This window comes from Crocuta crocuta, unplaced genomic scaffold, assembly GCF_008692635.1.
Source record: "Crocuta crocuta isolate KB4526 unplaced genomic scaffold, BGI_CrCroc_1.0 scaffold709, whole genome shotgun sequence".
NCBI lineage: Eukaryota > Metazoa > Chordata > Mammalia > Carnivora > Hyaenidae > Crocuta > Crocuta crocuta.
The window spans coordinates 1,662,128-1,734,216 of record NW_027530619.1 but is presented as its reverse complement, the minus strand read 5'-3'; the positions used below and the strand labels follow the sequence as shown (position 1 = coordinate 1,734,216).

Below are 72,089 nucleotides of genomic sequence, written 5' to 3'. Positions count from 1 at the left end.
TGTGAACTAGTTTAAGTGATTTGTATTAGAGAAGATATTAAATAACCAAGACAGCAGCAATGATTCCATTTTCATCATTTCCCTGTTAAGTATTTTCCCTTTCCCTGTATCAACTTTTCAAAACCATTCGGGAGGATTACCTCCACCCCCTGTTCAGCCTTTTAAATCCACCTGCAGAATGAAGTTTTGAACAATTTTTGACGGTTCTCTCTTTTGAAGTTTTACCTTTTCAAGAATGTTTGATGGACTCCATTGCATTTATGTCAGGAAGCTTGTGGACAGAGAAAAATAGAAACCACTGATGGAACTGCTGACCTAAGTGAAACATTGGCACACATATTGGGTTTTCTATCTCAGTCTATTTTGGGTATGCTTTACTGAGGCTTTTACTTTGTGTTTGTTTATTTGCTATCCTCTCCTCGACTCACTTTGAGCTATTTTTCTCCCAGATGATAGGAAGTATTTTGGAGCTAAGCAGATACTTCGGTAAAAGCTGAAATGGTTTCTGTATTTGGTGTTCTTCTCTAAGCTGTCCCTAATAACTCACATTGCAAAATTCCTCCATTTGGTGACTCTTCAGACTCCAGAGTTAGTCAAGTGTCACACTAGAGCTTCTGTTAAAACAAATGTTCTGTTATGTTCCCAGTTCCCCTTTGAACCACAGCTATTTGGTAAAAGGACTTCGTAATAAGAGAAATGCACAAAATCAGAACCCAGGAGTGGGCTGCTTCTTTTTGATTTCTAAGGATGCCTTTTCTACAATGAAGATGTGACCTACCCAATTCTGCAGCCTCTACTGGAGTAGCGGTGTGTCATTGCTACAATGGATATTTCTTTAAGAAAGAAAGAAAAAGAAAGAATTCAAATAAATATAGTGACTAGACCATTAGGAAATTGTTTTCACCTTGCCTTTAAAGCTACCCTAGAGTGACATTAACATGGATGTTCTGAGAAGGAAAATAAAACTCATAGTATATGATTCAATGAAGTTTTGATTAAAATTGTACCTTCTCTGAAACATCAAAACATTTCCTGTTTTAAATGCTTGATATGCTGGTGACAGAAGCTAATATAATTAAAAACTGAATTGCCAAGCATGTAAATGTGGATATTTAGGAGCCTGGGAATATTCAAGGTTTTAAAGCGTGTCTTACCCTTTATATGTTTTATAAAATACGTAATAAGTATTGTTCACAATTTACTACAAAAAAACCAAAACACTTGGACTAATCAATTTTAAAAATGGTTGAATCTAATACAAGTTTAGTCATGTTTTCTTATATAACCTTATAAAATGTTTCATGTTTATAAACCTAAGTTTATCTTTCTATAACCTAAGATGTATTTTAAATTATCTGCCAACTATAAACTCTTGTTTTAAAGCCAAAATTAAAATGACTTCATGTCAATGCACTTTGAAATGAGCTGTCTTATCTTCAGGACACATAAAAGTTCATATAAACTATGATATTGGAGGGGCGCCTGGGTGGCTTAGTCGGTTAAGCGTCCGACTTTCCGACTTTCGCTTAGGTCATGATCTCACGGTTTGTGGGTTCGAGCCCCGCGTCGGGCTCTGTGCTGACTGCCAGCTCAGAGCCTGGAGCCTGTTTCCCAATCTGTGTCTCCCTCTCTCTCTGACCCTCCCCTGCTCACGCTGTCTCTCTCTCCTAGAAATAAATAAAACATTTAAAAAAAAAAAAAAAACTATGATATTGGAGTTCTTCTTTTTCCCTGACTTACTTCTTTACTTCCTTCTTTCTTTATTTCTTTCATGGGCTTCTTTGTTCATAAGATGGTATTGTAGCATAAAGCTACATATAATAAACTGGCCTATTATATTTGAAAATAAAATTTGGCGTTTATGTGATATGGAAGTTGAAGGATGTAACTTTTCCTGATAATGCCATTGATAAGCAAGTTCTTATAATTGGTAACAACATTCAGATCTTGTTTAGAGCATGAAGTCTTAAAGTTACCTAACGACCTTCAGATTTAACTTTAAAAACTTTTCTTAATATACAAAGAAAATTATTTGCCAATTTGGATTAAACACAATGAGAACATTTGGCACTGAAGTAAAATTTTGAATTCTGCCTAGTCATTAATGTATTGATGGGATTGATTCCCAAAATTAAAGCCAATCTACAAAAAGAAATGCTGTCTAATGTAATACCGTAACCAAATGTGCTGTAAAGGAAACTTTAATTCACTCTCTGAGTAGAATCATTTGAAAACCTATAATGAAAGCCCACATTTGCTGTTGTGGTAACCAAAAATTATTTTCCAGAATTCTCTTTTTTGATTATCAGCTTCTGTGTTTTCATATTATAATGTTAACACTAACCCAGGCAGGTATTTTTCATTTGTTTTCATTTATATTGATTTTTGTTGTTGTTGTGCTTGACTAAAGAAAGTATAAAATGTTTACATAAATTTACCATAATGCCTGAAAAAATGTTATTTGTTCAAGTATAAGCAATATATATTAATATGCAACTTTAATTCTATAAATTCAGATTTTATTTTACTTTTAAAGGGTTTTTAATGTTTACTTATTTTTGAGAGGGAGAGACAGAGAGAGAGGGAGACCCATAATCTGAAGCAGGCTCCGGGCTCTGAGCTGTCAGCACAGAGCCCTACAAGGGGCTTGAACTCAAGAACTGTGAGATGATGACCTGAGCCCAAGTTGGACACTTAGCCAAGTGAGCCATTTAGGCACCCCCAGATTTTAAAATCTAACTTTCAACTAACTTACTTTCCTTCATGTTCCAGCTCTCTTCTTTTGGGCATGGAAACAGGAAATAACCATTTAATCTCCTAATTATTAGTGATACAAACTTTTGGTAGAATGTAGCCATTGATATCATAGATTTTTATCTACTGCCTCTTGAAATTCCAATAATGTAAGAGAAAGAGAAAAAGGGAGGGGGATTGGGTAGGAGTATGAAATTTACAAAGTCAAAGACACAGGAGAAAGAAGAACATAAAATGCTAGAAGCTGGTGATAAATGCACAAGTAGTAACTGATTTATGAGACAGGAAAAAGTTGAGACTTAAGCTTGTGCATTAGACTTCAGGCCTAGTTTTGGAGATACTAAACCCAGCTAATGTGAGTAATGCGTGCTGAAAACAGGGAGATGAGTGGAAACTTGCACATAGAAAGTTGAGAGGGCTAGCAAGTGTGTGCTCAACTCCCTGTAGGATGTTTAGATACCCCTACCCTTATCCACAGAAAGGACAACAAAAAATTTCTCTCTAAGAAATTAATTAGGAATAATGAATTATAAATATTTTTAGTTAAGGGCCCAGCCAGATCAATCTATAGAAATATTCTAGTACATAACCCTGCCTAGACTCACAGAGATTCTGGTGGGCTCTTTATTTTTGACCACTGACAACTGAAGAAATTTTCTTATATGAAAGATTAATTAATACAATGAGGAAACACTGTGGAAACAGACAATTCATGGAATAGAAAATTTTTTTTTATTTTGAATATTTATTTATTATTTTTGAAAGACAGAGAGAGACAGAGTGCAAGTGGGGGAGAGGCAGAGAGAGAGGGAGACACAGTATCCAGAGCAGGCTACAGTCTCTGAGCTGTTAGCACAGAGCCCAACATAGGGTTTGAACCCACGAACCACGAGATCATGACCTGAACGTCAAAGTGGACACTTCACCAGCTGAGTCAACCAGGCACCCTGGAGTAGAAAAGATCTTTAAAAACAAAACAAAACAAAACAAAAAACCTCAACAACTACTGTATACTTGGTATCCTCAGAAAACAACAACAACAACAAAAGTACAGTGATAGTCTATGTATCCTGAAGCCTATGTAAAGTAAAATATTGAGAACACTTAAAAACATCATTGAAAATAAATATGATAGCAGTAATCAAAACAATAAGATAAATATTAGGACATAAAGTTGAGAAAATAATCCACATTAGGAAAAAAATATATCATTGAAAATAAGAGAGAAGAGATAGAATTATAGAACAGAGCCAGTATTACACCATGTGGTTAATAAAAGTTCCAAAAACAAGGAGCAGAGGAAATAAGGAGTATGTTTTCAAGGGATTATATTTTACTTACCAGAATCAAGACATCTGTTTCTAGATTGAACTTGTCCTCCACTAAGGTGCAAACAATAGATAAATGAAGAAAAACTCACACTGATACCAAACATTAGAACATTAGGATTAAAGTCCTAAATCATACAAATTTTAGAAGAAAATCCTTGCATGATCCAAATAATAAGGGAGAAAAAAGACATTTTACTTTACCTAATACTATAAGTTAGAAAATAGTAATCTTTCTTCAAAAATTTGATGTCTTATTCCCAGTTTTATAATTCTATACAGACGGAGACTATCAACCAATTTAATCATTCATTTATTCAATTATCCAAATATTTTTGAGAATATATCATGCTTCAGGCATGGTTCTAAGTAATAAGGAGAAAATATATTACAAAATAGAAACAATCCTACTTTAATGTAGTTTATATTTAATAGTGGAGACAAGATAAATAAGTAAAAATGGAGAATTTGAAAACTTGATGAGTACTGATGACAACAAATAAAGTAGATCAAATAAAATAAATTAATTCAGTTAGCCCTACTTTTCTGAACAATAATAGAGGATCTTTAATGATAATTGTGAGATAAAAGATGCATCAAATTTAAACTTTTAAATACATAAGTATTCACATTTCTGGAGGAAGCATTAGAAGGGTAGAAACATATAAATTCCAAAGAAATTAAAGAAAAAATAGAAAGATTAAAAATTTTGAATATGTCTAACAGATGACAGGAAAAATTAAACAAACAAAGTCAAAACAGTTTTGACACCAAAACTGAGGTGAGAAGTGGCCTACAGCCTCCCAACTAAAGCCTGTGATTCACTGAACAAAATATGCAGGGATTTTTTGTTTTAGTTGTATTGCAACTGACATATAACATTGTGTACATTACATATGTACATGTGTATTAATTTGAAATGTTTATATATTGTTTAGGATTGTCATTCTAGCAATAATTAGCATCTCTGTCATGTTATATAATTATACTTTTAGTGGCAGGAGTAATTAAATTTTAGTGTCTTAGCAAGTTTGATGATTATAATACAGTATTGTCTGAATTCACTATACTGTATATTAGCTCTTTAGAACTTGTTTACTACTGTTATAAGTTTGTACCCTAGATATCTGTCCTATTCCCATCTCCCTTATACCCTGGTAACACTTACATGTGGAATCTTAAGAAAGCTATGACTTTAAAGGTAGAGAAACAAGGATTTTGCCAAGCATTTTCTAAGTCTTAAAGAAATGACAACAGAAACTTGCTATTAGTATATTTGAGATTGTTCTTTTCAGTTCTATATGTTCTCAGACATTAATATAAAGTGATCTTTTGTCCTGTTCCAACATAATCACTGAATAACTTTATATCATGTTGGTTTCTCTGAAATTTAATGTTCAGGAGAACATTGTAGATTCTGTGTTAGAGTAAGGTCAATTCTGTCTTGAAAACAGCCAGATGCTTTTATTTTCCCCTCAGTTGCTGCCTTTTTTAGTTATAATTTTAAGACTAAAATCAGCTCCTTTGGGGAATTGTTTTTGGGTCTTCTATAATAAGAGAAGCATAAATATCTGGACAAATAGAAAACACAAAGTAAAATCATAAACTTGTAAATCAATATGAATGTAATAAATTTTTAGGATGAAAGATGAGCATGCCAGCTGAATTCAAAACCAAAAAACATATGATGTCTATAGCAGAGGTACTTTAATTGTAAGGACACAAAACCTTAAACGGTAAACAAACAAACAAATAAATAAATAAAATATATATACATGCCAAAATAATACTTATAAAACCAAAGTTCATATAAGTCATTTGATAATAAATAAAATATGCTCTAATATAAATAACATTACTAGAGAGAGAGAGTCACTATTTTCCTGTTATATTTGATGATGATATATTTCTATATCATCAATTGAAGATGTAGAAATAACAATCTGATAGATTTTAATAGAATAGCTTCAAAATAGATAAAATACAAAGCACAAAAACAGATATCTTAAATATAATTCCAACCAATCTTCATAGTCATCTCCATCTGAAAACAGCACAGTTTGTTGATATTATTCTTAACATATGGATGAATTAACGAATTATAACTAAAAGCAGGTTTCTGGAAATATCAAAACCTCAAATAAGAGAAGTTAGTAATGGGAGCCAAAATCTTTGTTGAAACTCTGGCTTATAGTAATTCAAAATGGTTATTATAAGTTTGCTTAGCCAGAAGTTCTAGAGGAGAGGGTTAAAAACTAAAACAGTGTTGCATGTTGATGTGTTGATTTCTTTTGGTTACTCACACAAAAGAAATGAACCCAGGGCAGAATTGGCCAGTTTTCCATTACAAATGGAACGAAAATGATTTTTTGTAACACTATGTACTGAAAATATAATTTTTCCTAGAATAAATGATTTAGAAGTTGATTTAAATGATTTAGAAAAGGCAACATTGAAAAAAATCTTGTGTGTTCTATCTACTCTTTGAACTATGTGATGTGAGAGAAATAAAAGATCAGACATCAAACTAATTCAACTTGTGAACTCCTAAAGAAAGTACAACTTCAGGGCGAGAAACACAAAGCCTAACTCTCTTGAATGATCCCTAAATCTATTTAAGCTTGAAAATCTTTTCAACTGATACTAATTTCTATAAGAAATTGGAATAATTTCTGGGGCATCAGTGTGGCTCAGTTGGTTAAGTGTCGTACTTTGGCTCAGGTCATGATCTCACGGATCATAGGTTCAAACCCTGCATCAGCATACAGCTCAGAGCCTGAAATCTGCTTCAAATTCTGTGTCTCCCTTTCTCTCTGCCCCTCCCCTGCTCATGCTCTGTCTCTCTCTGTCTCTCAAAAAAAAAAAAAAAGTTAAAAATAAAAAAAATTGGGATGATTCCAAATTTTGAGATTTTTGACCAACAAATATAAGATAAATTTATGTCAGACTTAACTATTTTTTATTTAATATTTTTACCTTTGGTCTGCAATACAGTTTTCATTGTGTACATTCATTTTCTCTCCATGAAATGTCTTAATATACAGTGTGAGTATGTGAATAGCATTTTTAAAAAATCAGTACTTCTCATGATATTACTTTATTTCATTGCAGAATTTTGATAGACCCTATTGGACAATTTGACTGCAAAGTATTTTAGAAATATTCAATCGTGGGGCACTTGGGTGGCTCAGTGAGTTAAGCATCTGACTTCGGCTCAGGTCATGATCTCACGGTCCATGAGTTCAAGCCCCACATCAGGCTCTGTGCTCTCAGTTGAGAGCCTGGAACTTGCTTCAGATTCGGTGTGTGTCTCTCTCTGCCCCTCCTCCACTCACACTCTGTCTCTCTCTGTCTCTCAAAAAAATGAATAAAAGTAAAACAAGTGTTTTAAAGAAATATTCAATCTTGAGTAATGTGTGCTTTTGGAGTATACCTAATTAATTGAGTTACTATTCTGACCCATTACACAGATTTCTGGCTCTAAATTCTATACTACCTGCCATAAGTTTCGTGTTTCTTCCATGTTTGTTACTCCATCTCTCTCTCTCTCTCCCTCTCTTTTTAACTATTATAAAGTAGGTTAATTACCATGTCAGGAGAGGGGATGACAGCAATTGGTGCACATTTCTAAAATGAGCTAACTTAGGAACATAACCACACATGGGAAATTCAGTCCCTCCCTTTGTCCCTCAGACAAAATCAACAGAAAACACAGAAGTGGTTCTTATTTGGTTTGGGGCTTTTTGTCTGTTTTTGTTTTTGTTTTGGTGCAGATTCTGCATTTCTTTGGCTGGGGGTATCCTGTGTAGAGTTTGGTATAATTGGCTTTACCAGTCATAAAAATGATCTTTTGGTGTCTTATCTGACAAGTATGAGATTTCCTTTTTCAAGTTATTCATCACTTGAATAGGGAAAAGGAGAGCTATATACAGGGCTCCCAAAAAGAAAAAAAATAAATAAATAAACACCTAATGTGAGCTTTAGATATTTCATATAAATTCTATAGCCTGAGATAAAATCTTTAGGCTGATGATTCTGGTTTATATTTCTCTTGCCATTATCTCTATTCTGAACCTGAATTTCTATAAGTACATTTTCTATACCATTGTCTCTTTTTTTTTTAATTTTTTTTTTATTTATTTCTAGGAGAGAGAGAGAGAGAGACAGCATGAACAGGGGAGGGTCAGAGAGAGAGGGAGACACAGACTCTGAAACAGGCTCCAGGCTCTGAGCTGGCAGTCAGCACAGAGCCCGACGCAGGGCTCGAACCCACGAACCGTGAGATCATGACCTAAGTGAAAGTCGGATGCTTACCCGACTAAGCCACCCAGGCGCCCCTATACCATTGTCTCTTAAACAGATCAATCTTAATCATTTAAAATTAATTTCATCCTTTAATTTTTATCCTACTATATTTCATATTTCTGTTGATAATCTTTAAAGCATCTAATCCAGGGACACCTGGGTGGCTCTGTTGGGTTAGGGTCCAACTTCCGCTCAGGTCATGATCTCACAATTTGTAAGTTTGAGCCACACAGTGGGCTAGCTGCTGTCAGCCTGTCAGTGCATAACCTGCTTCGGAACTTCTGTCCTTTTCGCTCTGCGTGTCCTCCACATTCACTTTCTCAAAAATAAATAAACATTTAAAAAGAAAAAAAGAATAAAACATCTAATCCAGGGGTTATACATGACATTAAGATCTAATGGCACTAAGGGTATTATAAGTATAGTATGCCATTGAGGAGCCTGGGTGGCTCAGTCAGTTAGTTGCCCAACTCTTGATTTCAGTTCAGGTCATGATCTCAGGGTTCGTGAGTTTGAGTCCCATGTCTGGCTCTGTGCTGATAACACCGAGACTACTTGGGGTTCTCTCTCTCCCTCTCTCTCTCTCTGCCCCTCCCCCACAGTTCTCTTTCTCCCTCTCTTTCTCTATCTCTCTCAAAATAAAGACATAAACTTAAAAAAATAAGTATAGTCTGTCATAAACCTAGGAACTTGTAGAATTTCAAAGGCATGCAAATTCACAAGTTATGTGGGAGAGGCTAACATAGTATAATTCAACAGTTAATTAAGATGAAGGGATTTTCTTATCAATAAATAGCTTCCTCAATCTTTCCCAATAGGAATGATGACAAAGGCATAGAGGATATTATTATTGGAATTGAAATATACTCAGGTATCCCATTTTAGGAAACTGATGCTATTGGTAAGAAATGAAATTAAAGGAAGAAATTAAGGAGCAAGTAAATGTTGAAGATGAGGTAAAGAATATAGGCATTTTATATAGGTGAACAAAAGAGTAAGCCAAACATATACTCTCCATAGCATAAAAAGTTCTAGTTTTAGTACACATACATCCTTCCAACTTCTCTAATCCATGGTATGATTGGCATGACCATGACCTATCATGTGAATGATTAAAATGTATTCAATTGAATTTAAAAAAGCATAATATTCAAAGCTTTAACTGATACTAAAATGAATTAGAGTGGAATTTGCCTTTCTATAATATACCAACAATTGACTTACTTCCTCAAAAGACTAAGACCTCCATCAAATATCCAATATAAAATGTTGAGTTTCTATAGGCAGAGAATCACAGTAGAAGATTCTCTAATTTGTCTGAGCACCTTTCTCAGGATAGTAAACTAGATCATATTCACCTTCATTTACTCTTATTTCCCCTTCCTCAGCGTATGTTTTTAATTTTCTAGAAGTACTTTATTCTCTTGAAGTGACTCTTTCATTCTAGATATGATAATACACTCAAGTGTTACACGTCAGTTAGCATTGTTAGAACTTGATGGAGTCTAAACAAGTTAATACTTTTCATTAGTTTCCAAGGGGTCATTTAACTCTCAAGTATCCTCTGACTTCCCCAAAGGCACAGTGAATTGATTATAGTGTCTTCTACCTCTGAAAATGTATTATCCTTAAAGGAATACAGTAGTCCTACTTTATTAGAGGTTTTCCATTCTGTAGTTTTGTTACCGACAGTCAGGTCAACTGTAACCTAAATTTTTTTTTAAATAGTTTTATTTATTTCTAGGAGAGAGAGAGAGAGAGCGCGTGAGCAGGGGAGCGTCAGAGAGAGAGGGAGTCACAGACTGAAACAGGCTCCAGGCTCTGAGCTGGCAGTCAGGACAGAGCCCGACGTGGGGCTCGAACCCACGAACCGCGAGATCATGACCTAAGCGAAAGTCGGACGCTTAACCGACTAAGCCACCCAGGCGCCCCCTCGGTCAACTGTAATCTAGAAGCAGATAATTTTCCTCTGACAAATCATCAGGTCAATAATAGTCTAACACTATGTTACAGAGCCTATGTCATTCACTTCTTCGTCTCATCGTGTTAGAATTTTGTCATATCATATCATCACAAGAAGTTTGAGTAAAGCATACTAAGATACTTTGAGAGACAGAACGACCACATTCATGTAACTTTTATTACAGTATATTGTTATAATTGTAATATTTTATTTTAGTTATTATTGTTAATCTTACTGAGCTTAATTTATAAATTATAATTTATCATAGGTACAGATGCAGAGAAAAAAGAATAGTATTTACAGAGCTTGGTACTATCTGAAGTTTCAGACATCCAACCTTTTCCCTGTGGATAAGCAGGGGCCAAAGCACTCTCTCATTGCTGAAAAGCTATAATACATAACCAGTGAGAAGACAAACTTTGGACCCAGAATGCCTGGGTTCAAATCTGACTCTTAAAATAACTTAAATATGTGTGCCTGCAGAACACTTAAAACTCTTCTTTTATTTAAATGGGGAGAATTTCCAGCATTTATTTCATAGAGTTATTGAATATGGAAAAAGTTATATATGTCTGGCAATGCTAAGAACTATGTCTTTATTTTTATTCTAAAATACTACATTATTATCAAATCTTCATTTTTTAAAAGAATAATTTGTAGGAGTATTTTTTTTGCAAAGTATATATTTTGTACTAACCAATCATTTGAGTTTTCTAAATAATTATGGCAAAAATACACATTTCTCAGGAAACTTGTGCTGACAGTCTACTTTTAATATATTCTAGGCTGTTTCAATTTTAAAAATGTCACCTTCCTTATTGTATCTGTATCTCTATGTTCTCAATGATACTACTACCAGATCAGGACTGTCTCTGCAGTTAGTCACATCATTTCTGGAACCCTTCAAAACATCCAAAAGTAAAAGGCTATTTTTCTTTAGGAAAAGGGCAGGAAGGAAAAGAAGTGATCAGCAGATTCAAAGCACCTTAGTGAAACAATATTAATTTCATATAAGAGCTCATGGGAAATTTGTTAGTGAGCATTATACATTGATATTGAAGTTTTGATTATTAATGCCTTTAAAGCTATTAAAAATATAATGTGCTAATAATATTGAATAGAATCCCTTCTTAGCCCACTGATTACACAATGGGATTGCTCAGGTTTGCTCCTGGTTTTATCATTTGAACATTGAATTAGCTCGTGAATAATATATAAAGGAAAAGAAAGACCCAAATTCCATCCCACTGCCATCTGGCTTGAAAGGATAAATGTCATATGCAATTGGCATACTCCTGCCTAAGATAAATCTCTAACCTTTTTTCGTAAATTCTAAACCATGTTGTCTTCACAAGCACAGAGGGGAGAATGATCTTCAAATTTATTTTTAGACCAGAGAATGCCAGACTAGATAAATCACCATGTTATTCCAAATGACATAGTCTATATTCCCAAGTAACAAGGCACTAGGTGAAGTTCTCATGTTCTCACTAAGGAAAATGAGAAATAGCTAAATATACAGCTTAAAGTGTTCATTATTCTGGAAAGATGAATCAAAATATTAATGGGAAACAATTCACATAAAGATTATTTTTATGATTATTTTACATTCTTATAGCTGTATTTTATTCATAATATCTTTTGAAATATTTTATATTGCAATTCAACATATGATAATCAATTAATTATGTAGCTATGTTTTTAAGAATTTCGATCCACTGTGCTGTGATTCTATGATACTATAACTTTGAGCATATAAATATATTGAGAATTTCATATAACTAAACATTTACTTTTAATTTTTCTGTATTTTTTATTGCCATATATAATAGTATCACTGTACTTTTATCAACATATTTTGCAGAAAAGATTGCGCAACTTTTATAAAAAATATAACTAGTCATTTTTTTAAAAGCTATTTTATGGATTCAAAAAGCATAACACACTGAGAGTAAAATAACTATAACAGTAAATGAGTTCATTTACAAATAAATACAGAGAAAGAGAATCACATAGAACACAGACTTATAAAGGCATCTTATCATCCAGAGATATAGAGTGTTTAAATATGATACATAATTCTATGTATATTAATGTGCAAAAATTACTATAATTATATAAAATTTACAAAAATTACAGCATACTGTATTTTTTCCTATTGAACAGTACATCTTGGATTTTTTTCTTTTTTTTAATTTTAATGTTTATTTATTTTTGAGAGAGAGAGACAGAGAGCAAGCAGGGAGAGGGGCAGAGGGAGAAGGAGACAGAGAATCCAAGCAGGCCCTAGGCTCTGAGGTGTCAGCCCAGAGCCCAACGTGGGGCTCGAAATCACAAACCGACTGAATGGAAGTCAGACGCCTAATTGACAAGCCATCCAGGTGTCCCTCTTGGAATTTGTTTTCTTATTAATATCTATAGAACTGTGTCAATATTTTTACTAGTCCTATACAATTCTATTATATCATTGCACCATAATTTATTCAGTAGGTGAGTACATATAATCAACATTATTATCCTGACATATAAATGGAAAGATGGCCAAAGGATAGTAAAAGTTAGTACCAAGTAACAGCACATACTGACGGCAAGTATGTTGGGTTATTGTTCAATCTGTAGTGTGCGTTGCCACAAAGAAGCCAAAAGGGGGGAAGTAAAGCCATTATTTTGTTGTCTATTCATTGACTAAAATACAGTTGTCAGATATAAAGATTTCCACAATAGGCACTTTGGGTTCAGATAGTTTAAACTCTATATTGTCAATAAAACAAAAGTACTTTTTTTTTGACAAGTGAAAAAATAGGAGAAGAAATGATGAATAAAGGAGTAAGAAAGAAGATAAATAGCTTTGCTTACTTTAAGGATTGAACGTTAGAAGTCTTAAGGACACAAAACATATCACATAGATATTTTTGATAGTGTTCTCAGAATCTTCTACCATACTTTTTCCTCTATGTTGTCCCCAAATGGCCATGATTTCTTTCTAATTCAGTCTATTGTCAGCATCTCCATCATTTTGGTTCTTCCATTTTTCCTTTGATTCTGCAAAGAACATTGAATGTCCCTTTTAGACCATCAGTAATATTTCAGACTGTTCAGTAATTTCCCAATGATTTTTCTTATTTATATGAAAAGGTAGGAAATGGTAACATCAAATAAAGAGTTGTAGTTTCTTGCTAAATTCTTCATTGGAAATGTAGAGTTACATCTTTCAATTGCACATTTAATCAATAGTTATACTGGCTTGGTGGATAGAGTATTGAAATTTTGAGTGGATTTATATATGAAAATTTCTATCCATTCATTCTTTAATGGAAAGCATCCAGCTTGCTCAAAGGTTATGTCTCTAGCCACCACAAAGCTGCTGCCTAATCTGCCTTCTTCAAAATAGCTGATGGAAAAAATAGATGAGCATCTGACCTAAGCTAGGCCAATAAAATTCTGCTTTCAGTAATATGGAAATTGGGTGATGAACAGTAGTTAGTGCCTATATGTGATTGCAATTTTATTGGATTTTAGCAAATTGACCCCTCTCTACATTGTTATGTACATTTTGGGGGGCATAGTGCATGCCAAAATACATGTAAAAGCACATCACAAGTTAAATAATATTTCTTTTGGTTGGTATAACTACTGAGACCATCTAATAAATTTGAGTCATGAGTTTTGCCATACTTACTAGCATAGGTGAAAATTTCAAATCGAATTGAGACAACAATTAAATTTGGCATAGTAAAAACCTAGCAAAAACATAGAAGAAAGTAGAGTGTAGGAAATGTTGTAGTTAAGAGATCAGTATCTGTGTATGACCTTTTATAATGCACAAATTTGCTGTGTGTGATATTTGCAGGTCATTTGATTTACTTAAAGTTTATTGTTTTTCCTCTGTAAAAATTAGATAACAATAGAATAGACCTATTAACACAGGGTCTAAGTTTAAATAAAATTATGGGAAGCCTGGGTGGTTCAGTCGGTTAATCATCCAACTCCTGATTTCAGCTCAGGTCATGATCCCACAATTCGTGAGTTCAAGCCCTGCATTAGGCTCCACACTAAATGTGTGGAACCTGCTTGGGATTCTCTTTCTCTCTCCTTCCTTTATTCATGCTCTCTCTCTCTCTCTCTCTCAAGATAAATAAATAAAACTTTTAAAAAGTAAATAAGATTATATGTCAAAATCATGTAGCTAGGTTCCTGACAACATTCACCAGAAGATTAAGAGAGAATATCAACATAGATCAGATTGTTTCTTTTTGCCAGTTCAACAGCCCCATAATTTTTTACTGAGCAAACTATAAATCAAAGCCAGACATGGAGGTAACAGGATTTCATAAACGAATAGATCATACTGTTGACCCCAAATTAGTTCAGTTGGTTTGAATGACAAATAATGGACAAATAACAAAAATACTATACAATATGGTTAAGTTATGACATGGTGTCTTTCAATGCAGCTTTCTCCATTTGGAACATGCCGTTTCATTTTCCAACATCACTTCTGTCTTCCCCAGTTTGAATATAACTCTTATATTCCACTGTTAGATGTATATTCAAGCTCTTATCATATTGAATTTTTTTCCCTCTGTCACTAATCACTATTTATTGGGTCTGGAATTATCTACTTTTTCCTTTCAGTCTCCAATGCTTCACAAAACAAGCTCTGAATAATGAGCAATATATAGTTATTCATATATAATAATAATGAATATAGAGAATTTTTTATTAATATTGATTAGCATGAAATCAAACTCTTCCTCTTAGAAGAACAAGAAATAGTTTACACAATTATCAGTAAACTAATCAGATAAAATTAGAAGAAATAAACTTAAAAATGTCAAAGCCACAATATATTAAAAAATAAAAAGGTTTAGTTCATATACTTTATGCTAATAAATTCCTAGTTATTATTTATATTATGAAATATAGTATGGTACCTTTCTATATTACTATAAAAAAATTGAATTAGAGCATTCTCTGGTTAAAATGACTCCACCAAAATTTATTTTGCCTTCTTAAGGAACTTTCTTTTAAATATTCTCTATGGTAATTTTATTGGCTACAGAATCCATTTCCTATGCTAGGTTTGTACACCTCATCAGAGAAATGGATCCAGGATATTTTTCTGTATTTTATCTGTGAAAATCAGTGACCTTTCTCCAGCAGCTTTAGCTCTGTTCTGCAGAGCTAAAAGAAACCAAAATCTTCCTTCCAACTTTGGAACTCAAATTAGCAAGCATTTGGGCTCCCAAGATATGCCAAACATTGTTCTATGACCTGAGATTATCAAGATAAAATACTGCAATCTCTGCAGGGAAATTAAAAATCTAATGTCTATTCTCCCAAAAGGAAACTCCATAGACAAACAAAAAATTATCTTAAAAAAATCTCACACTATAAAAGAATATGTGTATATGCAACACTTCTGTTCTCCCAGCCATCACTTTGCTCCTATAATTAAAAGAACATCATGTCCCTACATAGATCATGTCCACTTAGATCCTCTTCCAAAAAAAAGTATGTACAAACATCAAATTATAAACTTTGTTTAACATTAAATATTAATGTTCATTGGAAACATTATTAATCTAATTGTTATATAAGATGATTTAGTTCTAATTCCTCTCTAAGAAATCTTATTTGGTCCATAATGTCCCTGATGTGTTTTATTGTTCTCATAAAAGCATAAAACCAAATAATTTTACTCATCAATATTTCTTTGAAGAAAAAGCCTAACTTGGAACACTACAGACACATCTTTTCAATGCAATGCAAACATTCAAGATCATAAACTATTTCATAAAGAATTATTAGTTTATGTATAAATTATAAATTGATGAAAAGACTGGGAACAAAGTCCACAAGTAGACAGACATTTGATGCAGAGATAACGCTAATCACTGGTGGGTATGTGGCAGGGAGAAGGGCTCGTGGGACGTATAAGGCTTGTAGACCTGCCTATAGCACTGTTGATGATCAGTGGCCATGTTTTTACATTCATGTGAAACCAGTTGTGGACAATAAAATGTAAAGTTAAATGACATTGGTCACAATATACCCCGTTTATACTCTTTCACCTTCTCTTGAGTCTTTGGGGCCCACATGTAAAAGACGCTGATACCACAAATTAGAAAGAGTCTAGATTCCTGAATTACTTCTTGGAGTAGAGTTATGGTTTCCCAACATCTGAAATGAACTTTGTATAAGTGAGAAATAACGTTTATTGTATTTAGCTACTGAGATTTGGGGCTCATTTATTACAAACCCTGCATTAATTGTCCTAAATAATATAAGGGTCAAGGAGAAGATCTGATTTGAATTAATTGGTAGATAGGACTGGAATTAATCAGAACTACTCTGCTATCCTATTTGTTCCCTTATACTTTTACACTGCTTCCACATTTTACCCTCTTTTAAAACTGGTACTCAGGAGAGCTTTGTAGGACTAAAAAAACAGATGGATGTAAGAGTGTAAGAAAAGAAAAAACAAAAAGAAGCTTTCCCTGCTTTTCACCTCTCTTCGTGTTTCCAACATTTAGTGTGGGAGGTAGGAGAAACAGGGCATGTGATTTTGATGAAAAATAGCAGGGAAATGAGTTTTACCTTTATTTTTTTTCTCACCCTATATTTGGCTCCACAATTGCCAACCAGAATTGAAATTGCAATTGTGAGTGGGTTTAGAGAAGAGTCAAGCAGGATAAGGGTGTTCCTTTGCTATCACTCTAAGTGAGTGAGGAAGCACAAATACATAGTGTTGGTATCTTAAGTAAAGATGCATCTACTAATTAAGCCATTCTCATAGGTATTGCTAATGGTGACTGCTTATCAGAACACTGATTAAGTCTTTTAAATTTTCTCAAAATGATTCAAATCCTTTATGTTTAACAACATGCTAAATGTACATATGTACATACTACAAGAGGCCTGAAAGAATCAAAACAAGATTGCATGACATATAACTATTATTGATATGTGCAGATGCTCTTTCTATTTTATATATCTGCCTTCTTTAGCACTGTAACCTCCATCTCTTTTCTTCAGGGCAACCATTCTATTCTCCCTACTGTCTTCTTTTTCATTTCATGAGTTTCTTTGAGGATTTCATGACTTTCTTTTGAGTGGCATAATGGATTTATTCTGACTCAAAAAAAGCCTAATTAAAATGATCTTGGAGTATTAACTTATAATAGGCTTAAATTGGTATATATGTTATCTCAAATATAAGTCCTCAAGCAATGCTCAAGCTAGGAAACTTTCGAATACGGGTTCAAAAATATTACCAAGTTAAGATCAGGTAGTATGTCTCAACATTTGGAAACACACACACACACACATACACACACACACACATACACACAATGCATGTATTTATGAATTTGTTAGCTCAGGCTGCCATAATAAAGTACCACAGACTTGCATGATGCACACAAAGAAAATTATTTTCTTGCAGTCCTGGAGGCTGGAAAATTTAAAAACAAAATCTGGCAGTGTTTGGTTTCTGATGATAGCTCTTTTTCTGGCTTGTATAGATGGCTGCCTTCTCACTGTGTCCTGTTGAGAGAGAGAGAGAGATTATTTTCTCTTCTTCTCATGAGAGCACCCATCCTATCAAATTGGAATCAACCCTTAGGGACTCCATTTAACCTTAATTACCTCCTAAAAGCCCTGTCTTCAAATAAAATCACATTTTGTGGTAGAATTTCAACATATGAATTTGGGAGAGGGCACAATTCAGTCCTTGGCAATGTATATCTTATACACACATAGAATGCACAATTAGTCATATATCTATCTGAGGGGAAAAGATTATAGGCATAGGAATTGTTAGGGCAAAGTTTCTAAGGAAATAGTATTTAAAATAGTAAGAAGACAGTATTGCTACAACAGAAATTTAGAGTGAGAACAGTGGAAATGAGGTCAGAAGCCAGATTGCACAAAATTGCATAGGCGTTTAGCTGTAAACTCTTTGGCTTAAACTCTAAATGAAAATGAGAATCATTGGAGCATTTGAATAGAAGAGTGTTGTAATCTGGTTTAAGTTTTAAAATAATTAATATTATTGCAGCATTGAGAATTGAAGACAGAGAATAGCAAAATTGGAACCAGAGAGCAGGTAGGTGGCTATAAGAGTAATACAGGTGAGAAGCAAGTGTATTTCTGATGAGGCTGGGTGCACTGGGGGTGGTAGGAAGTATCAGGATTCTGGATATATTTTGAAGGCAACGTTCAAAAGGATTTATGGATGGCTTATATGCAGGTGATTGAGCACAAACGTACCTAGTTGATTTGACTTAATATTATTATCACTATCTTCTGCTGGAAAAAACAATGGGACTTTTAGCAGGTCACACACCTAGTTATAAAACCAATATTCTGGAAAATAAAAATGTTCCAATGAACGTAGGCTGTGGGTAGATTCAACATTGAATAACCCAGCATATTTAGTGTGCTACCTTTTCTAGAGAAAAGGTAACTTTCGAGAACATGAAATGACTATCAAGTAGGTAATTTGTCTATTTGGCGCTATTTATCTTAAGGTGTGATAACAAAGTAAGGTTTTGAACTACGTCAAGCTATTTATAGATAACCTTATTATATATTCCATTGGCCTAAAGTGCCTTCAAAAGATACCTATCGAGGCCCACGGGTTATGTGGGCTCAAGAGTCCCTCTGAAGGCATACCTGGAGAATCTCAATCCTGGATAGTCTCACTTTTGGCCACATTCCAGCTTGAGGATGGCACTACAGCAGCTGCAAGAGTCTCTACTGATTAGAATCTTTTAGTTTCTTTCTTATTTTTAATTTTTTTAATGTTTATTTATTTTTGAGAGAGAGAGAGAACATGAGCAGGGGAGGGGCAGAGAGACAGAGACACAGAATCCAAAGCAGGCTCCAGGCCCTGAGCTGTCAGCACAGAGCCCAGAGTAGGGCTCAAACTCAGGGCTTATGACCTGAACCCAAGTCAGACGCTTAACCTACTGAGACACACAGGTGTCCTTCTACTGATTAGAATCTTTTTTTTTTTAATATTTATTTATCTCTGAGAGAGAGAGACTGAGTGCAGGAGGAGGAGGTGCAGAGAGAGAGAGAGAGAGAGAGAGAGAGAGGGAGACAGAAGCAGGCTAGAGCCTGCTAGAGCACAGAGACTGATGCTGGGCTCAAACTCATGAACTGTGGAAACATGACCTTAGCTGAAGTCAGACATTTAACAAACTGAGCCACTCAGGTGCTCCTGGAATCTAATCTTTTTATATGCTAGTGATTTCTAATCTATTTCCATCAGAATTAGACATCAACTTCTGGCTACATAGGTGAGATTTGCCTTCCCATCCAAAGGAAACTCTGCAAATGCCCCAGTTTAAACCTGAATGGCCTGAGACAGAGGTCACTGAGAGGTACAGATTTTGCCTTTTAGAGCTCCTGGGAAATCAATTTCTGCTTCTGATATTTGGTTTTCACTGAAGGTACATAGTCCTGGAGAGTTACAGACTATTGCTGTTGGACCACACTTGCCAGCATGTGGGGTTCCAGATCCTGTTTCTAACTTGTATCTGTGTCAAATGCAGTAGAATGCTCCCTCCCTAAAATGCAATAACAATCACTCTAATATTCTTTTTTCAGATATAAAAATGTAGAGGTAATTTTGTGAGTTTTTGATTTAAAAAAGACAAATATAAAAGTAAAATATCAAAGCAATAGTTCTGTGAATAAATGTTTATGGAAAGTCTTTCTCCTGAACTGGAGAGCTATGCCACATTGACAGGGGTCTCTTTGCTATGACAGAGATAAAAGCTTTGTCCCACCATGAAGATATCTTCAGTCTGTTTTGACAAGACAACACAGAAAATAAAAAATTATTTGTATGTGACTCTGTAAATGTCCTACTTTAGTTTCCAGATTATTATGTCCTAAGATTTTGCTTCAGCTATTTTCTTACCACCTATAAGCAGTGAAATTTGATATAGATCAGGTCCCCTCTAAATGTCAAATACCTTCGACATGTGAGTGCTATTAAGAGTACAAACACCACAGGAAGCATCTGCAGGAATGTGGACCCTGACATCAGGAAAGGAGAGAGGGGAGCATGTCCACTATGAGCATATCTCACAATTGGTCAGGTATCCTGTGTAGGGGGTACTAGCTGGGAAAGTAGGACTGGAGGCTGGAAACATATTTACCTTATATTATAAAGTACTTTTTATATGTATATCAATGATAATGTCAGGTGTTTTGCCTTTTATGAGTATCTGTATCAAGAAGTCCCGAAAGAGCAATCAAGTGTGACACAATGGAATATATACACACCCTTCGAAGAGTGAGCATTTTCAAAATGAAAAGTGTGATGGATCACTGCCTTAGTCCACTTGGCTGCTAAAATCAAATATCACAGATTGGGTAGCTTATAAACAACAGATACTCATTTCTCATCCAAGGTTAAGATGCCAGCATGGTCTCATCTGGTCAAAGTCCTCTGGCTGGTTCATAAGCCAGTGCCTTCTTTCTGTCCTTCACATAGCAAATCAGTGAGGGATCTCTGTAAATTATCTTTTATGAGGACATTGATCCTATTCATGAAGGCTCCACCTTCATGACTTAAGTGCTTCCCCAAATCCCTACTTCCTCACATCATTAACTTTGGAGTTAGAGCTTTATCATATGAATTTGGTAAGAGTCACAAGTATTCAGACTGTACCAATCATCATCTTTTTCCACAGTCTAATTTTTGATGCTATGGGATACAGACAAAAGATCTTGTTAGACTTATGGATTGGTCTACTGAAGTTAGGTCCTTGATCCGTTTTTTCTCCAAACTGTGACAGCATCAGATTACACAGCTATGAGTATGTCTAACACAGATTTACTTCTATTGAAGTTTAGAAGTTGGTGGGTGGCTGGGGCTCCTGGATGGCTCAATCAGTTGGGCATCTGACATTTTTGCTCAGGTCATGATCTCACAGTTTATGAGTTCAAGCCCCGCATCAGGCTCTGTGCTGACAGATTGGAGCCTGGAGCCTGCTTCAGATTTTGTGTCTCCCTCTCTCTCTCTGCCCTTTCCCCACTCACACTCTGTTTTTCTCTGTCTCAAAAATAAATAAACATTAAAAAATTTTTTAAGAAGTTGGTGGGTGGCATGATCTTCCTAATACAGTCTGTGGGTTTACCACTTAAATGTAAGAAAACATTACTTGTTCATGCTCAGATATGTATTTTTTTATTATTATTAAGGTCATCAGGGAGAAGATCTCCAATGTATCAATATTCCTTTCAGAGAAAATCTAATCTTTTATATTCCTATATATTTGCAATGAGGAAAAAGATGTTCTGACTGCTAGCAGGGGGTTAAATAAACCAGACAATTTTTAATAAACTTAAGGAAGACGAAATTGGCTCCAACTCAATAACAAAATTTAGCTGGGCAAAATTAAGTAATCAGAATGGAAAGGTCATATAATGGTTTGCAATAAGGTGGTATTTAAAGTATGAAACAACGATAATCCGATTGCCATCAATATGTCCTTCAATCCATAGGATTTCTTTATTTTTTCATTGCTTGATAGAGAGATTATTAAAGTTTGAAAAGAATGAATAATAAATCAGTGAGTTAAGTGACAGAATAGACCTTTGATCTAGGCTTGATAATTAGAGTTTAGTCTTATTTTATCATCAGAATTGAAAATTATTTTAAGGGTAATTTCATTCCATTGAAAACTATTGGAAGAATGGATCATGGATCTAAAGATACTTTAAAAGATTTAGGAACTTTAATCATATGGATGCAAAATATAAAAATTTATGTAGGAAGATGTAAGAATAAAATAAATTATATTTTGACCAAGAATCCTATGTAAACAAGGCAAGAAGTAACTGAAAGTCTCTTTTTAACATCAGATAAGAAAACTAAAGCCACTTTATCATTTTTAATTCCATTCCTTTAATTGATCTTTCGGATGCTGAACCAGCAGAAAATAATATAACTGATATGGGCCAAGAAAACATTTGGCAATGAATGCAAATCTTTTGGAATTTCTATTTTGCTAATGTCTTTTGGCTTTAGAAGCAGTTAGGACAACTCCCATTTTTTCCATAAACATATATATTGGTAATCACTCCTCCTTGTATGATAAAAATAATAAATAGAAATTGCTTAACATTTAGACAACCTATCATTTACTAGGGTGTTTGCTATTTAGTTTATTAGGAACTATTATCTATTTTAATTTGATTGGTATATGCTTATGTGACTAATATCATTTTACACATAGAGTTATATATTATATATAATTAGGTATAGTTTGTTACTTACTGTAACTATTAGAAGATTATTCTAGTCACGTATGTTATGACATTATTTTCAATTAATACTACTAATAAAAGCACCTATTACATAACTTTTTAAAATGCTCTATGATTTAAAAAACACTCTACCAAAGCAATACTATTTCTGTGACAATAATATTTCTGTATATATTAAAAATATAACATTTGTAAGGCACCTGAGTGGTTCAATAAGTTAAGGCCTGACTCTTGATTTCAGCTCAGGTTATGATTTTATGGTTGGTTTGGTAAGATTGAGTCCCATGTCAGGTTCCACACTGACAGCATGGAGCCTGCTTGGGATTCTCTCTCTCTCTCTCTCTCTGCCCCTCACCTGCTCACATGTATATGTTCAAACACATACTCTCTCTCTTTTTCAAAATAGATATACACACACAACACACATAAAATATTTTCTATCTCCTTATTAGGGTTATAGTCTTGAGTGGATAGACAAATATTTATAATATCCAGATACTAACGCAAAAGTAAATTATGTGGCTAGAAATAAGAATGGGGATAAAGTGAGGTGAAATTAATACCAAATAATGGACAAGGACAAAGAACATAAGCAAATATTAATTATAGAAAACATGAGAATTGGGTAGGGCAGAGAGGGAGACAATAAAAAGCAGGAATTATGAAGAAGAAAGAAGAGTAAAATCATAAGGGCTGGAGAGAGTGGTATTTAAGCATGCAGTGTTTATAAGAATAGGATACTTAAAGACATAAAAGGCATTGAGAAAATACTGCATCTACTTTTCCTAATGTATGAATGTGTAACCTTCCAGTTTGTTTGAAATCTACAGCTCATTAAAGAGCATCCATTGCATATCTAGGCTTGTGTTTGATGAAAAAAGAAACAGTTTCTTGTTCAAATATGTAATTCCTAAAATCTCATCATGTTTTTCATTTTTTTAGTATAAATTCACGTTAATTGCATGCCGCTTAAATGCGGTTTTACATATTTACTCTCAGCAGCTCACTTTTAGAGCTACACTTATTTTTCCACAAATGAGCCTTTCAACTCTTCAATAAATGCTCTTTCAATATTTGATATGGTGGTATATATGCGTTTGCTGTCTTATCCTAAATTAAATGTTTATTCGAGACACTTCATTTAAAGTGTTTTCATTTTCTACTCATTTTAGTTGGAAAAGCAATCATGCAGTCTCATTCAAGCTATCTTCTCCTCTGGCATTATTGTTTTTGTTAGTGGTAAAGTAACCTGAAAAAGGAAAAAAAATCAAAATAAAAAAGACATGCAAACAAATTGTAGCTTCCAGTCATCACAATGGATGTATTGCAAACAAAAAAGGTTTAGTGCTGATCTCTGGCTGTGCCAATTCAGTACACAAAGACCTACTTGTTCATTCATAACAAACAAACAAACAAAAACCCAAAATGAATTCCCCTGAAATCGTTTACTTAATAGCCACATTGATGGCATGTGTGTTTCCGTTTTCATGCATTAGGACATGGGGCCAATTATAAATAAAGCACTTGTGGTTCTTTTGAGAGAAAATGGCTGGGTGGTAGGAAATATTTTTTTCTGTTGATCAAGATGACAGAAAAGATTTCACCTGGTCTACATACAAAGCTGTCCTTCATCTATTTTATATCTGGTGACTATGTTCACTATATTATTTTATACTCCTACTGTTGTTCTCAATACTTAACACCTCATGTATAATTTCACCCCTTGTTCCCATATTAAGGATAAAACCTGTGATTCCTTCTCTTTATTTCCAATTAGGTATTTAGGAATAGTGAAAGACAGATGATTATGAAGGCATATTCATAAATTCTGAGCCAGTATATTGATTTTAGCTTGATGTAAATAGAAAAGCATGCACTTGAAACATAAGGCTCTAGAGACTTCAGGTTTTATTGTAAGATTTTGTGGTAAATATTCTGTACACTATTTGGGACATACTTATATTAAAAAATGTAATTGTTGTTTATCTGAAATTCAAATTTAACTGAATGATTTTTATTTTATTTGGCAATCCCATTCGGGAGAGACATTATGATCCTGGCCATAGAGCTTTGTGTCCTAATTTTCCGTCTATCATTTCAGCAGGAAGAAAGACCTAAATTACACAATTTCTCCTCCATTATTATGGTTAATTACTAAAGACTGAAATAGAACAAAAAGTACATGATTAAAATTCACCAGTTTAATCATTCTATTAAATTAACAAAATGTTAACCCATTCTCTTTATGTTTCCTAAGTGAATCTGATTGAAGCAGTATTTATTCTGTAATTAATTCTGTTTATTATCTTATATCCATTTAAAATTCTATGGTTCTATGCTGTGTATTTTAAGTCATATAATATTTACCTAAATACTACAAATATTGCCTAATATTTATTTTATAATCTAATAAGATAATTTTATAAGATAGTTATTGATGTGAGTGTATCTGAGAAACAGTGCTGCCTGGGCCTTTTCTCTGGGTTTCCTTCGGTAGTCTCTGGAATAGGACTGAAAATGAAAATAAAGACAGTGAGAAGGAAAAAGAAGGCAAACTTCCTTCTGGGTAGGTTTTTAATTTGAACTTTCTTTTAATAAACAACTTGTGCCTAGATGACCTGTGCCATCCAATATGGTAAACAGCATTTTTTCAGAATATCCAAAGACAACGGTCCTAAATATTTTCTCCATTGCATAAATTTGAAATAGTTTGTGCTAACAAATATTCCTTTCCTTTTTCACAAATCTCTTCCCTTAGTAACTTAGCAACAAAGTGGTACAATGAATGAAGGAACCTTTGAGTCATGATGGGTGCCATTGTGGATGGTTCCTACAAGTACATGAATTTATGGGTTAAAAGTTATACTTTTATTTATTTATTTACTTATTTTTATGTTTATTTATTTATATTTTTGAGAGAGAGAGCTCAAGTGGGAAAGAGGGACAGAGGAGAGAGAGAGGGGGTGGGAGGATGGGGTGGGGAGAGAATTTTAGGCAGCCTCCACAGTCAGTGCAGAGCCAGAAGCGCAGGGCTCAATCCCACAACCCTGGGATCATGACCTGAGCAGAAATCAAGATTCAGCCACTCAACCAACTGAGCCACTCAGGCGCGCCATGTTGTATTTATATTTAAAAAGACCCAAAGTATGTTTCTTGTTGTTGTCCTTTTTTTTTTACCTGAAATATTTTCCCAACAAATTTAAATTAGCCATCTTAGAATGGTCCAGCTGTATTAAGGGCCTATATCTTTGAATTATGGACTATAGTGATATAGTTTATTGTATCAATGTTTCTTCAACTAAAAGAAACATAGTCCATATTTTTCTTTTACTTTATACCAATTATGAGTGTCCATCTCTGCACTTGGATTTAAATGATATCTGACACCGTAAAGTGCTTCCTTTTATCCAACAGAATAGGTTCTTCCGAACCCATATACAAGAGACAGTATGTCACCTTGGTTCAAGTATTTCTCCCTGTATTCTAGCAACTCTAGTAGTTGTTTTACTTCTTTGTTTCCAGAGGTGGCAATAGTATTCCTTTTTGTTATTCCAAATTCCTAAAAACACCTTTTTATTATAAATCTCCTCATTTACAAAATTTTGGAATTTATTAACACCTGCCTATTTGAATTTTAGAAATCTCCCTAGAGATAAGCAAAGAATAATAACAAGCATCATAAAGATAATAATACTTTTACCAGTAAAAATATATCACGTTCATCTGTGTAGATAATCACACTATAGAAAGGTAGAGGATTTAAGAAAAGCATTTCTTGGGAAGTTGGTAGCTCTTAAGATACTATTGAGGCAACGTTTTCCTACAGTTTGTTCAATTAGGACAGGAAAGACAAAGTCTTGTTCTCTTGAACACCTGTGGCCACAGCAGTTATGTCTGGTTCATGTGGATATTCCAGAAATTTTGTTGAATGAATGTATTCCCTTTAAAATAGATTTACTTGTTTCGAATTTGCTGAATTATCCACAAATCATAGCATAGTACTTTGCACTGTCAGGAGGCAAATTAGAGATAAATTAATTTCACAATGAGTAAACATTTAAGAGACTTTCTGAAATTTTTCATTGATGCTACAAGATTCAACTTTATATTAGTGAATGAATGTGTTAGTTTTAGAAATACTTTAGATTAAGCACTCTAAATCATTCCCTTATTCATGAGGTATCACTCATGAGATAAGAGATATCATGAATTTTTCTCCACATTAACATTTCAAATACAGTCTGAAAAATGGTGATTTATAGCATGATTTATTATGTGTATGTCATCACCTTGAAATAATTTATGAGACCATGTTGTGGGGTACAACATCTATCATATGTTTGTGTTATTATACATATGAACAGCACTTTGCACATCTGCCTTTATATCTGTTCTAGCTTCCAAGGTTTAAAGTTTAATATTCCTGGAGCACCTGGGTGGCTCAGTCCGTTAAGTGTATGACTTCGGCTCCTGTCATGATCTCACTGTTCGTGGTTTCGAGCCCCGCATCAAGCTCTGTGCTGACAGCCAGCTCAGAGCCTGGAGCCCGCTTCAGATTCTGTGTCTCCCTCTCTCTCTGACCCTCCCCTGCTCACGCTGTCTCTCTCTCAGAAATAAATAAAACATTAAAAAAAACTTTTTTTAATGTTTGGATAGAACTCAAAATAGACCAAATGTTCTAGGCCAAGCTTGTACATTATTTGCAGAGTAACCTGTAATAAGATATTTAACATGTCCAGTCTTCAGTTTCTTTCTTATGNAAAATAATTATATTAATATATTGTATAATATAAAAAATAATCTAAAAATCTATAATTTGATTTCTGAAAGATGTCTCAGCTATCTATTCCCTCTTTAACAAAATGGTAGGACTAAATAATACTTAAGATTTTGGTATTCTTAAAATATAATTATATGAATATTTTGAAGTTTGTATCCAATGATTAAGTCATATATTACTAGTTCTCCTCCTAATTTGAAAATATTGCAAATGATTCCAGTTTTTAACCTGATAAATCATTATTAACAAGGATTGGTCACAAGATCATATTTGTTATTCTATTTTATGCCAATGCCAAGCATAGAAATTTAGACTTTATCTTTTTATGATGATAAAATCAGAGTTAGTAATTTGACCTTCTCTGAGATTCCTCAGTGATAAGATGTTGAAGGAGGATAAAACAAACAAAATAAGAAAAAGGTGGTCAATAAAAAAAAGAATGACAAAAAAGATAGAACTTGTATGTTAGGTAATAGTGAAACCTGGACCAAAATGATTACAGTGAAATGCATTTAAAGTGTTCTTTCACCAAGCTAGTATAAACACTGTGATAATATTAAAGTCCTAATAGATTTATAATGAATCTGGGGCGCCTGGGTGGCTTAGTCAGTTAAGCGTCCGACTTTCGCTTAGGTCATGATCTCGCGGTTCGTGGGTTCGAGCCCCGTGTCGGGCTCTGTGCTGACTGCCAGCTCAGAGCCTGGAGCCTGTTTCAGTCTGTGTCTCCCTCTCTCTCTGACCCTCCCCTGCTCATGCTCTCTCTCTCTCCTAGAAATAAATAAAAACATTTAAAAAAATTAAGATTTATAATGAATCTTTTTTTTTCAAAAATTTTTAAGCTTATTTATTTTGAGAGAGAGAGAGAGACTGTGGGAGCAGGGTAGGGGCAGAGAGAGGGAGAGAGAGAATCCCAAGCAGACTGCACACTGCCAGCACAAAGCCCAACATGGGGCTTGAACTCATGATACCATGAGATCATGACCTGACCCAAAGCCAAGAGTCAAATGCCTAACTGACTGAGCCACCCAGGCACCTCTATAATGAATCTTTTGATATAAAATAACTATGTAAATGCACAGCATGGCCAAAACATAGAGAATTTAATTGTTTTTTTTTAACATTACACATCTGATTGCTATTCTGATTAGTTCTATAAAAGTTTAATTATTATTTTCATTTTATTAGATCAATACTAACATTATTTAATTTTTTCATGTTTTCTTTTTTTACAGATTATGAAATCCAACCAACTTATTTTGGCTTCTATAACAATTCTGGAAACATGGGGGATAAGAAAAAGAATAGTACAGTGAGTAAGACTTTGACAGTAACCTGTGATGGTTAAGCATCTTACTCTTGATTTCTGTTCAAGTCATGAACTCAGGGTTCGTGAGATAGAGCCCCATTTGGGCTCTGTGCTGAGAGTGTGGAACCTTCTTTGGTCTCTCTCTCTCTCTCTCTCTCCCCCTCCCTCTCTCTCTCTCTCAAAGAAAATAAATGAATATTTGAAAATAAAATAAAATATATAATAAACAAAACAGGAACATATAGTATAGAAGCAGGCAGCATAGCAAAATTTTACCAAATTGAAAAGCAAGAAAAGCTGCAGAAGTTAAATTTCTTCTAGGTCTTGAAAAGTAAGTTTTATCCAGATTTTATGCATTGATAAAGTAAAGGTAACTTATAGAAATCAAATTTAAAAGTGTTGGATACCATTAGTGTTATGAATTCACTACTACAGAAAGGCTCACTGAACTAGACTACAACCTGAAATGTGGTCTGGGACTATCAAACCCGATATACATATATTTTTATTACTAAAACATGTCTTTTTCTTGTTCTTCTAAAGCACTTTAATTGACTTTTTTTGTGACTTACTGTTTATACATATCTGTTTTTGTGTTTACAAGCAAGGAATCTGGGTTAAAGGTGCTTTGGGAAATAGCTTCTATTGCCAATAAGTAAGATGTCTTCAAGCAGCACTAAGGGAGCCATTCTTCCAAAATTTATGTTCTAAATGTGAATGGAGATTGCTGTTTGTCAAAACTTAATATACCCACAGATTCCTCTAAAATATATAAAATATTAATATTACATATAAAATTTACAGTTTAAAGATAAAATTCAGGAAACAAAGTGCAATAGCCACTCATTTCCATATGCAGGTCATTATACATGCATTATACTTAGACAATGAAACAGATGCTAAACCAGATTTCCTCTCACACAAACACACAATAATTTTGATTCATTTAGCAACATTTTGTTAAATATTCCAGACAGAGTACTAGGTTTGCAGTTTATTGTTGAAAACATAATGGACAGGACTCTAATTTTCTCTTGCTTAGAATGTTGGCTGAGATGGATACGTGGCAAAGCAAAATCAAGTCAAGTCCATAAGTTAATAAACTCCTACACAGTTAGTTTGGATCTATGCTCACTAGGTGTCTGGGTGGCTCAGTTGGTAGAGCACGGGACCCTTAATTTTGGCTCAGGTCATGATCCCAGGGTTGTGGGATTGAGACCCCACATCGGGCTCTACAATCCTATTTAAGAGTCTCTCTCCTCTCTCTCTCTCTCTTTCTCCCCCTCTGCCATGTTCAACCACTCACGTGCCCTCTCTCTCTCAAAATTTAAAAAAAACGAAAAGAAAGAAAAGAAAAGAAAAAAAAGAAAAGAAAGAAAAGAAAAGAAAAGAAAAGAAAAGAAAAGAAAAAAGAAAAGAAAAGAAAAAACATTATAAAACACTGGATTGGTAAAGAGATAGTGATTGCCTAATTTCAAGAAAATATCTTTTGGGGCACTTGGATGGCTCAGCTGGTTAAGCATCTGACTTCAGGTCATGATCNTCACGTGCCCTCTCTCTCTCAAAATTTAAAAAAAACGAAAAGAAAGAAAAGAAAAGAAAAAAAAGAAAAGAAAGAAAAGAAAAGAAAAGAAAAGAAAAGAAAAGAAAAGAAAAGAAAAGAAAAGAAAAGAAAAAACATTATAAAACACTGGATTGATAAAGAGATAGTGATTGCCTAATTTCAAGAAAATATCTTTTGGGGCACTTGGATGGCTCAGTTGGTTAAGCATCTGACTTCAGGTCATGATCTCATGGGTTTGTGGATTTGAGCCCCATGTTGGGCTCTGTGATGACAGCCTGGAGCCTGCTTTGGATTCTGTGTCTCCCTCTCTCTCTGTCCCACCCCCATTCGCACCTGTGCTCTCTCTCTCTCTGAAAAATAAACATTAAAAAATGTTTTAAAAAGTATGTTTTTAATCTTTCATCAGTATATAATGTTGAGTATTACCTTTTCAGATTTAGGGTTCTTTACCCTTAACACTTCCTGAGTTCCTTTCTTGGAATTCTTTAGAATTCCAATAATTTTGATTAAGGTGATCATTTGAAAATGAAACCTGCATTGATTTTGCATCATATATACAATAAAAAAAAAAAGTAAGAGGTATGTTTGTACTGATATTTGAGCTCCCTCTCCAAAACTATAGCATCCTGCCCCTATCCACATCCCATTTTACTGGAATTTTCCTTGATTATTTCTGGAGTAGAGAAATGGAAACGAAGGCTGATGCAGATAGATTATTTTTCAGGAAAGAGAAGGATAGAGAGGAACATAAGTAGTGTATGCACAGAATCTCTAAAGAAATCATAAATATCTTTCCTACTCCTCTTTGTCTCATAGGAGACAGAGCAGAGGGGGAAGTGGAGAGCCAGTATCCCCCTCAAAAAAAAAGAAAGAAATTCGGAGTGGAAAAGAAGCTTCCATCCTGCAGCAATAGCATAATTGTACCCATAGGTAACTTGACTATTCTGATCTCTTAATATTTTGCTCCTCCTGCTACACTGCATTCCTGACTTTTTCCTTTCCTTTCCTTCCCTTTCCTTCTCTCTTCCCTTCCTTTCACCTCTCTTCCCTTCTGTCCCCTTCCATTCCCTCCCCTTCCCTTTTTTTCTTTTCTTTTCTTTCTTGTCTTTTTTATTTGAACTCCTAACTACAACAATCTAAGCATGTTCACATTTCAAAGAAGTCTATTCCTACCACTGAAATGTCTTTCTTAGGATTCCACGTCATTTGTGATTTTGTTTCTTTTAGGTCTCTTTTCAAATATCATCTTATCTGAGAATCCTTCCCAAACCACACTTTCTAAGGCAGATTATACCATCGTCACCATGTTTTAGTTAGTTCATGACCATTATGACTACCTAGCATTTTGTTCTGAATTTAGGTTCTACTTTTCATCATTTGCTATACCTCAGCTGGAACTTAATTTCCTTAAGGACTTTGTTCAATGTTCTGTTTTCTTAGTGTCTAGTATAGTGTTTATTAAACTGTGGGTATCAGTATTTGTTGAATGAATAAAAGGAGTAAGTGATATTATTATGTCTAATGGGGGAATCAAAATGCTAGATGTAGTCTCCTTTGAAGCTCACATAGGTTTAAAATAACTGCAAATTGAAAATTTCTGAAAAGCTAAGTTTTGTATTGAGATTTCAGTTCTTTTTATTGTATCAAGAAAGTGAGTTAACCATCATGAGTCACCTAGAGATGGATAGTTTTTATTTACAAGTTGCTTATAATATTAAAAAAGTTTGATCATATATAATAATTAAGTCATATTGGTAAGGTTTAAGTTTTGAAGTCAGATAGATTTGGGATAAAATCTTTGCTCAATCACATCTTCCAAGACCTTAGACAAATGGACCAATTTCTTTAATTCTCAGTTTTCAAACTTGTGAAATTAACCCTACCACACAGTCCTCAAAAGTATATACAAATATATCTATTGCTGCACCTACAATTAATAACCATTTGCTAGGGCCTCCCCACCAAATATTGTGAAATAAAAAAGGTAATATTGAGTCACAATTAATTTCTTATATGTATTAAATTATTTATAATATGTGAAATGTGACATATGGCATAAAGTAAATAAAACAGGTATTACAAAATAACAATACAGAAACAATATGCAAGCAGTCTAAAATATAAAGTTTATGTGTAATTATAAAGAAATATGTCAATCAAAACTGTTGATTGATATAAAAGTGTTGTCATCCCCGAAGATGTAGAGTAGCTATAAATTCAAATGCCTTTAGGAGTTGGGCAGGTCACACATGTGAGTAAAGCTGGATATAGGATGACCATGGCAAACAGGAGACTCATACATTACCTAAAGCAGAGAACTAAGGCTCAACTCTGGTTAATTGTTGCTAGGAGCATAGCTACATCTGTATTACAGATTCACAGTTGTCGCTTTTTTGTTTTATTTTCAAAAGAATTCAAATATCCAGATATTTTTGTGAAATTTTTTATTTCTAAATATTGGCAACTCTGAAAACCAATCAACATCATCTCCTAATGGTTATTCTGTTTATTGAGATCTATAGTAGATCTTACACTTGCATGTGTAGGGACTAGAATGGAGTGCATGAAGGCTACTAGACTTTAAACTTATGAATGGTTTTGTTGTATTTATCAGACTGGTATTATTTGTTGGATCATATCTCTGTTGTTTCCAGCACCTGTTGGTGAGGGGCCATTATCTTAATCATGCTTATATTATAGTACCTGGCATAATGCAAGTCTATAGAATCATTCTTGCTAATGTGGTAACACTGAATAAATCTAGATTGAAAGCCTGAGCTTCTATATGATTGACTTGAGGTGATTAGGCATAACTACAACTCTCAGAAAGATTAGTGAAGACTTTGGCTAATAAAACCAAGAGACAGAGCTCTTATTATAGGTGACAGGAGATGGACTTATTTAAATGAGAATGTAGCATGCCATTTGTATTTTATAATGCTAGTAGATTTGCAAATAAGACAGTACTTTGTTGAAGATTCCTCCAACAATCCAAGATATTTAGCATCCTCAGTTCTGCCCACTAAATGCTTTTAGAATATCCTTATCATGGTAAGAATCCACAGTACATTCCACTTCCCCTGTTGAGAACCAGTGGAGAAAGACGGAGTAAATGAGAAGTCAATTACTAGCAGAAATCAATATGGAAACAACAACAACAACAAAAACTCCTTTCTCTTTGATATATGCCTTTTCAGCTGAGCTGTAGACCTAGGCTTTCTGAATTCTATTCACATTAAGTGGGGGTTTCCAGGGCAAAGACCTGGTGAAGCCCTGCCCATTGAGATGAAAACAATTCAAGATGCAGTATTTTAAATAAAGCAAAGTTAAAAATAAAATAAAATAAAATAAAAGCCTGAGCTGAATTGCTAAAAATGCCAGAGCAACCAAGATCACAGAGTCATGAGAAAAATAAGCTTGGAACAAAAGTAGGTAAGGAATAAATAATTTAGCAAATTGCCTAAGGATATCCACCTCCTGCCCTTATCTCTTTAAGTCATTTATGTTTAACAGAGTTAAAAAGCTAGAGGTAGAATGGCAGAGCCAAAGAAATTATTCCATTTCTGTGCCAGCCACACACCTAATTTCTGATCTCAAACCACTTGGATGTCTTAAGACATCACAAAATAAACTTTTAAAACCTTACTCCTAAAACTCTTTTTTTTTTTCCATCAGGGAAGGAGCAGAGAGAGAGGGAGAGAGAATCTCACACAGGTTCTGCCTTCAGCTAAGGCAGGGCTCCATCACAACCCTGAGATCATGGCCTGAGCTGGAATCAAGAGTTGGTCACTCAAACATTCAAAGCCACCTAGGCACCCTTGTTCTTTCTCAAATCCTAAGTTGCTAATTCAAGTTGCTGATCTTAATTTCTGCCTATATTATTCACTCTGGTCTTTCTAGTATGTACCACAGCACCTGCCATATAGTAAAGAAAAAAATAAATACCGCCTGCATAAATGAGTGGATGACAAGGTAGTCAAATCAATGTTTAAATCAGAAAGATGAATTCCTTTTTGGTTTCTCCCTTCCCCTCAGCCTGATTGTCCTCTGATGACACTCATTCCATGAGTAAACACCTAGGAGGAAGGGTATGTTACTTTTATATATTTTTTTTATTTGATGTATTTCAACACACTGATAATACAGTTTCCTTTCCTTTTGCTTTCTTCTTTTTCTTTTTATCTTTCTCTTTCTCTTTTATTCTCTTCTTTTCCATCCTTTTCCTTGACTATGGTAAATATGATGCAAATTTTGGAGAATAGAGGAATGCTAAGACAACAACCTTCTGTCTTCAAGTTGTTTATAAAAACTGTTAGCAAAGAGTGCCTGGATGGCTCAGTCAGTTAAACATCAGACTCTTGATTTTAGGCCTCTTTTCCCTGACAGCATGGAGCCTGCTTGGGATTCTCTCTCCTTCTTTCTCTGCCCCTCCACAATCTCTCAAAATAAATAAATAAACATAAAAAACTAAAAACTATTAACAAAATCATATCAATCTTTCCAGTGGCTAATCTCATAAAAGTTGTTTTTTTTTTAAGTTTTAATGGGCCATTACTTTCTTTTTCCTAGACAGCTATCTGAGTCTATTATAATACAAACAAGGGAGACTTTATGAGGACAGTGATAAGAAGGTCTTTAGGTAATGTTGTGAGATGGGTGAGAATTGGAGGGAATAGGCTGAAGGTACTAGGAAAATGGGCTCAAAGAAACCGTTGAGAGAAGCACTCTCAAAATGTTTTGGAATATTTTTGGATCAGACTTCACACATTGCTTGCATACAGAATTCCAGTCTATATGCTATCTAGACGTCTGAAGCACTACCATGGAGCCTTGCTGATATTATATGCATCTAAATAGATCACAAAGGCAAAGACTTGAACCACTGCTATTGTGAGTCTTGGCAAAATGACTGGGATCAGTGTGTTCCAAAAAGAACACAAGAAGATGGGAGATTTGTAGAGAGTTGTTGTGAGGCCTTCTCCAACTCAACTTCGTTTCTCCCTTTGGAGCCTATCTCAGACAATATTCTTGGCTTCCCCAAGTTCTGATGTGGTAAGGGGTTTCTGGACTTATCTCATATTAGAGTTACAGAACACAGAATCATTTAGCTGCAGTCTAGAATTGGCTCCATAGCAACAGGGTATCCCACAATTTATGAAGTAGTCATTCAGCCCTTGTTGTTTTAGTATTGTCTTTTATAGTGCTTAGGACAGGGATCCTAAGGAGCTAGAAACTTTTGCTTATTCTTCTCTTTGCTGTCTATACACATAATATATATATATATATATATATATTTTTTTTAATATAAAATTGTCACCTTTATCTTTACCACCTGAGTTGGTCAGGCTTTGCCTTTCATGAATGAGCTTTATGCTATCTGATGATCATGCAAGGAGATAACTTTGAATCATCTGCAGTAAGAATTCTTACCAGCAAATCATTCTGGATGCTCTACAGTCTGTCTGTGCCATGGTTTCTTATTACATCCACTTTAGGAAAACCAGTAAAGCCTTTCCTCCACAGCAGCCCAAAGTAAACTATGAGACATGGACATACAAAGCACCAGTGGAGAGGAGCAGCAATGCTTGCTGTTGAGCATGCTCTCAATTTAAAAGCATAAGAGGGCACCTGGGTGGCTCAGTTGGTTAAGCGTCTGACTTTGGCTCAGGTCGTGATCTCACAGTTCATGGGTTTGAGCCCCACATTTGGCCCTGTGCTGACAGCTAGCTCAGAGCCTGAAGCCTCCTTCATATTCTGTGTCTCCCTCTCTCTCTGACCCTCCCCTGCTCACGCTGTCTCTCTCTCTCTCAGAAATAAATAAAACATTAAAAAAAATTTTTTTTTAAATAAAAGCATGAGTTAAGTTAGTGAAACATGTACCTAGTTTTATCAGCAAAATCTGTGTCTAAATGTGCCTTGATTTATTCTTATATCTACATACCCACCATCAATGAAGTGGACAACTTAGTACAAAGGTTCATTAACAAGCAGATACAAAAACAGGAATAGGCAGAAAATAATTCTGATGGCAGATAAGAAAACTTTTTCATAGATTACGTCACTGGTTTTTATTCTCTCAATCTTGGAATTGGAGAAGACAGAGAACTGAGAGGGCCATCAGGGCCCAGAATTCTAGGGCTAACATTGGGCCATCAGGAAGAAATATAAGAAAGTGCATCCATGGATTATTGAGTACTATTTATCCTATATTTATATCTGAAAGTACATGGCAGTGATGAATCAATGAGACATGACTGAATAAGTAGCAAACGGGAGATAAATTTGCACAAGAAACAATGAATACAGATCTATAGTATTTAATACTATTTTCGGAAAATATAAATAAAAATTCTTCACCTATCAATCTGAAAATCCTTTAAAACACAAAGTTATCTTCAGAGGTGACTGGCTGGCTCAGTCAGTTAAGCATCCAACTCTTTCTTGATTTTGGCCCAGGTCATGATCTCACAGTTTGTGAGTTTGAGCCTCTTGTCTGGTTCTGCACTGGCAGAGCCTAACTTGCTTAGGATTTTCTGCCCCTCCCCTGCTTGTTCTCTCTCTCTCTCTCTCTCTCAAAAATAAATAAATAAATATTTAAATAAAAACCCACAAAGTCATCTTCAGTATACATTCCTTTTACTGAAAATAGAATGTTGATCTCAGAGGTGTATGTGGAATCTGTTAACTTTTCCAGCTTGCAGCCCTAAATGAAATGAGAAAGAAATGTTAATGCTTTAAAAAGTTTCAATTTACAAAACAGGATAATGAAATTTAAATAAAACAATTCAATTAAAAATGGTACATTTAGGTAGATCTCTGTGGGAAAGTAAAAAATATATATTAAATAATGCTTACAGGACAATTTTAAAATTTCTGTCAAATAACTCTCTTGTCTGTATTTTTAAGTGAATGATGGAGAGTATCAAATTATTGACATTTTTATTGTATTGGCTATATTTTTTAAAGTGGTTGAATTTGAATATACCAACAGTTTAAGTTTTAATTGCCATTATTTATAATACATAAAAAATTACTACATTATCAATACTTAAATTTCTGGCAAAATACCTAAACTGCAATTGTTTTTTAAAAGTTTTTTACTGTTTATTCATTTTTGTAAAAGAGAGACAGAGCATGAGCAGGGAAGGTGAAAAGAGAGAGGTAGACACAGAATCTGAAGCAGGCTCCAGGCTCTGAGCTGTCAGCATAGAACCCAACTTGGAGCTGCAGTACTTGAAGAGATCATGACCTGAATGCAAGTTGGACATTTAACTATCTAAGCCACCAAGGCACCCACTGAAGTGTAATTTCTAAATAAGCAAAGCGGTATACTGACTTTCAAAAACCTCTTTAAAAGTTTTGGGGGAAAAATGATATTGAAAACAATTACTCCATTGTAGACTTAGCTAGCTTTACGTGAAGGAATAGGCAGTATCATTTCTGCAGTGTAGATTCCTGATTAGGGTCTTTATCATGTTAATTAGCCACTCCAGGAATGGGAATTACTGATTTAGGCACCATAGGAGTTAAACAGTAAACTGTTTTGTAATGTAACGTTAGCTTACACACACTGGCAACCCACCTTTTCAATATCAAAGTAAGTTCAAAGCATAGTACAGCCATTATTACAGTCTTCCACATTAGTCAAAATGATCATTTTGAAAAAAATAGATATAACTTTATCAATTTGTTGATCAAAACCAATGACTTTTCCTGGTCCTGAGAATGAAATGCAAATTCCTTAACAGAGTTTTTAAGGCATTCCAAGATTATTTCTTTTCATTACCTTTGCAATGTCATTTCAAGACCCTCTAGTGTACTACAAAACAAAACAAAACAAATAAATAAAATTAAAAAAAACCCAGTTAACTTTCAATTCCTAAAGCACCCAAACCCTTATCCATTTTAGACCGTTGTGTTTGCTGTTCCCATTTTTCTATACATGGTTGACTTTTCTCATCCTCTGATTCACACATATTTCATTTTTTAAAATATATATATTTTTTTCTCTTTGACCTGTCTACCTTGACTACTCCAAGAAGCCTTGCCATCTCTGATCCTATGAATCTTTACCTCAGCATTTTCCATTTTTAATCAGAGCACTTATAATACTTTTTAATGACATTAATTTTTGTTGATTTAAGTGCTTTTTACTTCTCTTTCCATCATGAGTACCATTTAACTAAATTTTATTAAGGGGACAGACTATGACTGTTTCATTCAACACTATATACCCACTATATAACATCATATCTAGCATACAATAAGTTCTTGAATGTGTCTATAAAGTAAACAAATCTGTGATATTTCATACTTTCCTGTGTCATCAGAAAATAATATATCTTGGCAGTTGGGTTGTAAAATCAACCTCTGCTTAGGAAAAGGCTCATCTTGAACTCATTGGGCATTTTATTAAAATAATATCTTGGTAGAATATTTTCTCGACTCTCCTAAAGGATTAATTTCAAATAAAACCCCATTCAGATGTAACTAAGTTGGCGATGTGGACATATAACTTTTAATCACATATATCTAATCCTGTCTTGCCTTCTTAAGATCATTTTGCTTTAATTTAGCATCTATTCTTTCTGTTAATAAAGTGAATGTATTTCCAAAATGCTCATGATGTAACAAAACCTGTCACATGTAATTTTCCTCTATTATTTCATTAAATCTTTATGACAATTCACTGGAAGAGGTATTATCATCCATGTTTTATTGAGGAGAACATAAAGAGACCATAGAAGAAAAATAACTTGCTAAAGAATGAAGAAGTGGATACTTGCAGAACCAGGATTTAAAAGCATAGTGTATGCTAAAGGGCTACTACTGAAACCTTGATAGAAATTTATTATACATTTAGTTTTATTTTCAACATTACAGACAATTTATATGTCACTTCAAAACACATAAGCATACTAAAATAAAGACTTGTCAACACTACAGAATTTTTAAAAACAGCCTCAAAATATAGATACATTTTATTGCCAGAGCATCATCCTTGTAAGAAAAGTGTGATTTTTTTTATAGTATAAAACTTTATATATTTTTAATAGCAGAAAAATATTATTACAAGTTACCACAAGAAAAATGAGAACTAAAGAAGATACAGAACTGAAAAATAACTGAGAACAAGAGAATAAACATAAAGAGCAGAGAGAACAAAATACCTCTTTTTGCAAAAATCTCTGAAAGTGTATGCTATCTGGAAAAAAAAAAAGAAAAGGAATGTGCATGCCAAACTTCGTTTTTCATTTTGCTTTGTTTCTCAGTTCAAGGTTAGGAATGTGAAATACAACAGACTACAAATTACAAACTATACAGCCTACATAACAAGCACAAAATGTTGCCTTAGTTCCTTCTTTTCTTTTTACTATTGTATCCTGCCTCTAAAACACGTATGTCTGATAACCAAATTATGGAAATGATTTGAAATCATTCTTGCGACCTCATTTATAGAGCTTTTGATGCTTGCTGAATATGAGAGAGAGTAGAAAATATATTTAAACCAATTACGGTTTTCTCCATAATCGTGATTCTCTAGACTCCTCAATTTTATATACAAATCTATATAATTATAGGAAATGAAATGGAGTTGCATGATTTAGCTTTAATATAAAATAAGAATCCTCTTCCTAACTTAACTAGTAGATAAAAGAGACAGCAGGTTTTGAAATTCATGTGAGCAAATCTCATCAGCAGAAGGTAAAAGACATGACTATCTCAACGTGAAAGGTGAGAATATAAAAATATAACTGTTTTTAGTTAAATAAAATTATGCACATTTATGCTTTTGATTTTTTTTTTTTTTGCAGCAATCTACATTCTAATACACATAAAAATAATGTTGCTTGGGGAGCCTAAGTGGCTCAGTCGGTTGAGTGTCTGACTTTGACTCAGGTCATGATCTCACACTTCGTGGGTTCAAGGCCAGCATCGGGCTATGTGCTGACAGCTAGCCCAGAGCCTGGTGCCTGTTTCAGATTCTGTGTCTCTCTCTGTCTCTGACCCTTCCCTGCTCACGGTGTCTCTCTCTCTCTCAGAAATAAATTTTTTAAAAATCATTAAAAGATAAAAATAAAAATAAATAATGTCACTAGTAAGGTAGAAAATTCATTAAAAAATTATAGTGACAACAGCAACTATCACAAAGAGCATACTTACCCATGTCATGGAGGCCCAAATCTAGATAACAGTGTGCACACTGTCCATCTACAGGCTCAAGAACATACAAATTATTTGTTAATTATTTGTTTTAGTCCATAGACTAAAAGACTTTAATGACCTTAATAAGCGTTTGCAGAGCCAGAAGACAACCTAAGAATAGTTACATTAATAGTTAATCTTCATTCCTTCTTTCCTAAATGTATCAACAGGTGAAATGTTCAGACTCAAATGATATTAGTCTTTATATCTCTTCTACTCTATACAGAAAAACCTAGTTATTTAACACATTATCAAATGCCATTATCACATTATAACTACAGCACAGAAAATTTTAAAGATTTGCATTTAATTTTCATAGGCTAGCAAATGAAACAGTAGTCTCTGTCTTGTGAAAATAAAACATGTTTTAGATTATATACCTCATTATAATACGGAGGTTATATTCACATACATGAATTACATGTATCTCCAGTTCTTATTCTCCTTTTCTGCTCCCACTTAGAGCAAATCCCATAGAATTCTTTTCATACTTGCTCTCCTTCCTCTCCACCTTCTTTCTTGAATTTAAATAATGTTTAGCATGAAGATTATCACTGAAAAGTTACTAAGTCAGAGTCCAGTGCATTAGCTAGGTTTTCTTTTCCATTTTCTTATATCAGTTGAGTAACATTACCACACGCATCATTTTCTCCTCCTTCTCCATTAAGTGGAACTTTAGGAGCCTTATACTCTCCAATTAACCTCCATTAACACTCCTCTTGTTCTCATACATCTACCAGCAAGAAGTCAATAAGAGGATCTAGGACAAAGCGTTGCAAGATACTCTTATTTCCTAATACCACAAAATTTATCAAAAGGAGTTGGGTCAATGTGGCTGAGAATTAGGGAGCCCCAAGTTCCCTCATCCCTCAAAACAACAGTATTGAGGCCAGAAGACTTGAAATTCCAGGAATCTGGGCTACAGAGTGAGAGAAACATCTCCAGGCGAACATGGGGACAGTGTGGCAAGCCATAGGTGCATGATTGCAAACTGGGAAAGATAAAAAATGGGTAGCATAGGCCCAGAGGGGAGGGATCCCTTTCTTTCTTTTTTTTAAAAATTTTAATGTTTTTTAATTTATTTTTGAGAGACAGAGAGAGATAGCACGAGCCATGGAGGGCCAAAGAGACACAGAATCCGAAGACAGGCTCCATGCTCAGAGACAGACACGGGCCTCAAACCCATGAACCATGAGATCATGACCTGAACGTAAGTAGGATGCTCAACCTACTGAGCCACCCAAGTGCCCCGGGAGGGATCCCTTTTTGTGGAGAGATAAACTGAAGAGAAAGAGAAGCTACAGGATTATATTTTGACAAGAGAAAAACCTATTTGGACCACAGACAGAGGAATGGAAAAAAAACTGAGAGAAGGCCAATTTCTAACTTGCAAATAGCCTTAGTTAGGAGTGATGATCCAGGATTGGGACACATTCTCTGGACTGGGGCCACCCTCTTCACACACCTTGCAGGGAGAGGGAACCACCCCCAGGCTCAGTAGCGGGCTCAGAGGCACCTTGGGAGAGGAGTCCCCTCCCTTGGGTGCTGAGTGCTATGGGAAGAAGGTATACAGCCATTTGAAGGGCAAAAGACCCTGCAGGTGCCTGCCAGCCATAGGCCCTGTGTTGGCTGGGAGGAGTGGTGCTACCCCAGAAACAGAGCTCGCTGAGCAGGATTCTTTAAGAACTCAGAGTTTGAATCCAAGCCTGCTGGGAGCAGCGTGGCCTCTCTGGATGACAGTCACAGCAAGGAAATGGCAGTGTTTGCACAGCTCCTGCCATGAGAAGGGAAAACTGGTATCTCCTTCTGCTACTACTGGCTCATGTTGGAAATGAGGCTGCTGGTATTGACCGGGCCTCACAATATTCCATATCAGACCAATATTCCCCGCACAGATTGCTCATAAGGAAAAGCATATCCCTGCCTTTTCCAAAGAGATTTCAGATAAAAACATTGTGGATAATTGTTAAAAGGCTCTTCCTAAGGGTCTTGCAGATCCAAGACTTAACACATAAAAGGGGCCCGAGTCTAGCCCTGAGACAAAGAGCCTAATTTACAGTTAAGGGCAGATATCCACCCTCACCCATTTGTTTCTGCTTGGAGCATTTTCTGGCCTTGTATATGCTGATTGCTCCCTGTGAAGGAACCTATTGAGGAACTACTTTTGTCATTATGGGAGCAAAGGTGTTTCCTGGAAGACCTGTTTTTCTTGATACTTCCACCTTAAAAGAAGTAACTTCACCCTTCTTATGCTAAAAACTTTGTCTAAAGATACCTTCTCCCCCATAGGATAAGCATCTCAATCACTATTGATAAAGGTTATGCAGGAGTCTTCTAGATTTCTGGGAAATTCTTACATATCAAAGAAGTTTGTTATCAGAAATCATTGTCTAAGGCAAATGCCAGTTCTGTGCCATCCCCCAAACACTTAATGATAAAATAAAATTGAGCCCCAGTCAGAGCAGAGATGCCTACCTGGTGACCAGAAAGAATCTCGGGGGCTCTCTCACTCTCTCTCTTGCCGACACCATCCATCCTTCAAGGACCCCTGGACCTGCCAGAGTCAGCCTCCGACACAAGCCCAGTGCATGGGAGACATGGGAGACTGTGGAGCAGGACAAACTGCCCTGCTTGTGTCTACAGGGCACTGTGAGGACTGCCTGTTCAGAGTCGTTTGGGACACCCAGTCTAGGGAGGAGAGACTGGAGCATCACCATTTTTCTTCCCATCACCAATAAGGTAGGACTTCAGGGAACAAGGTGGGGCTTCACAGTGGAGGTGGGACAAGCTTACACCAAACCCTGCCCACACCCTGAGTATCTACTGAAGTGAGATTGACACTGGCTGAACGAGACAGCCCCTCCTCCAGACCAGCACAGCCATGGGTTCCAAGGCACCATCATATATTGGTCCAGCAGTTTTGCATTTTCTGATTTGATTCTTGGTCAATTCTTACTATATATATATATATATATATATATAGTGTGTGTGTGTGTGTGTGTGTGTGTCTGTGTATGTGTGTGTGTGTATAAATATATATTCCCTCTTATTTCTCCCCTCCTCTATTCTGGTTGGTTTGTTTTAGCAGACATTTATAATCTATTCTTTTTATACCTCTTCTATATCACCTCCTTTATTTTCTTCTCTCTTCCTCTGGATTAAGCCATATAGTTTCTCTAATTCTCTGCCTGGTCAATTTTTTGTTTGTTTTCTTTTTTCCCACCCCTGTCACTTCTCTGTATGGGATAAAGCTTCTTCCTCCACCACCCCTATTTTAATTTTTTTTCAGGAGTTATTTCACAAATAAATCAAAGCACACCTGATGGAAAGTCTGAACTATCATTAAGAGTAGGGAGGTAAAGCAACCAGAGTCACAACAACAGAGAGCATGCAACACACTAGAAAAACATTTCCTGAAGGACCAGGCATTAGACAGTTTATAATCCCTTTTTTGATATAGTAGTGATCACATGTTCAGGACACATGACAAGCTATTAAAACACATAAAGGACAGAAAACTAGCTAAAATGATGAAATGGAAGAATTCCCATCAAAAGAAACTTCAGGAAGAAATGAGAGCCAGATAATTGCTCAAAACAAATATAAACAATATATCTAATCATGAATTTAGAATTATTGCCAGAAGTGTAGTATCTGGGCTTGAAAAGCATAGAAGACATCAGAGGGTCTATTGCTGCAGATCAGGGAACTAACAAATAGTCACAACATGGGGTCCCTGGGTGGCTCAGTCGGTTAAGTGTCCAACTTCAGCTCAGGTCATGATCTCATAGTTTGTGGGTTCGAGGCCCAAGTCAGGCTCTGTGCTGATAGCCAGCTCAGAGCCTGGAGCCTGTTTCGGATTCTGTGTCTCCCTCTCTCTCTGACCCTCCCCTATTCATGCTCTCTCACTCTCTCTCTCTCTCTCTCTGAAATAAATTTAAAGAAATAATAAAAAAAGAAATAGTCACAACAAATTAAGAAATTCTGTAAATGAAATGCAAAATAAACTAGATGTGGTGACAGCAAGGATGCATGAGGCGGGGAGGAAAACTAAGTGAAATAGAAGATAAAATTATAGAAAATGATGAAGCCAAGAAACAGAGAGATAAAAAAAAATACTAGATCACGAGGGGAGAATTAGAGAGCTGTGATTCAATGAAATGTAGTATCTCTATCATAGGCATTCCAGAATAAAAGAGAGAGAAAGGGGCAGAAGGTTTATTTGAACAAATTATAGCTGAGAACTTCCTTAATCTGGGGAAAGAAGTATACATGCAAATCCAAGAGACACAGAGAGAACTGTTTCAAAATAAACAAGAATAGGTCATCACCATGGCATATCATAATGAAACTGGCAAAATACAAAGATAAAGAGAGACTACTGAAAGCAGCTAGGGACAAGCAGGCCTTAACCTACAATGGAAGACATATAGGGTAGTAGCAGACCTGTCCACTGAAACTTGGCAGGCCAGAAGGGAGTGGCATGAAATATTCAATGTGATGAATAGGAAAAATATGCAGCCAAGAATCGTTTATCCAGCAAGACTGTCATTCAGAATAGGAGGAGATATATTGGCATTTCCAGGCAAACAAAAACTGAAGCCATTCATCACTATTAAAGGAGTCCTTCAAGAGATCCTAAGGGATACTCTGTGAGTGGAATGCTGCAAAGACTACAAAGAACCAGAGACATCACCATTAGCATAAAACCTACAGATAACACAATGACACTAAATCCATGTCTTTCAATAATCAGTCTGACTGTAAATAGACAAATTACCCCAATCAAAAGCCATAGAGTATCAGAATGGATAAAAATCCAAGATCCATCTATTTGCTGTCTACAAGAGACTCATTTTAGACCTAAGGATACCTTCATATTCAAAGTGAGGGGAAGGAGAACCATCTATCATGATACTGGAAGTCAAAAGAAAGATGGAGTAGCCATACTTATATCAGACAAACTAGATTTTATTTTTTTTATTTTTTTTTATATTTTTATTTATTTCTAGGAGAGAGAGAGAGACAGCGTGAGCAGGGGAGGGTCAGGGAGAGAGGGAGATACAGACTCTGAAATAGGCTCCAGGCTCTGATCTGGCAGTCAGCACAAAGCCCGACGCAGGGCTCGAACCCACGAACCGCAAGATCATGACCTAAGCGAATGTCGGACGCTTAACCGACTAAGCCACCCAGGCACCCCATGACAAACTAGATTTTAAACTAAAGACTTTAACAAGAAATGAAGGTGGCATTATATCATAATTAAGGAGTCTATCCATCAAGGACTAACAATTGTAAAGGTTTATGTCCCCAACTTGAGAGAACCCAAATATATGAATCAATTAATCACAAACATAAGCAATCTTACTGATAATAATACAGTAATTGTAGGAGACTTTAATATTCCATCTACAATAATGGACAGATCATCTAGGCATAAAATCATAAACAATGGTCTTGAATGATACACTGGACCAGATGGACCTCATAGATATATTCAGAACCTTTCATCCAAAAGCAGCAAAATATACATTCTTTTCTAGTACATATAGAGCATTCTCTAAAATAGATCACATATTGGGTCACAAAACAATCCTCAATAAATATAAAAGAATTGAAATCATACCATGCATATTTTCAGATGATAATACTATGAAACTTGAAATCAATCACAGAAAGCATTTTGAAGTCTCCTGATGCAGGGAGGTTAAAGAACATACTACTAAAAAATGAATGGGGTGGGGGGGATGCCTGGGTGGCTCAGTCCGTTAAGTGTCGGACTTTGGCTCAGGTCACATCACACGGTTCATGGGTTCGAGCCCCGCGTCAGGCTCTGTGCTCATGGCTAGCTCAGAGCCTGGAACCTGCTTCAGATTCTGTATCTCCCTCTCTCTCCGATTCTCCCCTGCTCGCATTCACTCTCTCACCATCTCAGAAGTGAATAAATATTTTTAAAAAATGAATGAATGGGTCAACCAGGCAATTAAAGAAGAAATTAAAAATCGTATAGAATTTGGGCAACCTGGGTGGCTTAATCAGTTAACTGTCCAACTTTGGCTTAGGTCATAATCTCACAGTTTTTGAGTTCAGACCCTGTGTTGGGCTCTGTGCTGACAGCTCAGAACCTGGAGCCTGCTTCAGATTCTGTGTCTCCCTCTCTTTCTGCCCCTCCCTTGCTCACACTCTGTCTCTCTCTCTCTTTCAAAAATAAATAAATATTTAAAAATGTATAGAAGCAAATGAAAATGAAAACATGACAGTCCATGTCCTTTGGGATGCAGCAAAGGCAGTCTTAAGAGAAAAATGCATTACAATCCAAGCCTAAATGAAGAAACAAGAAAAATTCCAAATATAGAACCTAACTTCACACCTAAAGGAACTAGAAGCAGGGCAACAAAGAAATCTCAAAGCCAGGAGAAGAAGAGAAATAATAAATGTTAGAGCAGAGATAAACAATATAGAATTCAAAAAACAGTAGACTAGCTCAATGAATGTAAGAGCTGGGTTTTTGAAAGAACAAACACGATTGATAAACCCCTACCCAAACAGATAAAATAACGAATCAAAGAAGAGAGATCATAACCAACACTACAGAAATACAAAGTGTTATTGGAAAATACTATAAAAAATTATACGCCAACAAGCTGGACAAAATGGATGAAATGGATAGACTCCTAGACGCCCACACACTACCAAAACAGGAAGAAACAGGAACAAATAGAAAAATTGAACAGACCCAAAAATAGTGAAGAAATTGAATCAGTTATTAAAAATCTCCCAACAAATAAGAGTCCTGGCCTAGATAGCTTCCCAGGGGTATTCTACCAGACATTTAAAGCAGAATTAATACCTATCCTTCTCAAGCTGTTGAAAGAGAGAGAGAGAGAGAGAGAAAGAGAGAGAGAGAGAGAGAAATGGAAGGAAAGCTTCTAGACTCTTCCTATGAAGCCAGAGATACTTACCAAACAAGACAGAGATTCCACTACAAAGGAGAATTACAGGCCAATATCCCTGATGAACATGGATACACAAATTCCCAACAAGATTCTAGCCAATCAAATTCAACAGTATATTAAAAGAATTAGTCACCATGATCAGGCGTGATGGATTCCTAAGCTGCAGGGCTGATTTGGTATTCACAAATGAATCAATGTGATACATCACACTAATAGAAAGGATAAGAACCATATGATCTTTTCAATAGATGCAGAAAAAAGCATTTGACAGAATACAGCATCCTTTCTTAATAAAAACCCTGAAGAAAGTTGGGAGAGATGGAACATACTTTAACATCATAAAAGGCATATATGAAAGGCCCATAGCTAATATCATCCTTAATGGGGAAAACTGAGAGCATTTCCCCCCAAGATTAGGATGTCCACTCTCACCACTTTTGTATAACATAGTGTTGAAAGTCCTAGCCTCAGCAATCAGACAACAAAATGAAATAAAAGGCATAAAAATTTGCAAAGAAGAAGTCAAACTTTTACTTTAGCAGATAACATGATACTCTTCATGGAATACCTGAAAGACCCCAAAAAGCACTAGAACTGATTCAAGGATTCAACAAAGTTGTAGGATACAAAATCAATGTACAAAAATCAAGTACATTTCTATACACCAATAATGAAGCAATAGAAAGAGAAATCAAGAAATTGATCCCATTTACATTGTACCAAGAACTATAAAATACTTAGTAACAAACCTATCCAAAGATATATTAAAAAATATATCTATATGCTGAAAACTATAGAAAAAATAAATTGAAGATACAAGGTACAGAAAAACATTTCATGCTGATGGCTTGGAAGTACAAATATTGTTAAAATGTCAATGTTACCCAGGGCAAGCTACACATTCAGTGTAATTCCAATCAAAATTATACTGGCATTCTTCTCAGAGCTAGAATAATCGAAAAATTTGTATGTAACTGCAAAAGACCCTGAAAAGCCAAAGTAATATTGAAAAAGAAAACCAAAGCTTAAGACATCACAATCCCAGACTTCAGCTGCTACAACAAAGCTGTAATCAAGACAGTAAGGTATTGGCACAAAAACAGGCATATAGACCAATGGAATAGAACAAAACCCTGAATTGGACACACACATATTTGGCCAACTTATCTTTGAAAGCAGGAAAGAATATCCAGTGGAAAAAAGATAGTCTCTTTAGCAAATGCTGTAGGGAGAACTGGACAGCAAAATGCAGAAAAATGAAATTGGACCACTTTCTTACACCATACACAAAAATAAGCTCAAGATGAATGAAAGACCTAAATGTGAGACAGAAAACCATCAAAGCCCTTGAGGAGAAAGCAAACAACAACCTCTTTGACCTCAACTGCAGCAACTTCTTAGTGGACATGTCTTCAAAGGCAAGGGAAATAAAAGCAAAATTGAACTATTGGGACTTCATCAAGATAAAAAAAATCTTCTGCACAGCAAAGGCAACCAACAGAATGGGAGAAGATATTTGCACATGACATAGCAAATAAAGGATTAGTATCCAAAATCTATAAAGAACTTACCAAACTCAACACCCAAAAAACAAATAATCCAGTGAAGAAATGGGCAGAAGACATGAATAGACACTTTTCCAAAGAAGACATCCAGATGACCAACAGACACATGAAAAGATGGTCAACATTTCTTATCATCAGGGAAATACTAATCAAAACCACACTGAGGTACTACCTCACACCAGTCAAATTGGCTAAAATTAACAACTCAGGAAACAACAGATGTTGGTGAGGATGTGGAGAAATGGGAACCTTCTCGCACTGTTGGTGGGATTGCAAACTGGTGCAGTCACTCTGAAAAACAGTATGGAAGTTTCTCAAAAAATTAAAAATAGAACTACCCTGTGACTCAGCAATAGCACCAACAGGAATTTATCCAAAGGATACCAAGAATGTTGATTAATAGGGGAACATGTACCCCAATGTTTATAACAGTGCTATCAACAATAGTCAAATTATGGAAGGGGCTCAAATGTCAAATGTCCACCAACTGATGAATGGATAAAGAAGATATGGTTTATATATACAATGGACTAGTACTGCAAATGAAATCTTGTCATTCACATCAACATGGATGGAGCTGGAGGGTAATATGCTAAGTGAAATAAGTCAGAGAAAGACATATGTTTTCACTCACATGTGGAATTTGAGAAAATTAACAGAAGACCATGAAGGAAGGGGAAAAGTAGTTTCAAACAGAAAGGGAGGTAACCCATAAAACAGTCTTAAATACAAAGAATAAACTGAGGATTGAAGGGAGACGGGGAGAAGAGAATATGGGTGATAGGCATTGAAGAGGGCACTTGTTGGGATGAGCACTGGGCGTTGTATGTAAGCAATGAATCCTGAGAATCTATGCCCCAAACCAAGAGCATACTGTATACACTGCATGTTAGCTACCTTTTCAATAAATTATATTTATAAAGAAAATATAAAATAAAATAAAATTTATCAAAAATTTCATCTCTACAAACACAAGACCTCATCACATTTTGTTCTTCATCACCCATTGTCGATCACCACAAGAAATCTAAGTCTCTCAGATTACCTCTCATCTAAAGCACTCAAATCCCCATTTGGGTGCACCCTCCCACTTTATGACTCCATGTCTCTCCTCCTAAATCTTGAAATCTTTGCCTTATGTCTACTGAAGCTGACAATTGTCTGCAAAATTGGGTCTGGGTATATTCGCCCAAAATATCTTTGCATAGACATCTTTTCTGTAAGCACTTTTGCTGCAAACATTTTTGCCATACAATTAATTGCCCGTAAGACAATTTTATTATAAAATATTTAAAAAATACCTAGTTTACAGTGTGCTTTGAATTTGGTTTCATCAACTGGTTGATAGCTTGGTTTCTCTTCTCTATTGATGCAGTACCCCCTTTTTTATATTATATAAATCTTTGACATCATAATGTCCTATATATGACACAGAGTTTTGTAACCATATTCACCATAGAACTTGGGAACATCTACCAACAGATATGTGACAATATGCCAAGAAAACAATAGTGTAAATGTCTTTCACAACGCCATACAAACTTCAGTTACAAATATACATCCTAGTATTTGGAAGCATATACCTCTCTTTCTATTTTTGTTTTATTATATTAAATTTTTATTTTAATTCCAATGTAGTTAACATACAGTGTTATATTAGTTTCATGTGTACAAAATAGTTATTCAATTACTCTTCTACACATTGCTCAGACTCATCATGATGAGTATACTCTTTAATCCCTATCACCTATTTCCTTTTTTTTAGTGTTTTGTTTTTTTTTTTAATTTTTGAGAGAGACAGAGTATGAGTGAGGAAGGAGCAGAGGGAGAGAGGGAGACAAAATCAGAAGCAGGCTCCAGGCTCCAAGCTGTCAGCACAGAGCCCGACACTGGGCTCGAACTCATGAACCATGAGATCATGACCTGAGCTGAAGTCAGACACTTAACTGACTGAGCCACCCAGGTGCCCTGATTCCATCACCTATTTCACTCATCCCCCATCCACCTCCCCTCTGGTAACCATCAGTTTTTTTTTTTCTTTTATTTATTGTTTATTTTTTAATATTTACTTATTTTTGAGAAACAGAGACAGAGCATGAGCAGGAGAAGGGCAGAAAGAGATGGAGACAGAGAATCCAAAGCAGGCTCCAGGCTTTGAGCTGTCAGCACAGAGCCTGATGAAGGGTTTGAACCCAGGAGCTGTGAGATCATGACCTGAGCCAAAGTCAGCTGTTTAGCCAACAGACCCACCCAGGCACCCCACTGTCAGTTTGTTTTCTGTTAATGTCTATTTCTTGGTTTCTTTCTCCTTTGTTTCTTAAATTCTACATATGAGTGAAATCATATACTATATGTCTTTCTCTGACTTAATTCACCTATCATTATATTCTGTAGCTCCATCTATGTTTTTGCAAATGGCTAGATTGATTTCATTATTTTTTATGGCTAAATAATAATCCATTGTGTATGTATATCACCCCTTCTTTAACCAATCATCTATTGATGGACACTTGGGCTCCTTCCATAATTTGGCTATTGCAAATAATGCTGCAATAAAAATAAGGATGCATATATCATTTTCAATTAGTGTTTTTGTATTCTTTGGGTAATTATCCAGTAGTGTGATTACAGGATCATATGGTATTTCTATTATTAATTTTTGAGGAGTCTTCATACTGTTTTCCACAGTGACTGCATCAGTTTGCACTCCCACCAATAATGCACCAGGGTTCCTTTTCCTCCACATCCTTTCTCACACTTGTTGTTTCTTGCTTTTTTTTATTTTAGCCGTTCTAGCAAGCGTGAGGTAGTATCTCATTGCAATTTTGATTTGCATTTCCCAGATGATAAGTGATGTTGAGCATCTTTTTATGTATCCTTTATGACAATCTGTATGTCTTCTTGGGAGAAATGTATGTTCATATTTTCTGCCCATTTTAATCAGATTATTATTGTTTTTATTTTGGTGTTGTATTTGTTGTATAAGTTCTTCATATTTTTGCATACTAACCTTTTATTGGATATATAATATGCAAATATCTTCTTTCATTCAGCTGGTTGCCTTTTAATTTTGTTGATTTTTTTCCTTCTCTGTGCAAAAGCTTTCTATCTTGATATAGTCTCAATAGTTTATTTTTGTTTTGTTTTCTTTGCCTCAGCAGATATATCTAGAAAAATGTTGCTATGGCAAATGTCAAAGAGATTATTGCTTGTGCTCTATTCTAGGATTCTTAGGGTTTTAGATCTCACATTTAGGTCTTTAATCCACTTAGACTTTATTTTTTGTGTGTAGTGTAAGGAAGTAGTTCAGTTTTATTCTTTTGCATGTAGCTGTCCAGTTTTCCCAACACCATTTGTTGAGTTTTTTTCCCATTGCATATTATTATATCTTTTGTTGAAGATTAATTGATCAGATAATTATGGGTTTTTTTCTCAGCTTTTATCCTGTTCTATTGACCTATGTGTCTATTTTTATGCCAATACCTTACTGTTTTGATTACTGCAGCTTTGTAATAGAGCTTGAAATCTGAATTGTGATGTCTCTAGCTTTGTTTTTCTTTTTCAAGATTGTTTTGGCTATTTGGGGTCTTTTGTGATTCCATATAAAATTTAGGATTATTTGTTCTAGTTCTGTGAAAAATGTTGTTGGGATTTTGATAGAGATTACATTAAATCTTCAGACTGCTTTTAAGTATCATGCACATTTAACAATATTTGTTCTTCCAAACCATGAGCATGGAATATCTTTCCATTTCTTTGGGTTGTCTTATATTACTTTCATCAGTGCTTTATAGTGTTCAGAGTATAGGTTTTCACCTCCTTGGTTAAGTTTTTTCTTGAGTATTGTATTCTTTTTGATGCAATTGTAAATGGGGTTGCTTTCATAATTGCTCTTTGTGCTGTTTCATTATTAGAGTATAGAAGTGCAACAGATTTCTGTACATTGCTTTTGTACCTTACAACCATAAAGGATTCATTTTTCAGTTCTAAGAGTTTTTGGTGGCATCTTTAGGGTTTTCTCTACCATAATGTCATTTGCAATAGTGAAAGTTTTACTTCTTTGCCATTCATTCCTTTTTCTTGTCTGATTGCTATGTATAGGAGGACTTCCTGTATTATAATCCATAAAAGTGGTGAGAGTGGATATCCTTGTCTTGTTCCTGATCTTAGGGGAAAGCCTGTCAGTTTTTCTTCATTGACTATGATATTAACTGTGGGTTTTTTGTATATGGCCTTTACTACGTGGAGGTATATTTCCTCTAAACTTACTTTGTTGAAGCTTTTTATCATGAATGGATGTTGTGCTTTGTCAAATGCTTTCTCTATACCTTTTGAAATAATTATATGCTTTTTATCCCTTATCTGATACCTCTGTTAATGAGGGAAGGTATGTCAGCTATAAAAGAAAAAAATCTGATAACAAATGAGGAGATAGATCAACAAAGAAAAAGAAAAAAATACAACATTACAAATGAAAGACTTCAAAGATAAGTGCATGGGTACAATCCACACAATAAAATTGGTGCAATATGGCTGTGAATACACACTATATATTTTGAATGTATTCAAATATTTTATATTTCCCAATAAAATCTTTTTAACTTTGCTATTTATTTTTCATGGTTCTTTATGTCCCTTTTTAATGAATGTCTCCTTTTATTTTTCATGATTTTTTCTTTTATACCAAAATCACCTTAAGGTGCTTAAGTTATGCAGCAACATTATTTGTGGCAAAAATGCTTGTAGCAAAGATCTTTATGGCCCAGATGCTTACAATGAGAATACCAGACATGAATTTTCACCTATTTTCTGAACTTCTGTTCTAAGTGCCTCCTTTGATCTCTTGATCTAACTGATTACTGGCTCTCCCCTGGAAACATGGCTTCTCCTTTTCTCAAAACTCTTAGTTACTTTCTCTGCACACTTATTTTATGATTGGACCAAAAATCAAAGTAAGTGTCCTCCTTGCTAGTTTCAAATAGTTTTTTTTTTCTTTTTCCAGTAAACATTCTCAACATTGAGTCACATGTCAGCATACCATAGTACCCAATATTCCTGATTATTATTGTCACCTGTAGAATCCCCAAGTTAATTGCCCTCATTCAGTCAATATTTTAACTCCTAGATCTCTGTTTACTCTATAACACTACTATTATTTATGTATCTGAGTGATCTCAATATCCATTTATCTGTCCTTCCTTCTAATACTCTTAACTTCCCATTCCTTGACCTCATATCTTTCAATCTTCTATCTAACATTAGCCACCCATTGTCATAGTGGTAATATAGAATTGCAAATCACTTCAACTTATCCATTATTTCAGTATCAATATCTTTCTACTCTGATCTACAGAATAATGCAATTAAAATAATCCTTTGATTTCTCCTGACAACAATAACCTAAAATTCATTTATCTCACAACGTTTCACTAATTTTAACCATCTTCATTTCTACATTTTAATCTTTATCTAGCTTAAATTGTTTGTTAGAATGTTATAACCAGTTTTCTATATGTAGTTTCTAATCTAGTGTCTTCTATTTTCTTCCTAGTCTTTTGGGAAAACCCTAATGTTGATAAAAAGATTAATTAGTTTTACTTCAGATCCCTGGCCATTAATCTCAAGAGGGCCCTGGGGCACCTGGGTGGCTCAGTCACTTTAGCTTCTGACTTTGGCTTAGTTCATGATCTTTCAATTTTGAGTTAAAGCCCTGCATCGGGTTCTGTGCTGACAGCTCAGAGCCTGGAGCCTGCTTCAGATTCTGTCTCTCCCTGTCTCTCTCTTCCTCTCTCTTGTGCTCTCTCTCTCTCTCAAAAATAATAAACATTAATAAATAAAAAAAAAGAGGTCCCTATAGGGTACCTGGGTGGCTCAGTTGGTTAAGGGTCCGACTTCGGCTCAGGTAATGATCACACGGTTTGAGGGTTTGAGCCCCGCATCAGGTTCTGTGCTGAAAGCTCAGAGCCTGGAGCCTGTTTCAGGTTCTGTATCTCCCTCTCTCCCTGGTCCTCCCTCACTCATGCTCTGTCTCTCTCTATCTCAAAAATAAATAAAACAAAAAAAAGGAAAATTTAAAAGAGGGCCCTAAATGCTGCCCAGTAAGCATATTAGTGTTTCATAATCTCTTTAGTATCTTATTCTTCTAGAAGCGGTATACATTCTCCTCTCTCCCCAAGTTTGTTTAAGGACCTCCCACATTCTTCATTGTTTTGGGTAATCACTCTTTTACTTACTGGCATTCTTTTTTTTTATTATTGAGGAAAAAATCCACTCCTCTGTAGCCAAGACTAGCCATATTCTCTTCCTTTCTTCCTATATCTACAGATAACCCATCTCTCCTCTTATTTAGGGCCATTCTGTATTCTTATTCATAGAACTATCTTCCCATGCATTTTTATTTCACTCTGGTAATTTAACCTCTAAATCTCCACATACACCCCTCAACTCTCTCTCTACGTTTTTCCCATTCAACTGTATCCTTTCCTTCAAACTTCAGATGGAGTTGTTTCATGTTAAAATACACACACATACACACACACACACACTTGGTTGACAATAACTTAAATGTTGCTTAACCCAAGGGTCAATTCTTAGTCCTCACTTTTCCTGATCACTTCATTACTGTTTTCTCTTCAAAATTTTCTTCATTTGACTTATATTTTTCAATTAAAACAATGTGGTTTTTATAACCCTTTTCTGTCCTGTGATGTCAGTGAAATATGTCAGAATCAACTCTTAATTCAAATAAACTACTTAATTCAAAATATGCCTCTTGGGGAAAATCTGTTCAATGTTTAGAAAAAGAAACTGAGAACTGAGGACAACATTCTTTCTAATACCAACATAAACAGAAAGAACAATATTTTAAAAATAGGAAGGAAGAAGGGAAGGAAAGAAAGAAGGAAGGGAGAAGAGGGAGAAGGAAAGATATGATGGTGGAAGTAGAGAAGGAATACAAATAGAAATGATGGCTAAATATTAGGGTATTTTCTAATATGCTAATTCATTCTCCATCATAAATTATATGTTTACTTTTAGCATCGTCCAGCAGGTTTAGTGATGGAGAAAATGGGCTTTCATTTCACTTATTTGAAGTATATAACTTCAGTTTCTGAAACATTGATACCATGTATATGACATTGACATTTATATCACGGTATTCACAAGTCCTGGTGGCATATCTGTAAACAGCAGCACAAGCACATGGCAGAGAAGAGTTCAGCTAAAGCCAGGGATGAAGACCATGGCACATGAGTCATGCCACAAGAACTCTCAGGCCTAATGCATTAGGCTTTTGTATTGAAGTGTGTTTTCTCTAAGCTGTCCCAGAAAATTTTGATAATTGTATGAATATTAATGCTCTCTGCTCTCTACCAGAAAGATAATGAAGCATGGTTGAAATTAAATTAGAAACAGTAGAAGAGGTATTAAAACTAAAGATAAGAATGTTCTTTTCTTTGCTCAGAGTAGCTTTCACAATGTCCCATGAATTATGCTTGTAGGCAATTGTGAATAAGCAACCTGCAGTGTAGTTTGTTTAATTGCTGAACATTAATAACCATTATCTGGTATCATCTAAACACTGTGCAATGATCTTTAATGATTCCCATTTTAGTAAAAGGTGAAAGATTTATTCAATCTGAAGAGAAACCAGAGTATACCCATTTTGAATAAAGATGTATGTTAACTTATTAGCCTATTAGGTATATACGATGTTTGGCTTCAACAGTGGACCAATGAACTTCCATTTCTAAGGATTTTCAAAAATGTTATAATAAAAAGAGTTTATAGTTTTTAAATATAAAAATGAAGGTAGTTTTTTATCATGTGTATGGAATGGCATAATAATCATAATTATTTCCTTAATGTACTTTTACCATTATAACAGCTTATTAACCACCAAAGAAACACAGAATTGATTATTTTGTTCTATCTTCAGCAAGGATGGTGTATGAAAATCTAGACCATCCACAATACATTGTAAAATAATTGTAGCAGTACAGGGAGAGGAAAAAAGGCAAATAATTAGCTAAGGCAAGTAATAAGTAAATAAGTCATAGTTTCCTTAAGTTTTTCTGGGATCAATTTGTATTCTTAGCCAGCTGCTTTCTTACTTTTATTATCTTTTTCTTTTAAAAACATTTTTGGTTTTCTAAAAAAGTGGTATATATGTTTGGACTCATCTTTTTCAAATAAGAGTCACTCTTAAGTTCTAGCAAAAATAGTTTTTATCATGTAGTGACTATTTTTATAAATGAGTTATGTTTTTTATTCTTATTTATTTATTTTTAAAGTTTATCTATTTTGATAGAGACAGAGATAGCATGAGTGGAGGAAGGGTAGAATGAGGGGGGTGCAGAGAATCCTAAGCAGGCTTTGTGCTGCCAGCACAGAGGCCAATGCGGGGCTCAAACCCAGGAAACCCTGAGATCATGACCTGAGCCAAAGCTAAGAGTCAGATGCTTAACCAATTGAGCCACCCAGGTACTCTGAGTTCTGTTCCTTTTATTAACTGCCTTCAGTTGAAATATTAAGGAAACTGAGGGGAAAGTGTTATTGTAGTTATACTCCATAATACATTTCTCATTCAGACATGATCTTCCACAAACAACATAATCAAAAACAATATAAAAATCTCCTTGAAAAGCCAATTTATGTAAACAGAATTCAAGTAGGTTTTATGTGCTTCACATTTATGGAATTCTAAGGATACATGAAGTTTTCAGTATATAAAAATATCTTCAGAACACAGATAACTGTCACTATCTTTTAGAATAAATAACAATACATAATAAGTATCTCACTAGAAAATGAAGGATTAAGAAAGTTATAAAAATCAAGAAATGGGTATATTTCAGATATACAATACAAAATACATTCCTTATATTTTCTCATACATGTTGTAGAAACTTCTTAGATCTTAATGATGTTTAGGGTAAACTTGCTGAAATCACTTCTAAAACTTGCTAGAAAGACATTTTTTTGTTGATGCCTTGAAATTTAATAATTGAAAACCTAAAATATACTCAAATAGAATATTCCTACAATGCACTGTGAAAATTGTGGCATACCATGTTTTAGATCTTGTTAACTCTGATTCATAAGATGTGACATTTCTTATGCCATTTGCAAGGCAGTTAATTCATCCAGGAAATCTCATATTTTCTACACTTGAAAAGCTTTATTATTTAGTAATAAAAACTATTTTGAAGAGGTAGAAATAGCAGATGTATAATGTGATAAATATTAGATTATGTTATAAACTGTAAACTAACCTATTCTAGAATTCTGAAATATCAGTTTTTAGATCAGCAAGATGCAAAAAAACTACAATAAAATGTTAACTATCCACTAAACATACTATATTTTAATGTAATTATAACAAAGTTTTAACAATGAAATCTAGCCTTTTCATTGTATGTACTTCGTTAATAGTGTTGTGGCAGAATTTTTGATATTAATATTAATAACACCTTGTGAGAAAGCTGTAAAGTATTTTCAATTATTACTCTTATTAGAGAAAAATTAAAATAAACTAAATATTCATTGGTGGAAACATCTAGTGTTATTTTTAAAAGATTAAATGTTATACCCTAAGCAGATCTGCATTGTAGGAAAACACATGATTCATATCTTTTTAGTACTTTTTGTGAAGTAAGCTTGTAGAAAATTCTAATGTAGCTCATATTTGAGAAGAGTGAAAGATTTGTGTAGGATTCTGTAGAAAGCCAACAAATGTGAAAAAAAAACTGTGAATGATAAAAATATAATTATATATTATCATATTTATAATTTTGTCAATACATTCAGAATTAGGCTATTCCCAAATTAAATCCATTTTATTTTTAATAATGTTTATTTATTTATTTTGAGAGAAAAGAGCATGCATGAGAAGGGGAGGGACAGAGAGAGAGGGAGAGAGAATCCCAAGCAGGCTTTGCACTGTCAGCACAGAGCCTGATGTGAGGTTAGAACTCACAGACCAGGAGATTATAATCTGGGCCAAAATAAAGAATCAGACGCTTAATCAACTGAGGCACCCAGGTAGCTCCAAATTCAAATCATCTTAAAAATTACTTTTGTCATTCTCCTTTCGAAATAATGATAATCTTGTAAACAAAACCATAGTATCATTAGATTTCACACTATTTTTAAGTGATTTAAATTTCTCCAGAAAATGGTATAAACATTTCAGAATCATTTCAATTCTCTGTAGACTAGAAACATTATAAGTGGTGACTGTTTATAAAATAGATATGAACAATAAAAATCCTACCAAGATGTTCTTCAGTAAGTGAATAGATAAACTTAATAAACTTCATTACATCAAGACAATGAAATATTGTTTAGCTCTAAAAAGAAATGAGCTATCAAGCCATGAAAAAGCATATGCAAAACTTGAATGCATATTGCCAAATGAAAGAAGCCAATCTGAAAAGGCTACCACTGTATCATTGTAACTATATGACATCCTAGAAAAGGTAGGAGACCATGACAAGTTTAGTAGTTGCTAGTGGTTGGGGCGATGGAAAAAAATAGAACACAGAGAATTTTTAGAGCAACATCTAGATTGAACTCCAATTTAAATAGTGGTTTTGAATGATTATAAGGTGTTGTTGTGGGTTCACTGATTATAACAAATGTACTGCTCTGGTGGACGATGTTGATAATGGGGAGAGGCTATGCATTTCTGGGGAAAGGAAGTATATGGGAAATCTCTGTAGCTTCCCCTTAATTTTGCTGTCAACTTTAAACTTAAAAAACTTAAAACTTAAGTTTTAAAACTTAAAAAATACTTAATTTTTGAAAATTCCTATAAATAATTATTGATGCAACTGACAGGAGGAATGAGTTATCCCAAATAAACAGTGCAATATTCTCATTCAACTATTAAAATCACCACGAAACATGTGTTGTAGATCCTCTATAACTCATATCATCTTCACATTTTTATAAATCATCTGCTAGTACTCCCAGACACTTCTTTGATGTACAGTATACTCTTAAATATTAAGGAGACTTATAAATTGGTTTATGGAGCAAAAAATCTATGCAGCAAGCATGAAATAACGTTGCTGGCAGCTCAAAAAAAAAATCAAAGAGAAGACTTTAGTGCTCTGTTTTAGTAAAACAGAATAGATGACTTAATCAATAAATTCCAGTAGGACTCTTCTCAAAAAGAAAACAAAAATGTTAGGAGAAAGACAATGATTTCCAAGTGAGCATGTGCTATAGTTAGGAGGGTTAGTTGGAAACAGTTTTAACATTTGTGAGCAAAAGAGGGAGACACATGAGGAAGTAGAATAAAGAGGAGAGAGTAAGCGAGGGGTAACAGTGAGAAAGACAGAAAATTAAGGAGCAGATGAGACACTTTAGTGGCAGCAAAGTATAAATGGGCTTGAGGGGGATATATTTCAAGAGGAATTTAACAAATTTGATTACTTCGTGTTTTCTTTCCAAAGTCCCACTACTTTTTGCACTTAAAAAAATAAGCATCAGATTTATCTTTTTTTACTGTAATACTATCCTAGGAAAATCCCAATTTGCTGTAATACATTGTGAGAGTTGTTTGTTTGTTTGTTTGTTTTAGTTTAAAGTACAATAAATTCCTAGGGGTACACCTTGGATTGAATTGTTCCTTGAATTTGAGGAAATAATCTTCTCCCTCTCTGACTGCATTGTTATTAGACTTCTGGCTTAAAGCCTTGTCATGAGTCATCCTAGGCTCTAAAACCATAGGAAGCCAGTAAGGTACAGTTGTGGTACGGAAGAGAGTCTGAGATCATAGTGCTACTATGAAAATTAAATCTTGGTATTTCTAGGAAAGGTGATGAAATTGATGACGTGGGATAAAAACCACCATGAACTCGCAACCACAAAATTAATTTTTATCCCATAAACATCTGTTGTATTAAGAAATTTAAGGTATTTTAGGGGCACCTGAGTGGCTGAGTCAGTTAAGCATCCAGCTCCAGCTTAGGTCATGATCTCAAGGCTCATGAATTGATCCCCACATCTAGCTCTGTGCTGACAGTGCAGAGCCTGGAAACTGCTTTAGGGTCTGTGTCTCCCTCTCTCTCTCTGCTCCTCCCCACTCTCACTCTGTTCCTCAAAAATAACCAAACATTTTTAAAACAAAATTTAAAGTACTTTTGAATATATGAAATCAAAATTATTCTAGGTTCCTGCTGTAGTAAACATGCTTCACTCCTCTGACTAATTAGATTTTACAGTGGGATTTAAATTTAACATACTTTAGAAATTCTGGTTTTGGCCATTCGTCATCAGAAATGGGGAAAACTAATGAGATACCTGGAGCACAATGCCAAGGATTAGGAGATGAAATATCTACACAAGGAAGCCCAAACATTTTGGCCAAGAGACGCGAACTTGTGGAATACATACGATGGCAGGATAGCTAGACTAGATATGTCATAGTAAAATTTTTAATTCTCCTTGGACTCTGATGGTTGAAAGTTTATAAGGGTTCTTCTAGAAGTGTAGTCCTGACCACACCTCAATCAGATTTCTGGCCTCAAAACATATGAAAGAATAAATTCCTGCTTTTTAAGCCACCAAATCTGTGGTAATTTGATATGGCAGTACCTGACAAATGCTTAATAAGAATTCTAAAAGAAAGAACAGAAAAAACAATAATCATGAAAATTCTTTTTGAGAATTTTCCAGATTGATGAAAGACAAATTGAAGAAGTGTAATTTCTGATCAAGAAAAGCAAAAATTAATCCATTTCTAAATCCATGACAGAAAAACTAGACATCACCACAAACAAACCAAATGTCCTAAGCACAATAACCACTGTGATTTCATAACACACTTCCAAGCAAATAGTAGGTCATAAGAAAATCTGGGGAGATATATAAAAACTATTTTAAAATGAATTATAAGTAAACTAAGACATCCAAATTGTGGAACATGGATAAAACCATTCTTTCTTACAGGGAAATCTCCAGTTTAAAAAAGCTTTTATTAGAAAGGCAGAAAAATCTAGAAACAGTGGTGTAACTGTTCAATTTATGAAGCTAAGAAAAAAATAGCAAAATAAATCCCAGGCAAATAAAATTAAAATAGTAAAGGTTAAGACTGAAAAGTCGGTGATATAGAACAGACAGTGGAGAAAATGAAGCAATACAAAATCTGCCTCTAGAAAAGCTGAGCAACGTTGATAAATCTTACAGTAATCAGAAACACAGAGAGAGAACACACCTGCCCGCAGTAGGCATGAAAAATAAATTTTTCTGCAGATATTATTCACATAGAAAGAAAATGTTACCAGAATGTTATAAAGGGAATTATGCCAATAAATTAGTTTTCATCTTGAAAATTAGAATGGACAAAACTAACCTATAATTAATAAAATACAAAGAATGTTTGTAAACTATATTGAATTTATTCCCAAAGTCTTCCCCTAAAGAAATTCAACACATCATTAATTTCATTAGTAAATTACAGTTGTAATCAATGTAAAGAAGAAATGACACCAATCTTACTTTTCCAACTAAAGGAAGCAAACATTCCTAAATGTTAAGACCAATGTAATCTTTATAAAACACGTAACAAAAACTTGTCAAAAATTATGAAATAACCTATAAATACAGAACAACAAAATATTAAACAGACCCTAGCAATACATAAAATGCACACTATATGATGGCCAACAGAAGTATATTCCAGACATTCAAGTATAGTTTAAAGAAAAAGAGTGCTAAAAAGACATAAGAAAATAGAAAAAAAGAAAAAAAGGTCTACATTTACCAATATACTTAATTAATGGTAGAATATTCAAAAAGTGTAACCCTTGATTTGAAAATAACACCAGGATATCTGCTCTTCCTATTTCTGTTCAACACTCTATTGGATACATGAACCAGAGATTTAAGGAAGTATGGAAAGGAGTGAATAAAACTGTCTATATTCCTAGATGACATGATTTTTTTTTTTACAGAAAAAATCCTAAGCTATCTATAAAACAAAAAACTAGAACAGAATGTTAATTTAGCAAAGCTATAAGATTCCATACAAAACTATTGCAATTTTTATATACACTTGGCAAGCAAATCAAATATGAAACTTATGAGAAGATTTTTATTTACAAAAAAGTTTTTTATGGTACCACCCGTCTTTCGCTGGGGCGACAACTTAGTGTAACATCTCTTCCTCTTTTTAAATTATGGGATGCGAAAACACACTGCATTAAAACATTTACAAGGCTTATACAGGTTTAGTTCTCATGTAGGGATTAGCAAAGCAAGATCATTTCCTGGAAGAGAGGCATGAGCCACCAGCAAAAGGGCTCTCTGACAGTGTCAGATGCAAGGGAATGGTTATAGCATTGGACTGCAATAAACATATGTGTAGTATAAGAGTTCTACTGATCCCACTCAGTCAGTGCTGTTGACTTGACAAATGTTTAACAGTTTAGCCAAAAGTCATTATACTGCAGGTGACTTAATTGTATTCTTCACAGCATCAAAAATATAAGAAAGAATTAACAGAGGATATATAATACTGATACACTGAAATGTATAAATTTTTGCTAAACAAAATCTTGAAAGACCCATATAAGTGAGAAAAAAAAACATGGTTATGTAAACGGGGACTAAATTCTTAAGATGACAGTTTTCCAAAATAGTTCTACAGATTCGATAAAATGTTTTATAATTATGGTTGGCATTTTTTGGGAAAACTAATGAACAATATAAAATGTATATAAAAATGTAAATGACCTAGATTATCTAATGCAATCTTGAAAAAGAACAAAGTTAGAATCCCAGTATCTGATTATAAACTTAACAATAGTTAAGACAGAGGGAGTTTTTTGAATAAGGATTTTAAAAATAGGTAATTAGAATAGAACACAAAAGTAGACCCAGCCTTATACAATCATTTCAATAAGAATGATTAAAACAGGGGCGCCTGGGTGGCTTAGTCGGTTAAGCGTCCGACTTTCGCTTGGGTCATGATCTCGCGGTTCGTGGGTTCGGGCCCCGCGTCGGGCTCTGTGCTGACTGCCAGCTCAGAGTCTGGAGCCTGTTTCAGTCTGTGAGTCCCTCTCTCTCTGACCCTCCCCTGCTCACGCTGTCTCTCTCTCTCCTAGAAATAAATAAAACATAAAAAAACAAAACAAAACAAATAAAATTATCTTATGTTTTTTCAACTCCTTGGCAGCTTGATTTAACTTTCTTCTTATTTTATGCATTACAGTGATTTTTATCTCTAGCTAAAGTTAAAAAAAATCAGGAGTCTCTGAGTGGCTCAGTCAGTTAAACATTGGACTCTTGATTTCAGTTCAGATCATAATCTCATGGTTCATGAGTTCAAGTTCCACATGAGACTCTGCACTGACAGCATAGAACCTGCTTTGGATTCTCTCTAACCCTCTCCCTTTGCCTCTCCAACATGCGCGCTCTCTCTCCCTCTCTTAAAATAAATGAATAAACTTTTTTTAAAAAATCAGGGTTATACTTCAGGGTAGTGTCTGAAACTTTTTTAAAGGGATGACTCTTTATAGTATTTGAAGGTAGATTTATTTATTGTAAGAAATTTTTGAATTATGTTGCTTATTAACTAAAGTTTTTTATTTTTCTTCCCTCCTCACCATCAGTCTTTGTGGCTTAAACTCCTTTTCCTACTTACACATGGCCCTCTCCTGCAGAGGCATTAGCCTGGTTCCTGAATAACAGCTCTATTATAAGGAAAAAATAATTATGATTTACACATATAGTAATTTCTGTACATTAGTTTCTTCAGTTTGATTTGATATTTCTGAAGTCCTACACTGCAGTCAAATCCCTAAGTTCTGTCAGAAGATCATAGAGGTGGCTGAATTTCAATAACCTATATATATTTTTTTCATATTTTAAATTTCCTATGTCAATTCTAGCTAGAATTTCTGTTTCTGAGGCCTTGAATACCTTTCTTGTTTTTTCATTGTTTTTAAAAACTGACCTATAGTTAACATACAGTGGTATGTTAATTTCAGGTGTACAATACAGTCATTCAACAATTCTATACATTACTCAGTGCTCTTTACAATAAGAATACTCTTAATTCCCTTTATCTATTTCACCCATCCTTCTACTACCTCCCCTCTGGCAAACCCTCTTTTGTAGTCTGTATTTAAAAGTCTGTTCTCTTGTTTGTTTAATTTTTTGTTTGTTTATTTGTTTATTTCTTAAATTCCACTTATGAATGAAAACATATGATATTTATCTTTCTTTGTCTGACATATTTCATTTAGCATTATACCCTCTAGGTCTATCCATGTTGCAAATGGCAAGATCTCTTTTTTGGGTTACTTCCAAACCTGACAGCGTATGTATCTTTTCAAATCTGTCTTTTCATTTTCTTTGGGTAAATACACCGTAGATTACATTGCCAGATCACATATTTCTATATTTAATTTTTTGAGGAACCTCCATACTGTCAGTGGCTACATCTGTTTGCATTCCCACCAAGAGAGGATGAGGTTTCCTTTTTCTCCATATACTTGCCAATACTTGTTGTTTCTTATCTTTTTGGTTTTAGTCATTCTGATGGTGTCAGGTGATATCTCATTATATGTTGATTTGCATTTCCTTCATGATTAGTGAATGAACATTTTTTCATGCACCTGTTGGCCATCTGTATGTCTTCTTTGGAAAAATGTCTATTCATAGCGTCTGCCCATTTCTAAATCAGATTATTTAAATTTTTGGTGTTAAATTTTTTTTTGTATATTTTGTAGATTAACCCTTGCAAATACATCATTTGCAAGTAATCTTTTTCCATTTAGTATGTTGTCTTGTTGGCTTTGGGTGTTATTTATTTTTTCTTTTTCTAGCTCTCTTTAGGTGTAAGTTTAGATTATTTTTCTTGTTTCTTGAGATAAGCTGTATTCCCATAAATTTCTCTCTTTGAACAGCTTTTGCTGTATCCCAAAGATTTTGGACGGTTCTATTTTTATTTTCATTTGTTTCCCCATGTATTTTCAAAATTTCCTTTTGATTTCTTGGTTGACCCATTTGGTTTTTAGTAGTATGTTATTTAGTTACTAAGTATTTGCGTTCTTTCCAGATTTTTTTCACATGATTGATTTCTAGTTTTATACCATTGTCATTTGGAAAGAGGTGTGAGATGATATCAATTGTTGAATTTGTGGACATTTGTTTTGTGGTCAAGGATGTGATCTATACTGGAGAATATTCCATGTGCACTTGAAAAGAATGTATATTCCACTGTTGACAGAATGTTCTGTATACATATTTTGGTCCATCGGGTTTAATGTGTCACTCAGTGTCACTGTTTCCTTCTTGATTTTCTTTTTTTTTGTTTTATTTATTTCTGAGAGAGAGAGAGAGAGAGAGAGACAGCATGAGCAGGGGAGGGTCAGAGAGAGAGGGAGACACAGAATCTGAAACAGCTCCAGGCTCTGAGCTGGCTGTCAGCACAGAGCCCGATGTAGGGCTCGAACCCACAAACTGTGAGATCATGACCTGAGCCCAAGTCGGACTCTTAACCAACTGAGCCACCCAGGCGCCCCTCCTTGTTGATTTTCTGACTGGATGATCTATTCATTGATGTAAGAGAGGTGTTAAAGTTTCTTACTATTATTGTATTACTTTCAGTTTCTTTATGTCTGTTAATAGTTGCTTTTAGATGCTCTGATATGCTAATAACAAGTTTATCTGTCCAACTCATCTGCAAATCTTTAGAAATGTCTTCCAATGATGCAAAAGAGCCACCACAACTAGAAACAGAACATTATAAAAAGCTAAGTACTTTACTTTTGGAAAGGGATTTTTAAAAATTATAACATCAGGGGAAAAACTAACAAAATTGAACATAGAGCACAAGATAAAAAGCACTAAGTATTTTATAAATAATTAGGAACAATTTTAAATGTCATTTGTATCCCAGATGCCTGGAGATGTGAGAGTCATCAAGACAAACAAAAAATATAAAAAAGATAATCAGACTTTATGCTTGCCACTACTTCAAAGAGTGATATTTTCTGTGATCTAATAAAAACCAAGTGATTGTAAAAACTAACATTAGTGTTATTATTTGTAACAAGAGCAAAATGAAACAGACTAGTTCTGTGCAGTTAGAATTTTGAAATTGCCATTTACTATGTTGAATACAATTTAAGCAGAATTTGATTGGACAAAGAGACATTGTATTAGGATTTGGACAGGCTTAAGTTGAGATGTTTATTAGATACCAAAATGCAAATCTAGTAGCACTTTGATCAATGTGTCTGGAATTCAAGGGAAAAGTTCAGTAAAAATACAGTCTAGAATTGTTAATTTATGGATAGTGTTTAAAGCCTTGAGATTGGATAAGGTATACAAGAGGAGAGGGCCTAGAGTTGTGCTCTAAGACATTCTAACATTAAGAGGTCATGGATATGAGGAGAATCTAGGAAAGAAAATGGAAGAAGTAACCAGTAGGGTAGGAAAAACAGAGTATAATATCCTGGAAACAAGGAAAAATGTACGGTTTCAGGAAGGAATGTGTGGCTACTTTATCAACTATTGTTTGTAGGTGAAATTATGTGAGGAGTGAGAATTATCCATTAGATGTAATAATTCCCAGGTGATTGTTTTCCTTGATAAAATTTCATTCAATCAACTTCTTTGTAAAAATGGCTCATTGGGGTGGTTCTAGAAAGGAGAAAAAAAGTAGAGGAAAAATAATTATGGACTTTCCTTTCAAAGATTTTATTGTGAAGAAATACAGAGGGATAGCTTATATGCTAAAAGAGACTTTGCAATTGATGTAGTTGGATTTTTGTTTTAAGGTAGATACATTTAGCTTAATGATGATGTAGATAATGAAGCAAACTGCTGAAACAATGCCTGTGCAGTGTTTATCATAATTCCTGCACATCTATTCACAAATCTTAGGAATTTGGTTATAGTATTGTTTTGTAAGTGTAAAGTTCTGGAAAGTTTAAAGATGGATAAAACTGGTCCTTTGAAAAATAAATCTTCCCTAACATGATACAAAATGGACAAATCATAGAGTTGAGAGAATAGAAAGAATGTGCCATTGGTTTAGAAAAATCAAAAAAACAGGGTGCCTGGGGGGTTCAGTTAGTTAAGGGTGAGCTTTAGCTCAAGTCATGATCTCATGATTCTTGAGTTTAAGCTCTGTGTCAAGCTCTGTCTGTGCTGACAGCTTGGAGCCTAGAGCCTGCTTTGGATTCAGTGTCTCCCTCTCTCTCCACCGCACCTCCCCTCCCCCGACTTGTATTCTGTCTCTTTCTCAAAAACAAACAAACAAACAAAACAAAACACTTAAAACTTTTTTTTAAGAAAGAAAGTCAAAAAAGATAGTTCTCTGTGTGTATGTGTATGTCTGTGCATGTGTGCATGCATGTGTGTGCTTGTGTGTGTGGGTGTAACAGAGACTAAAGCATGTGACCCGGTGTCATTAGTAATTAACATCAGAATGGTGACTATCAATAAATGTAGTCTGCACAATTAGATATACAGTTGAATATAACTGAAATTAACGCACTGCCTTGTATAATATTTTAAAAAAGAAAACTACTAGTAAAATTAAAATTTTCAGATGTTTAAAATTTTGCATAATTTAAAATGTAAATTTTTGCTTGGTACACAATTTCATTATATTATTTTTAATGCATATTTCCTTGACGCTTAGGGGAATTCTGTATCCTCTATGTTTTATAATTTTTGAGTTTCTTGAGACTTCTTTATTGGCCATATCGATTGTAGCTGCATTTTGTTTCCTACAATATATAGCTTGTCTTTTTACTTTATTTAAACTCTTGCAGATGTATTTATTTTAATGTGGCCAAATTAATTAATTTCACTATGTACTTTATACTTTTTGACTCTTGTTTAAGAAATCACATGCTGGTCTGCGTTGGTGTTATAGTGGTGAGCATAGCTGCCTTCTAAGAAATCACATGCTGTCAGAGCGCCTAGTTAGCTCAGTGGGTTAAGTGTCTGACTCTTGGTATCTGTTCAGGTCATGATTTCACTGTTCATGGGATTGAGCCCCACGTCAGTGTGGAGCTTGCTTGGGGTTCTCTCTCTCCCTCTCTCTCTGTCCCTTCCCTACTCACTCTCTTTCTCTCAAAATAAAAGTAAATTTTAAAGAAAGAAAGCAAAAGAAAGAAAGAAAGAAAGAAAGAAAGAAAGAAAGAAAGAAAGAAAGAAAGAAATCACATGCTATATAACTTCCTGAAGGTATCTCAATCTATTTTTTTAATTTTTTATTTATTTCTGAGAGAGAGAGAGAGAGACAACGTGAGCAGGGGAGGATCAGAGAGAGAGGGAGACACAGAATCTGAAACAGGCTCAAGGCTCTGGACACTTAACCAACTGAGCCACCCTGGCACCCCTGATTTTACCTCTCTAATGGAAAGCTTTGACTACTACCTAATTTCAACCTTTAAATTAATTAATTCACTTTAACTGACATCATTTGTGACATCATTGTTTAAACTTTTTAAATAAATGCAAATTTTATGAAAAAGAGCAGAATGTTGGAAACTGAATATTTTTGAAGGTAGCAAAGATGTAATCATAATAACAATGATTCTAACCATGATTTAAATTTGGAAGAAATATTTTAAATAACTGAGACTGAAGTAAAGACATTACATGTATGCATATGAAGTGAATTTGAAGAAGTCATTGCTCTTAGTGAAGATTAACTCTCATGTATTAAAGTTCCAAAGAATATCTGCAAAAAATTAAAATAATTATTTTTTTGTCTACCATGTCAAATTGTGATTCACAATTTAATCATCAGCACCATTTTATATTTTAATATTTATTTTTAATAGGTGTTACTCTAAGATTATTGCAATGTAATGCTAGTTTGATAATCAAATGTATTAATCAAAATTATAAATATGGTAAATAAGGATAACGTAGGTGTACAGCTGGCAGTTCATTTGATGGTTTTCAATAAGGTGACTACAGTTAAAAGCAATGAACCAATTTCAACATCTATAGGGCAGAGATTTTTTTTCTGATAAATGGGGGAGGAGGGTAAAACATAAGGTAAAACAGATATCCATTCTTGTGAGCTAATATTGAAGATAGTACCATCTTCTATTGCAATCATCCCAAATTCTAAAACGTGAATTTCTTTCTTACTATTTACTTTAATCTGAAAATCCAAGATTTTGTCCCAAAGTTTAGTAAGTCCTCAAACTAACTCCTTATTTTTTTGGCTCTTCAGTCCATTAAAAATTTATATACATTTTGCTGACTGTATATATTTGGGATATTTATTTAGAATAATTTAATATACTTGGAATATTACAAAAATACTTACATTTAATATATTTGGAATGTTACAAAAATACTTACATATACATATGTCTAGATAATGTGTTCTTCTTTCCCACAGAACTATGACACTGTCGTTTCTAACTATCTATATGTTTAGTTCTAGCTAAAATAATAGATGCCAGGGAAGACTATTTTTTGATTCGTGGTCAGTGCTGAAGTTTGCAAAACCTGGCACTGTGACTGCCTATTAAGCCCCAGGTCAGCTCAAAGCCTGAGTTGAACAAAGCTACCTCCTCTGTTTGTTGCACAGCAGGCCAATCCATGTAATATCTTTGCTACTTACAGTTTTGTTGGTTTGTTGAAGTTCTGTCTGGAACAAGCTTTGAAAACTTGCCTTCACTTGCTGATTTATATCCTCACTTGGTTCAAAGAGGTGATTGCTGTCTATGGCATAGGCAGTACAAATTTATCCACAGAATCAGAATTGTCAATATGCTTGAGTGAAATATTTTGTTTGAACCAGTAAGAGCTTTAGAAGGTAGGTGTGTTGGTATATTGATTCATACATACATGCTGTCTGTTACAATGCATCTCTTGTATTCTCTGCCTACATTGTTCATTTGTTCTGTAAATAAGAGAGGTCAAAAATATGCATTCTTATTTCATTTATCAGAATTGAAATGAATTCCAGTAGCTGGAGACTTCAGCACTGCTGTCAATTGTTGGATCAGAAAGTTTCCTTTGTGATGTAGACAGATCATATAACCTCTTTACTCAGGTTCTCAATCTGCAAAATGGATGAAATATAATGTTAATATTAAAGAACAATATATTTTAAATGGCAGGCATAGAATTCTGATTCCTTTTATCTCATGATTTCATCCACTTTCGTAGTTTCATAATGATTATAGCTATGTAGTAATAATATGTTTGAATGTACTCACTCCAAAAGTAAAAATTTGGAATTGCAAAAAGGACACTTAAAATGATTAATGGAAGGTGATTATTCACCTACAGGAGCTAGCTATACAATATTTGGAAATTATTTTTATTGGTGCTTTTAGGCTATTAATTGGCTTACAAAATTAAATTTGTATAAAGTATGAAAATTTTTATTAAAATAGGTACAAACAGGGGCGCCTGGGTGGCTTAGTTGGTTAAGCATCCGACTTTCGCTTAGGTCATGATCTCACGGTTCGTGGGTTCGAGCCCCGCGTTGGGCTCTGTGCTGACTGGCAGCTCAGAGCCTGGAGCCTGTTTCAGTCTGTTACTCCCTCTCTCTCTGACCCTCCCTTGCTCACGCTGTCTCTCTCTTTCTCCTAGAATAAATAAAACATAAAAAAAAAAGGTACAAACATCTTAACTTTTAGAAATAATGCACATATTATATTAATTTAATTTAGAAAATGCTGAGACAGTTTGTTGAAATATTAGCAAATATATATATTCCAGACATGTGACATATACATAAGGTAAAATTTAATTGCATAAAGTGTTGCAAAACTGTGCTGTAGCTGATTACCACAGCTTAAGTAACACAGCCTAAGTAACCCCATACAAAGTTTACATGAACAATATAAGATTTCAGGAAGTGCACTGTTTATAAACATTAAAATCTTTATTCTTGGTGTATGAATATTTTTTCTAATCAAAATAAATACTCCAGTCCATTTTATAAAGACCATTGCTATTTCAGTATTGTTACCCATAATATGAGGTGAAGAAAAGCTAGGATAATTCAAAATCATCAAATATGATCAAAACATACATTATGTCATGTTGTCTGCTGCTCTGT

At 34.5% G+C, this 72,089-nt stretch overlaps 1 long non-coding RNA gene across 1 annotated transcript; it reads right to left on the bottom strand.

Annotated features, from left to right (window-relative positions):
• Positions 1 to 36,910: 36,910 nt before the first annotated feature.
• On the bottom strand, positions 36,911 to 71,076 carry LOC144234769 (uncharacterized). Its single transcript, XR_013336071.1, has 3 exons — positions 70,638 to 71,076; positions 40,456 to 40,510; positions 36,911 to 36,994 (listed from the first exon to the last, which is right to left on the bottom strand). It is a non-coding gene; the product is annotated as an uncharacterized LOC144234769 (long non-coding RNA).
• Between the last annotated feature and the right edge of the window lie 1,013 nt (positions 71,077 to 72,089).